Source organism: Choloepus didactylus, chromosome 12 (assembly GCF_015220235.1).
Source record: "Choloepus didactylus isolate mChoDid1 chromosome 12, mChoDid1.pri, whole genome shotgun sequence".
Lineage (NCBI taxonomy): Eukaryota > Metazoa > Chordata > Mammalia > Pilosa > Megalonychidae > Choloepus > Choloepus didactylus.
Window position 1 is genome coordinate 11857016 of NC_051318.1, and position 72089 is coordinate 11929104.

Consider the following 72089-nt stretch of genomic DNA (forward strand, 5'->3'; position numbering starts at 1 on the left):
ATGAGAGAACAGAGGCACGGAGAGGGTGAATACTTTTATCAGGGCCAAGGGCCAGTATTTGAGGGACCCAGGTTTGTCAAACTCCAGATCTCCACGGAAGGGGCACCCGCTCACGAAGTTCTTTCTGATCCCCGGGTTCTTCTTTACTCAGGAGGAGCGTTATGACTCGATTTCCTTCTCCGAAGAAATGGTCTGTGTCTCTCTTTGAAAAAGAAAATAAAAGTAGAGGCTTCTGAGAGTGAGCCTGCGGCGGGCAGCGTGGGAGCTCTCTGGAAGCGCCGTCTTGGGCACAGTCTGACGCCCGGCCGAGGGCCCAGCGGAGAAGCCGGGGAACCCGGGCTTGGAAGCCAGGGTCTCATCACTCCTAACCCAAGACTCTCTTGGCTTTCCCGCTCTGGGAAGAAAGAAGAAGCCGGATACCGCCCTGGCTAGCGGCGCGGTTTCCTGCCCGCTGCGCGAGCGTCGCACTCAGAATCCCGGACGCAGCCGGATTACATTCGTTTAAAAATGCATCTTGTAAAGTGACGTTCAAGTTAAAAAAAAAAAAAAAGGAAAAGGAAAATCCACACCCACGCACACACTGCCCTAACCCAGTGTTTCTTAATTATCTGCTTTTCTCTGGTTTGCACCAAAAAACAAAAACAAAAAAACACACACACACACACAAACAAAACAACAAAAAAATAACCTTATTCAATTTGAAAAATGACATGGAATCATTGCCCTGCAGGAAGGGTTGGAAACAAAACCAGGAGACTCAGTTTTCACCTCTTTCCATGTTACCCGTATTTATTAAGCATTGTCCACAAACATCACCTGGACCCAAGGCCCAGCCCCTGAAATAAGCAACTGAGTTGGGAATCACAAACCCGTTCACAAAGACGTTAGGTAATTTTAAAACTTTAAATAAAAACAACTAGTTTTCCAGACTCCCTCCCGCCCCCCACACACAACCACACGCGTCTCCAGAATTTAGTCTAAAGATGCTGCAGTCACACTGGCTGCGTTAATATCCGCCTCCGCGTGTGCCACGGCACCGCGCTCCGCCAACCAGCCCACCCTGCGTGCCTCCCGCGCAGCTTCGGCGGTCCCGAGAACAGGAACTAAAAAGAAATTCATATCCTAAGTAGAAAGCTCTGAATAGCGTTGGTTTAGCGATCGCTAAGGTCCACCATTGTCCCCGAGCCTCTTGGCTCCGGGTCGCCTCTCCGCTCGCCCTTGCAGCATAGGCCCGACAGGGGCGCGCCCAGACTCGCCCACTGTCCCGTCACCTCGCCCCACCGCGGCCCAGCCGCCCCCGCGGGCTTTCTTCTTCTGAGGAAAGGGGTGGCGATTCCAGAAAGTGCGATAGTGAAGGATGTGGCTATGTTAAAAGGTTTTTAAAAGATGGAGGACAAGAAGGAGAAGCAGAGAAGAGGAAGAATTAGAATTATTATTCCATGGCCATCGATTCCACTGAGTCCTTGAAACCACAGCCGTCTCCTTTCAATTATTTTTAAAGGTCAAAATGACATCGGGGTGGTAAGAACGGCTGCTTGGGGGGCTGATTCTTAAGGCACTCGGTCTGGCTCATCTCGTCTGCCTGTATAGGGGTCGGTGGGGGGAGGCAGGCGTTGCCATTTGGACAGTTTCCAGTTCCCTTGTCTTTTGGAGAGTGGCTCCTCCAAATTGGACCCAGCTGTGGTTCGGGAGTGCCAGAGGCAGGGAGGTACGTGCGGAACCGCAGACGTCGCGGGTCCAACAATATCACCAAAATAGTTCCCCAGCATTCCAGAAAACATCTTTTCTCCTTCCGAAGGTCTGCCAGCGTCTCCCCGCGGCACCCCCAATTGGCACACGTGCCTGGGGAGCGCGGGTTCTCCCCTCAGGTCTGGGGCGGACCCCTCAGCTTTCGCCCCATTGAGCCGCGGGGGCCGGGATCCACCCCCGGGGTCCTAGGCCCGCTCCCTCGTGTCCTCGAGTGGTCGAGGCCGCCGGGTAGGGAGGAGCCCGCGCCTCTCACCGGGGTTCCTGCGGCCGCCGGGGCGCGACGCTCGAGGGCTGCGGCGACGCGCTGAGGCCCGGCGGCAGGCGGCCTTCTCGGGCGGCGGCGGGCGGCACGGCACCCCCGGGGGGAGGCGGCGGCGGCAGCGCCAGCAGCTCCTCGCCGGAGGTGACCGCGCTGTCCTGCTCCGGCTCGGCGCCCCCGCCGCCCCCGGCCGCCGCCCCGCCACCGCGCCTCTTGTCCTCCTCCTTTTTCCACTTCATGCGGCGGTTTTGGAACCAGATCTTGATGTGTCTCTCGGTCAAGTTCAGCATGACGGCCAGCTCCACCCGGCGCGGCCGCGAGATGTACTTGTTGAACAGGAACTCCTTCTCCAGCTCCAGCAGCTGCGCGCGTGTGTAGGCCGTGCGCGTCCGCTTGTTCTCCTCCGGCTCCGCCGCGTAGGCGCCGCCTGCGGGCGACACAGCGCGTGAGGGTGGCCCCCGGGCCCTCCCGCCCAGCCCCAACCCTTTGAGCCCAGGGCCCAAGATGCCCTGGCCCACCCAGGCCCGACCCTCCCAGCCTCCCGCGGCCGCACGCACACAGGCCGTCCCCAGTAAATGGTGCTTTTTCCTGGGGGTCAAAGCTGCTGTCAACACACGGCTATTGATTGAGTTCCCTTAACCAGTCCTTGGGCTGATGCTGATTAAAATGTGCGTAAGATCTTCTAAACCCATTCGATTCAATAAAGGCATCAAAATACTTTTAATACAGGAATTAAAAAAAAAAAACTTTTCTGACAGTGACCTACAGTAAAAAATACATTTCAGATCACTGTGCAGTTCACACACGGATATATCACTGAGACAAATTTCAGAACATAGTACTAACCCTTACCACATATGATGCTATCTAATTTCCCCCAATGTTTACTAATTCGTTTTTTTAAAAATGCTGGTTTCAATCCAGTAAACTTAGTTCATGACCCACGAATGGGTCGCAACCTGCAGTTTGAAAAACCCTGCTCTAATAGTGACTGTGATACATAGTTACACTCTGACCATATATTTTTTCTGTGCAGTTAAGTTTGTTGGAATCAGTCCCAACCCGAGAGCCGGCAAATTCCTTATAATTGTCGTCATTTTAACCTGGGTTGAGCTCCCTGTCGCGGGGAGAAGACGACAGTATTCTGGGTCCCAGGAAAGTCAATTGGGCCAGGACAGGACCCCGACTGCACACAGAGGTGGGAGGCGAGGCGCGGGGTCCGCAACCCGCTGCAGAGCCGAGAGCGCCGGGGGTGGGGGGTGGGGTGGGCGGATGGGTAAGGAAGACACGCGGTGTAGAAACAGGCCTCCAAGGGCCCGGGGTTCCAGGGCCTCGACCTGGAGGAAGCGACAGAGTGGTCTGGCCCCGGGGCTTGGCGCCGCATACCCAGCGTTTGCCTCTGCGCTCCCCGAGGTGGCGATGTTTTCCTTCCTGTGCCGAATACCGACTGCACCCGGGCGGGGGGCGCTGGCGCGGGAAGTTCCTCTCAAATCCACCAAGACTCCGGGAAGAGGCCCAAATCGGTTTGTCTTAGGACGGAGGCCAGCTTGGGGAAGGCCTTAGGGATGCCAAGGCGAGTGGGTTTGTCGGGGATTGTGACTTGGTGGATGTGGCCGGGTTTCCCCAGGACAAGAGGAGGCGCCCGGAAGCGCAGGCGGAGGCCTAGGCCGGAGAGTCCGCGGAGGACTCACCTCCCCGCGGGGCATCTCGGAGTCTACGCGTCGGGCCCTCCCTGGCCTGGAAGAGAAGTGTGCGGGCCTTAAAGGAACAGTTAAAAGGACGTCCACGGTTCTTGAATCCAACCTATAACCTCTCCTGGCTCCCACCCTCGGCTACGGGTACCAAAGAGTCGCAGCCAGGAGACAGCTCCGAGTCCACCACCCCGGGGACCTTTGCCCAGGATGGCCGACCCGGCAGAGGCTGGAGACTGTGGGTGGTGTGACTGGGAAGACCTCGAGGGCCCCGAGCCTGCGCCCTTCCCTAAGGCGCAGGGAGGTGGTGGGTGCGTGCAGGCCAGCGCGGCTGTTACAAGTCCAGGTTTTACAGAATCCCTGATTAGCAGTAGTATTAATACTAATTACTGGGAATAATGAGTTCTTCTCTTAAGGGGAGCCGTTTAGGTCTTCCCAGGGCCGTGAAATCCCACTGTGCAAGGGCAGGCGGTTTGGCCTACTGTTGAAAGTTCGTCTCCTTCGAAATTGCCCACGGAGGACAGCCAGGGCCACAGCAGTTACCAGGGGGCTGCTTCCAGGAGACCCGAGGGCCCAACGGAGGCGGGGGTCGGCCTCTTCCCCGCGACTGCGGGGTGTGGGGGGGTCCGGGGGTGCCATTAAAGACCTCTCGGGCCCGACTTCCCGGCCCGCGGTGGCTTTTCATTCCGAGGAAAGACTGCTGACTTTCCTTCGGGGTTTTGAATTTTTTAATTTTTCAAAAAAATTTTTTCTTTCCTGGTCCCTTTGATCAGCCTCTGAGTCCAAGGCCAAGTCCAGCGGAGGGAGTGGTAGGGAAGTTTACCGAACCTCAAAAGTTCTCCTTCAGGGCCTCCCTCGCCCTTTTTCTGAGAAAACCCCAGGCCGGGAGCGCACGGCGCTGCGGGGGCGGGGGACGCAGGGAACGCGCGTTCCCAGTGCTTCGTGGGAAGGAAGCTCCAGAAGAAGCTACGGAGGAGAGCTTTTACGAGCACCATCCCCCATTCCCTGGAGGAGGAGCCGTCCGTCCTCCCGCTTCCCAGGAAACCCGCATTTCGCGAGACTCCGAGGCCTGCCGCCCTGGCCGCGCGGAATAGCTACAAACCAGGAAGCTCTCAGCAGCTGCGGCCGCCCCCTTAGTCCAAGTATGGGCCGGGATTGGGGATGGGGGTGACTGCAGCCGAGTTTGGGCCCTGTCCTGCCTTGCGGAACCCGGGGCACCCTGCTCAGTCCTTAACACCCGGCCTTTGTGAGAGAGTGAATTACACAAAGGCCAGCCCCGGGGACCCTGGATGAACCCCTGCGCCCGGGTCAGTGTCACGCAGGGCCCGGCCAACCCCGCAGACAGGACGCCGAGGCTTCTTGGGGGGGGGGGGGTGCGCCAGCTCGAGTTTCTTTCCCTCTTCTGTCAGTTGGAAGGAAAAGAAAACCTATTTGCAGTGCAGGTGTGACCAGAAGTAGCTGCTGCAGGGAAGCGATAACATTGTGCAGAGGCCGCGGCCCAGGCCGCCCCGGAACTCGCCTCCAGCCCGGGGCGGGGAAGGGACCTGGGGGCTGTTCCCGCGTATCCCGCCGCGGGGCTCCGGGAAGACCTTCTTTTTCAGGCCGGCGCTTAGGGCCGCGGGAACCCAGACTCAGACCTCCCCAGCCAGCTCTGCAGGGAGGGCCATCTCCTTCCTCAGATTGACTTCCCTGCTGTCTCTTTTGGTTGATCAAAAAGCAACTCGCATCGCAGACACCTCCCAGAAGCCTCGCTCCAAGGGGGAACGGCGGGCCCTTGGCCTTGAGGTGAGACACACACCCCCCCCCCCCCCCCCCCCCCCCCCCCGCCACCCGGCCTTGCTCCAGCCCCTCCCTGCTCCCTGCCCTCCTCCAGCCAGGGCAGTCGGAGACCTTTCGCAGTTGGATGCACTTTTCCCTCTCTGCCCTTCTCCATGTAACCGGGTGTCCCTGAAACTGCCAGCTCTTTTCCGGCATAGCCGCCAGGGCAGAGCAAGGACGCCGGCTGGAGGTGGGGGGAGCGCCCGAAGGCGCGCTCGGGCCTGGGTAGAGGCATCCCGGGCCCTGTTCCTCTTCCCGGACACACTCCCTGGGGGACTCTCAGGCGGGGGCATTCTCCTCTCCGGGAAGATCCAGAGGATCGGAAGCCACGAGCCGGGCCAGACCTCAGCTCTCTGGGGGCGGCTCTGGGAGCACGCGGGCTCCTGCGGTGAAGACGAGCCCGGGTACAGGGTGGGAACGGGCTTAAACTTCCCAGAGGAGAACTGGATGGAAAAGACGCTTCGATTTGGATCCAACAAGTGCTCCTGCGCTGGGTGGCCTGGTTGGCTCCCGGGGGTAGTTTAGGTCGACCCTGGTTATCCGCCGGGGCAGGGGAGCAGTAGAGAGGCGGGGCGGGCCCTGGGGAACGCTGGAAGGTAGGAACAGCCGGGCCGCTAGCGGGAGGGGTGGAAGGGGTGGGGAGTCCGCCTTACCTGCCCACTGGCCCTTCCACGCGTGAGCCTTGGTAGACTTCATCCACGGGAAAGGCAGCTGGACGCGACTGGGCTCCTCCAGGGCGCCGGACTCGGCTCCATCTGGGAAGGGCCCGGCGGGCGGGTGGGGGAGCGCGAGCTGGGCGGGGAGGTGGTGGTGCAGGTGTGCCAAGGCCGGGTCATCAGCGAGGGGGGGCACCTCGTACGGGGAGATGTCCGGGGGGCTGCCCTGCTCCAGCGCGCCCAGGGCTCCGGGGAATCGGGGTGGTGGCGGCGGCGGGGGCTGGCGGCCCATGTACAGGCACGCCGGGGGGCTGGCGCTGAACTCGGGCGCCGGGCCCCGCTGGAATGCGCACGGGTCCTTGTAGAGCTGCGTGGCCGCGTAGTACTGCTCCTCGCCGTTCATGGTTGCAGCCAGGGTGTGCAGGTTGGCGGCCGGGAGTAGGCGGCTGGGGCCTTGGCGCTGTGCTGAGCTGCCACTCCGGGCGCCACCCCTGCTCGCTTTGACAGCTCCGAGCTGCTCTCAGAGGGGACCCGACACCCGCGGGGACAGGCGGGCTGGCCGCCGCGCCATAGGCTCTACCCAGCCCCACGTGGCCCAGCCCGGGGCCATCATTGGCCTGGCCAGCTGCCTTAAGAAGAGAGGCCCAGGTACTGATGATCACCTGCATTTGTTTCAAGTTTCTCCTTCAGCTGAGTTGGCTGCGCACGCCTGTGTGCGCAGCTGGCGGAGCTCCCTCAAAAGGGGCGAGCAAGAACCTACTAGAGCTGCTATTATTAATTTATAGGGATATAAATATAGGTATATATATTTTTAAACGGTTTCTGTTTTCTTTGTATGTTTGATGGTGCACATAATGTAATTTTACAAAGGTACATATGTTGAGGTTGTGCCTATATATATATTTTATCTGTGGGTAGATACAGCTGAAAAAAAACGTTTGCTCTATACGTCAGAACACTTGGCTCTATTTTATTTATTGAAGTTTGTTCACTACCACCAATGATCAGTGGGCTAACACAGAAAACCCCGGCATTCTTTGTATGTTTTTCTCTGTGGCTGTGCTCTGTAGACTGTAACTTCAGAAGCATCACTGGCCGTTTACATTAAAAAAAAAAAAAAAAAAAAAGCTTCGAAGGGCATTATTAATTTTGCTTTTGGGAAACTGGGGCTCGCTTAGCCAACTCAGAAGGCAGTTTCCCAAATGTGGCACAGCTCCTGTGTGTGGAGGCGCGGGCAGGGGCAGGGTCTTCTCGGGGCCTGGACCCGCCAGACCTCGAGTCCGCCAGGCCAATGTCCAATCCTGCGTCGGATGAAAGAAGGCAGGCCCGGAAGAGAAAAGAAATCAAAAATCAAAACGCTGCATTTTCGTGACAACGACTGTTCGCCTTACCCCATTCAGTAACTTCTGGGCACGGGGGGGGGGGCACTTCCTTGAATAGAGCCTATTTTCAGACTATCTGACGCCGACTGAACACTTCCAGGTGGTGGCAGCGCCCCACCCCGGGCCTGGGCATGACCCACCCCACCTGGCCGGCCTCGGCCCCGGCCCTGCCGAAAGGATGACATTCTTCCAATCGCTCCAGAGAGTTTCGGCAAAACTAGACGCCTTTGTGGAAAAATCTCGGCAACAGGGAGCACGGACCACAAGGAACCAAGCAAGGGAAAATCACTGCGTTTCCTTTGCGCAGTCTGAGTTTCCTAAATGACACATCAGCCCTTTACCAGGTTGATTTTCATATATTTTCTCCTAGTGGAAATATTTGTGTTTTAAAGGGATACAGATTGCGCTATTCTGAAATACTTTTCATTTTTATTAGAAAACAAAACGCCAGGTGGGGATTCGGGCTTCCCTGCAGATTCCTTCTCTTCGTGGGATGCTGGTGCTGTCGCAGCTTCTGCTTGCAGAGTTCAGGGCGCAGGGGTGGTTGGTACGGAGTTTGCAAAAGCGAGGTAGTTCCCTGACTTGTCCAAGACCGGACTCTCCCCAAAGGGCAGGCAGAGGGAAGCCCGGTGGGTGCGCGGCGTTTCAGCGCTTTCTTTAGGGAAAAGGGCCACCTGCTGTCCTAGGGGGCCCCGGAGGGAAAGGCCGTGGGACCCGCGCACCTAATCTCTGCGCGCCCGCGTCAATGAGCCCATTGTTTGCAGCGGCCGCGGAGGGCCCGATGCTATCACCCGGGCCGCGAGTGACCACATCGATCAGGAGGGCAGGGCAGGAGGGGGGTTGCCTCGCCGCGACGTGTTGACCCTCGGAGATAATCTGCTTGGTCGCTGCGGGTTGACTTGGCGACCCGGTTATGAGCGGACAGCGAGTCTGCTAGGGACAAAGATCGTCACCCCCCCACCCCTCACCCCCATTCCCCCACCCCCCGCCTCCGTTCTCTTCTTTCCTACCTGCCTGCTCCCCCCATTTCCCCGCCGCCACCGTTCTCCGGACTCAGTTCACCCTCCCAATCCTTCTGCACTGTGCCTCTCCCGCACCCCAGACCGAGAGTGTTTACTTTGCACTTCTCGTCTAATTGCGCATTTCTGTAAATTGGTCTCCATTTCGCTGCTTCATTTGCTCCCATTTAATATTTTTGCTCGGCCCTGCAGAAAGAAAAGAGGCGCTCAGCAGAACGCAAATCCACCCACTAGGCAGCTGGCAAAAAAGCCGGGTACCCGCGACCAAGCAAACTCAAAGAGGGGAGAGATGGGGGTGACTGGGCTGCTGAAGGTATTCAATGCAAGCGCTTCAGCATTTTCACTATTAGCACTTTCTGCTGCCTGCTACCGAAAAAAGTGACCCAGGGAACAAAGGTCAAACAGTCATTTATTATCATTATTTATTATTATTATTATTATTGACGAGGCTACTGGGATTTTTGGATTGGCTAATTATCGCGTGCATCCATTTAAAACCGAGCCCCGCAGACCCTGCACCGAGCGTGTTCGTGTGTGTATATCTTCTGAGGCTGCAGCTCACGGTATCATAAAATCGCCAAGCGCATTGAAGGTGAAATGCGTTTCCGCTCTGAATCGCTGCTGCCGCCTGCGCGGGCTCCCCGCCCGCTCGCCTGAGACAGGCCGGGGAGCGATGCTCAGCCATTAGGCGGACGCCTTCCCGAGCCATTTAACAGCAGCTCTTATGGATAAATCAACAAAAAAGGCTGTAAACCAATTATAGTGTGGACAGTGAAAAAGTCGTTTATTAGCTGGACGTACTGATAAACCTCGCTGATATTTGAGTCCTCGCCTGCCCTCTTCCCCGGTTCCCTTCGCAGAGAAGCGTTTGCGCCCGGGAAAGCACGGGTTACCTTGGTGGTGATAAGTGGCGAAGTCTTTTCCGTGGTTTCACAGGAGCGCCAAGGCTGAATTCGGCTTGGTGGTCATTTTTAAGCCACTGCCTCCCAATTATTAAGGAAAACAAACAAACCGGATGAACCTAATGGAACTCCAAGGATGAATTCCTAATGAATTTGTGAGAAATTTGATTTATCGGAGCTGATTTATTTTTATAATTAATTCCCTGTTAAAGATAAAAATAAAATTATATCTTGAGTCGATAAACTCTGTAAAGCAAACAATATGATGTTTGTAATGAAAATACTCCTTCCATGATGCGTTTTGGATTGTTTCACATCAGCATTCCCTTCCCTGAGCCTACTTTTGCAGAAAGGTTTTTATTTCTCCAGGGCAAGTCTTCCCTCCTCCTACTTTGTGAATTCCTGAAATCTGGCTCCCAATTCTGAGAGAGGCCAAGGAAAACCCGGCTGCTCTAGGAGAAAAGACTTCAGACTTTGAATTCAAGGTTCTCTATTGACTCCTAGGGCAAGACAATCTAGCAAAAATAAGTGGACAGTTGAAATTATTTTCCAAGTAATTGAAGACCCTCCCCTCTCTGAATGATAAATGCAGTTTAAAAATCTGATCTAATTGGACAGTCATCTGACTGCTGCCTCACTGGCTCTCTTCAGTGTGAGAAAAGAGAAAGGAGAAGATGAAGGCTGGGCAGTGGGGAGGTGAGGGAGACTCTTCCCTGCCCCAAGGGCTGTCTGTGGCTCACTCCCTCCCCTCCCCTCTCCTTTTGTGCTTTCTCTCCAGGTGGGACCCCAGAATCCAGCCCTTTCCTCTTTTTTTTTTTTTTTTTTTGGTTCAATCCTTCTGAAGCCCACAATTTGATTTGGATTCTAAAGGGTCCTTCTGCCTCCCTGACCACCCTGTGGCCCGGTCCCTGTGGTCCTGGACCTGTCTTTTCGGCTCACCCAGGCTCCCATCTCCAGCCCTATCACTCAGATATGCAGTGTCCAGAAACCCAGCCTTGCCATTTCCTTTCTGATCTAGTCCTGGGTAGCCAGCTCCATGCTTTCCATAGAAATTCCCTTTCTTTGCCCTCCCCCCTCCCATCACCGTTTCCTGTGACTAGTCCTTTGTTCTCCTGGGAACCTTTCCTTACCTGCAGGTTCCTGCTGGAGCCCAGAGAAGGCTCAACTCACACTGCTCAGCTGCCTTCAGAGATATCCTGGGAACTTGGTTGACTGGTTTCAAGGGACAATGTTTCCAATATTTATTGATCAAACACCTATATAGTCCCTACTGTATGTCTATCTGCAATCTCTCTGAGTGACAAAGACTCAGTGGTAGAAATGGGTTCTGGTTTGGTGTATGATGGAAGCTCTTAGGAGCTCACATACTGTGCAAGCCACATTTCTCTTGGCCAGTTATATAACTCTGCTAAGCCTCACTTTCCTCACTTGTGAAATGAGAATGGTAGTATTGTCCTATGAAGTAGATCTGTTGCAGATAGTAGTAGCAGCTATTATGGAAAACACATGGAACCAGGCACTATTTAAGTATTTTACATATGTTAATACAACAATCCTATGAGGTAGGTAATATTGTCCCTATTTTGCAGTGGAGGAAATGGAGGCACAGAGATGTTAATTAACTTGCTTAGGGTCAGATGGTCAGTAAGTGTCAGAGCCAGGACTCAAGCCAAGGTGGTCCGGCCTTAGAATGCATGCTCTTAGCCACGAAACCCCTGGCTTCACTATGCAGTAAGCACTCAAGAAATATATTATTATTTTTGTGAGGATTCAATGAGACAAAATGTCTAATATTATCTCTTCCTTTCCCCCTAGCACTGCTTTAATGCACCTACGAGTTTGGAATTGTTGGACATTACTGCATCCCAGGGAATTTCAGAGCTGTCACCCCAAGCCCTGTGTCTAAGGGCACTCCCAGTCATGTGGCCCTGGAAAGGCACTCAGGACCAGGGAGGAAGTGCCAAGTGCATACGTCACTCAGGGCTTGAGGGGGACGCCCCCCAATGTGGGGCCTTATTAAGGAGGGGAAAGGAGAGGAAGGGAGGGGAGAGCTGGAGGGCACTTTCCCAAGACACCCCCAACACCCTGCGGAGAGAGAGAAGCAGGCCTGGAGAAGAGGTGTGTAGAAGAGAAGAGCTCTCTTCCAGGAGAGCCTGAAAGAAAGAGTCAGAGCTAAAAATGCCTTGGCTCCATGCATTCCCCAAATCCAAAACCCACACGGAAGTGTTAAAATTGGAATTCTATCGGTATTAAAAGTGGAAGACTCAGCCCCAAATTCAGAGTGGCACCACTGAAGGCCCTCACATTTGCCTGCTTAGGGCAGATCCATTCCCTGTCTTGAAGTGATTAAAGCAAAAGCCTCAATCTTTTTTTTTTTTTTTTTAATCTATTTTTTAAAATGCAATTTTATTGAGATATAGTTAAATACCGTGCAGTCATACAAAGCGTACATTCAGTTGTTCACAGTACCATTATATAGTTCTGTGTTCATCACCAAAATTAATTTTTGAACATTTTCATTACCACACACACAAATAATAAAAATTAAAGTGAAAAAGAACAATTAAAGTAAAAAAGAACACTGGGTGCCTTTTTTTTTTGTCCCCATTTTCTTCTCATCCATCCATACACTGGACAAAGGGGAATGTGGTCCTTATGGTTTTCCCAAACACATTGTCACCCCTCACAAGCTACATTTTTATATAATTGTCTTTAAAAAAGGCTCAATCTTTGATTGTGGCCTCAGCTTCATCAAATTTTCCCATTAGTTGTTCTTGCGGTGGCAGATATCTCCTACCAGAACGTTGTTGTGCAGAGAGAAAATATATTCAAATACATTTATTTTGTGTATATTCTCCATTCACATATTGCAACACATTTACCTTTAAGCAAATCCGACAAAGATGTAGACTGCTATGAATCAGTGAATTAGCCTGAATTCACAGAGCAGTGTTTCTCAAAGTGTGATCCATGAACCATGTGTGTCAGAATCACTGAGATGCTTATAAGGGGCAGAGTCTTGCCCCAACCCCAGACCTACTGAAAAACAATATGTGGGTGGGGGTGGGACTTGAGAATCAGCATTTCAAAATCACCCAAGGTCTTTCTTATGCACAGTACAGATTGATAATGGTGATGTGATGATGAAGAGGATGTTAAGGGTGAGCATTTAAACTATATCTTATTTGGTGTATAGAGATTTATCGATACTCTTGGAGAACAAACATGAAGCATGGACATTAAAATGAAAATATACCTCTATGTCCTAAGGCATCATGACGTTGAACTGATGAAATGTATGGAAAAATGCCAGTCAGTGCCAAAGCAGGAGCTCAATAGATGTTATTTGATTCTCTATATGGACAAAACACATATGAATCCTGGACATTTTCATAGTTGGTTTCCCTTTCTGTCTTACACATCCATTCTTTCTATATGTGAATAAGGATTTAGAAAGGATCAACATGATTTGCTTTATTATTTTGCTTACTCTGGCTGAGCTCTTTGGGAACAGTGCGACTCCCCCTGAGGCGTTAATATGGCTCCAGAGTGGGCTCTGCAGTCGAGCTGAGCATTTCCAGCCACAGTAGCTAACACATAAGAGCAAATAAAGGGAGGCAATAAAACCAAAGCAAATTGATTCATCTCCAGGCAGTACCATTAACTTGGTGTCTTAATGCAATACTCTCTCTGCAATGAACATGACCAAACAGTTTCCTTTAAAGGTAAATGAATTTTATATAATTTGCAGCTAATTCCATTTAATTCTGCCCACATGAGCATGAGATAAGGGAATGTTAAACTAGTTAACAACAACAGGCTAAAAGGGGCGTTCAGGAGGAGGCCAATATTTGATTTCAAGTTCTATGGCTCGGGGCTGAGAAATCCAGATGACTATTAGAGTGTTGGTTTCTTGGTTATTTGCTTTCTGTTCTCCCAGCTCCAGAGTAAAGGGCAGCGAGAAAACACTAGAATCCCATCTGTCACAATGAGGCCAGTTACGACAATAACGACTACTTGCTTTTTATAAAAATCATTCTTGCTCTGACAAACTCCCTTTGGATTGTGGGGAATCAGGAAGAGTAAAAATAATAGAATCAATAACAACTTTGTTATCTAGTAACTTAAACAACCCTTGCCTGCTGGGATGGTAAAACAGGCTTTCTTATCTTGGAAACAGGAAAACTTTCTGGATAGTAAAATTATTTTTTCACAAAATGTTTCTCACTGGATTAGATTCCTAGAGAAAGCACTTCCAGTGGGATCCATGCTAAATTCTAGCCATTTGCACACATTCTTTTAAAACATGGGAAAAAAATGGGTCTTTAAATCTAAAGCATATTCATTCACCTTTGTTACTCAATAGAATGTCAACTATAGGACACTTATTTGAATATTAAAAACTTAAAATGGTAAGTTCTTGTTGAATATCTGGACCATCTGGTCAACTTGATCTTCATGCCTGTGTCAGTACTTACGTGTCTCTGTCAGTCCTTGCCCCTGCTTTCTCTCGAGGGTTTCTCTAATTCTCGCTGGAGTCTTCAGAGTTGGGAAATGCTCTTCCTACTACTGAGCAATCTATCTACAAAACAGCGAGGAGTGCACTTGGTTTGATTTGGATGTCCATGTTTATTTATTTATTTTTTTTACATCCAAGTAAGTATTTATGACTCAGCTCAAGAGTCATGAAATATATCTTGGTGTGAAGAGGGCCATCTCTCCCACAGTGCAGCTATATGTAACACCAATAAATGGACAACACATATGCACCAAACAAATTGTTGTGACCTGATTCTTTCAGATAATTGAAGGGGAAGTAGAAGTTGGGGGGTTAGATCATCAAGTTAGCCTGTCTTTTCTGCTCCAATTCATACCCAAGTTGGCCACTTGTCTGCTGAGTTTTCAGTACAGATCCAATCATTTTACATTTCATTGTCACTCTGCCATCTCATATCGGGTATCCTTCTGATCTGAACACAGGAGACTATACATAAATATTATCAAGGATATAGTCTATGTATACAAAATAACATAGTATCATCTATGTTTCCAAGACTTCAATTTCCACTGGTTTTCTTGGGAAAGATATATGCATGGACCTAAAATTCAATTTAAGGAAAGAAAATCTTTTTTCGTTTTACTAATGCTGTATTGTAAAAACATAATCAATCAGTGTTGTCTGCTTCATTTACAAAGCAATTTATTAGAGCCTGCCAACATGCTCACAGTCAAACCTTGATGTTTCTAAAAGTTGGAGTTAGAGATTGCAATGAATCCAGATAAACAGCCTTGTTTTCTTACCTTCCCAGAAAATTGTGACAGGCGATAACAAAAAGGCAAACAAACGTCTCTAACCCCTAGCCTGGTGTAATCTGTCTCCTGGCCTGTAGTTACACAGAATTTGGATTTTTCTCAAGAGAGTGGAGTGACACTATTTACCTTATTGTGCTGATATGACTAGCAGCTAAACTGGAGAAATTCAACAAGGAAAAAGACTGAGAAACTGTCTACTTTCCCCACTTTTTTTCTGCTGCATTCCCTTCTAGAACTCTTCTCTGCAATCCTCAGGGCCATTTGGAAGAGAGCATTGACCTTATTCCATTTACTATTTATATATTCTAGGATGTGGGCTCTAATTATTGCTCTATATGAAAAGGGAAAAGCAATGGTTTATGTACATTTCAGCTGAGAAAGTAATCTAACAACGTTAAGTGGTGTATCAAGACAGTTTTTATCAGCATGTTGGGTAAAGGGCAGTGGAATGGTCTTGAAAAGAAGTAGATAGGCACACGGCCTGGCCTGCTCCTGTTTCCTCATCTAATTCAAGCTTTGTTTTCTATGAAAAATATGTGAAGAGTGCCGATGTTCAACTTCTAAGAAAATTGCTAATTAGAGCCATAGAAGCAGCTAGCACCATATGGGCACTAAAATTTTCACAAAACCCTAGTATCTGTGAAGTTGCTCCACAACTTTCACCTCCTTTTTCTCACCCTCTCCATCCACAAAGACTCCTGAAGCAAAGGTTCAATTTACCCCAAGAAGTCATTACAGCTCTTTCTCATTTGGGTGTCTGGAAGGAAAACAGTCTCTTCCAACAGGTGACCAAAGATGCTAAAGCCATAGCTCTGACTTTGTTTTTTAAGTCATGAGCCTCTTCAAGATCTTGGTGAGTGCTATGAAACTTCTCCCCAGAAAAATGCACATGTGCATAAGAAAAAAATTTTCAGAGTTCATAGCATTTGCCTTCTCCCCAGCCCATTCATCACCATCATTCACAAGGCAAGGTTTAGCAGTACACAATTCATATCCAACTCATGGTTTTCATCTCCATTTAGGGATTTTTGGTTGATGTTTCTCTGCATTACATGGAACTTTACAAAAGTTGCTTCCTTGTAAATATTCACAAGGATTGTTTGTTTATTTGATTGGATAGTCATGCTGTGTACAGGGGATTTATACATTGGATAATTATTGCTTAACTTTCTGGCAGTAGTTGCCTGCTCCATGAGGGTAATAAACATATCAAAGATCAAATGGTGAGATTAGAAGAGGTGAAATTATAATTCTAAGATTTATTAGAAATTCCTAGTCTTATAGATGCATTGAATTATAACATTCATCTGTTGCCACAATGGTAGTTGGACTCAAGATTGTTCTTTGCTTCCTTCTTCCTTTCAAAATATGCTTGTCTAAATATCTACTCTGGCTGGCCTTCTGCCAGGCCTTAGGGATATGACATAGAATAAGACAAGATCCTTACCCTGGAGACCTTAGATTCTATGGGGGTGTGGGGGAGACAAGCAAGCAAGCATGTAAACACACACACACAAAGTAAAGAACTTTAGATGCTCTAGCAGAGTGGCTCTGCCATCTCGGATTGGAACCTGGTGAACACATTACCCCTATAGAAGTAATCTGGCTTTCCCATGTGCCCAGTTATTTCAGTTATTTCCCGAAGACAGATATGATATGGCCTGGCCTCCTCATTTACCAGCAGACTTTGGACTTTTAGCTGACCTGTGCTTCAAATTCCTCATTTACCAAACAGTGAGTGATTGAGAGCCTGGACTCAGGAGCTGGAATGCCCTAGTTTGAATCCTCGCATCACTACTTATTAGTTGGTGACCTTGTGCAAGTTCCCTAACCTGTCCGTGTTTCAGTTTCCTCCTCTGGGAAATGAGGATAAATAAATGCCTACTGCATAGAGAGCTGTGTCCCCTGAGTTATGTGGAAAGCACTTGGAAAAGCACACAGCCATAAGGTGCCGAGTGCCATGCTTGACTCCTCATTTATTCATTCGTTCACGTCCAACAGATATTTATGGACTGCCCACCCTGTGCCCACCTGTGCTAGGTGCAGGGATACCACAGTGAAGAGTAGTCTGTCCTTTAAAGAAAGCTGCAGTCTAGTAGGGGGGTCAGACCACCAGCGGGGTAATTTCAGCACAGCATCTTTCTGTCTTGGAGACGAATGCGGGGGAGGCAGCAGCCCCCTCCCAGGGCAGCTGCCCTTCCTGCTTTACTGATTCCCTCGCCAAGGCATCCTTTCAGCTCCTTTAGGATTTCCACATGGGCTTTTTAACACTCGTGCATGTTCTTCATCAGGTTATTTTCTCACTGATTAGCCATTATGGTTCTTGTGAGTGGGATACCCTTTTCTGTCATGGGTTCCACCTGGATGTGAGACTTTCCTCTGAAATAATTCTGCTGTTTCCCTTCCTGTTGCTGCTGCTGTTTTCTGGAAGCCTGTGAATTCATGAACTTTGTGTCTTCTAGGAAATAAATTGCTGCAAACTGAGCAATGTTTTAGGAACAGGCTTGTCAATCACTGGAGTAACGGCCTTTACTGAGTGACCACCGTTTGCTGCCCACTATGCTCCACTCTAGAAGGGTACTAAGGGAGTAGAAGGCAGAAAAAAGGACATGTTTCACATAAATTATAAGTCAACAGGGGACTGAGAAAGCATACACACCCACCTGTACACACGTCTTAGAAATATTTATATGAACCAGAATATGAGAGGCTAAAGTAGGTGGACTAGTTCAGATGCTGGGAAAGTAGTTGAGATATGAGAACATGTAACCTGGAATTGTAGTGGAAATGGAGAAAAAGGGGAAAATCTAGAATTCAACAGGAAGACACTACAGGACTTGATGGCCTGTTGACTAGGAAGCGAAGGAGAGGGAAATGAATGCTAGCTGAGTGCTGACTTTGTGCCAGGCCCTGGGCTGGGCGCTTTGCCAACAGCATCTCATTTAGAACACACAACACTCTTTGGAGTTGAGGATTATTACCCCCATTTTACTACTGAAGAAAGAGACTATCAGAAAGGTGATCGGCTTGCCCATCAAGGCCGGTTGAGTGCTATATCCACCTAGAATCTTATGACCCCCCAAATCTATGCTTTTTTATTATTAAGGTGATTTTGAGGCAGCTAGGGTGGCAGACTAACTACACGGTTTTACTATGGACAGATAGAGGGGCCAATTTTCAGGGAGAGATAATGACTACTACTATTTGAATATGCTGAGCTTGAGATGAAGGTGGGTGATGTGAATCCAAGAGGCGTATGGCATTTGGAAATGAAGGTCTGGGTGAGAGAGCAGGGCTGGGCATGTGCATAGCCAGAGCCTGAGTGTTGATGAGCTTACTGAAAGATTGAGTATGAAAAGAAAGAAAGCCATGGGGAAATTCTTGAGGACATCCCCATGTAGGGAACAGAAAAGAGAAAGGGGTGTCAGTAAAGGCAGTTAAAGAAAGGTAATGGGACTGTGATTTGGTAGAATAATAGAGCACATACTTCAGCAGGGAAAAATGTGACTATAAGATGGTGGGTTCTGGATTGTCAATGATAATTCAAGAGTTACTTGGCATTTCTGAACAGAGCAGTGCGTCTATCTTTAATCTCATGTAGGTTCCACTATTCATCTCATGTCCTTGACTTTTGCCTTATACCCATATCCATTAGGCTCCCAATTTCTGTCCACCCTTCCTCTTAAATAGCTCTTGAACCTGGTCTCTTTCCTTCGTGCCCTTGGCCATTGCCTTAGTGCAGCTTAGGACCCGTGGAGACCATTGTGACAGCTGTCCATCAGAGATCCCTGCTTCCTGCTCCTTCACTTGCCAGTGTGTGCACTTCTCCACCAGAGTTACTGTTATTTTTTACAATATGAATTTTATTGTTTTTTTTCCATTAAAAAAACTTAGTTTCTTCCACTGCCTATTGAGTGAAGCCAAACTCCTTAGCAAAGCCTGTTGAGTCCTTCAAGTTTGGGCACCCACTCTGCCTTCAGGCTGCCTTTCCCACAAATCCCCCACTCTTCCAAGCACAAATGCTGCAAGTAAATGGCCCTTCTTAGCATCTCCAGGGGCATCCTGCCCTCATGGGCCGCCTGCTTCTGTCTGGATGAGCACTCTTCCCTGCTTGATCCTCACAAACTTCTGTTTATCTTTCAAAGGCCAACAAAATGGCAATAGAAAGAATATTGGGATGAAGCAGAAATAATATTAGGTTCAAATTCAAAACCAAAGGCTAGACATCTGTGATCCATGCAATTATGATTATTGTGAGAGAAATACAGTCAATTTTCATTATTCGTGGAGTCCATATTTGCAAATTCAGCTCCTTGCTAAAATTTATTTGTAACTCTGTGACAGTTAACTTCATGTGCCAACTTGGTTAGATTATGGTGTCTGGTTGTTTGGTCAAGCAAGCACTGGACTGATTGTTAATGTGAGGGTATTTTGTGTTTGGATTTAAATCATTAGTCATTTGATTGCATCTATGGCTGATTGCGTCTACAATCAATAAAGGAGTTGGCTTTCCACAATGAGATGAGTCTGCTCACCCAATCAGTTGGAAGCCTTAAAGCAAGAACTGAGGGATTCAGCAGTCAGAAAGAATTTCTTTCTCTACTCCAGCCAGCGAGGCAGCTTCTCCTAAGGAATTCAGCATCACCTTTATCAAGTTTCCAACTTGTAGCCCACCCTGTGGAATTCAAACTTGCCAAGCCCCATGGTTGTGTGAGCCAGTTTGTATAATAAATATCTTAATATTTACACACACACACACACACACACACACACACACACACACATACATCCTGTTAGTTCTGTTTCTCTGGAGAATCCTAACTAATACAAACCCTCAATTTTTGCAGCATTTTCGTGAATATGTGCAGAGCTGGGAAAAATTTGAATTGCCTGATGCTCACATTTCTAGCTGTTCATACTGTAAACAAGTGTCCTTTGTGTGGCATATTTAATGCCACATTTTTTTCCACATTTTTGTGCTTTTGTTGGTGATTTAGTGTTAAAAATGTCCCCCAAGCATATGCTGTCCAGTGTTCCTAGGTGCAAGGGGGCTGCAATGTGCCTTGTGAAGAAAATACCTGTGTTAGATACGCTTCGTTCAGGCATGAGTTATAGTGCTGTTGGCTGTGAGTTCAACGTTAATGAATTAGCACTATATGCTAAATGAGGTATCTTTAAACAGAAACACACATAAGACAAGGTTATGTATTGATTGATTGACAAAATATTCCGAACAGAGGCTTGCAAAGCTTAGCCCTGTATTTCTCTTGGGAACAATGGTTCAGTATTTGCTAATTCAGTGCTCCTGGGGACTTTGTAGCACATTACTGCAAATAACAAGAAACATCTGTGCATAAGCAGAGCCACTATTTGTTTTTTCTATTTTCATACGAGATTTCTCAGGTTGTGTTCACTGCTAGGATGTGGATGTCCACAGAAGAGTTATTTGTCTGTTTTCAGGGTCCTCTCTTCTGAGAAAATCAACTTTCTCTTTGTCATCCTCATCCTTCTCTCAGGACTTCATCCACATGATGGGTACCTCACCAATCAGTGAATTTCAGGAGGACAGCCTATGGCCTGGATGGTGAATAGGCAGAAGATTTCTTACTTGATTGTGTCCTAGAGCTCAGGATGGATGGTTAAGATGGGTCCAAAGAAGACTAGCACACATGATATGGCACTGGGATTGAACTGGACAAATCTATGAAACAATGAAAAGCTGAAATTGGGGCCAGAGGATCTGCCTTCCACACATAGTCCTTCTACTTAGTGGCGTGACTTAAAGAGACAGACTCACTTCAAGATGGAAGTTTGTGGAACGTCTTGGACATGTAACCCAGCAGCAGTTCTCAAGGTGGCACGATCAGCCATTAGCAATGCTGGAATCTGCTGAAAGACCTTCCCAACTCCTGAAGTCATTACTTGAAACCTGGGAATCTGCTGACCTCAGCAAAGAGTTGCTTAAGGCTGATGCCACTAGAGATGTTGCTTAAGTGGAAGATTTGCTAAAATGATAATGTATGGGCTGAAGCTATGCTTTTTTTTGGCGGGGGGGAAGCTGGCTGAGTACTACAAATTTATTCAGACAGTGATGCATCTGCAAGGCAAGGAATGCCATGGATTGTCAGGAGTCACCAGGAGTTAGGGAGAGAAACTGGATAGAGTCCCCCTCAGAGCCTTCAGGAGGACACAACCCTGCTGCCACCTTGGTTTCAGACCTCTCACCTCCTGAGCTGTCAGAGAACCAGTTTCCATCGTTCTAAGCCACCAGTCTGTGGTCATTTGTTACAGCAGTGCTAGGAAACTAGCACAGACAAGTCTCTATTTTCTCACCCATGAAAGGACAATAATCGTACCTCATAGGTTTGTGGTGAGGATTAAGAGAGAAATTTGTTATGGAAGCACTTTGATATCGTTTTCATACACTCATCATTTTTTGCCCACTTTTGAGTAATATTTTTTTCAAAATCAGCAACTTAACTCATCACTCTTTACTTTACTCTTAGCCCCAAAGAACGCAAGAATATTTGCTGGTTAGGTGAGTTATAGTAAGCTATTTTGAATTGCTGTAGTCTGTCAAAATGCCACTCCACTTCAAAGTGGAAGAATGAACTCCTAAGGCCCTAAAGGGTTATTCCCAACCCAGTAGTCATTTTCATGGCACAGTAGCCCACTTCTGGAATGCAGATGGGCCTTCTGAGTGTGTGACATTTCTAATGAGGTGTCTGGGATTGGAAGAGATGCTCAAAGAATCCCAGATGTTTACACTTGGAAGTTGTAAAAAATGAAGCTTAGTGATGTGCTCACAGTCATAGGGGACTGGTGGTTTGATGGGCTGAGCCCTCTACCATGGGACTTGCCCTTGGGAAGTCTGTTGCTGCAAAGAAGAGGCTAGGCCTGCCTATAATTGTGCCTAAGAGTCTCCCCCTGAGTGCCTCTTTGTTGCTCAGATATGGCCCTCTCTCTCTAGCTAAGCCAACTTGGCAGATGAAAGCACTGACTTCCCCGCTACTTGGGATCTGACACCCAGGGGAGTAAATCTCCCTGGCAACATGGCATATGACTCCCGGGGAGGAATGTAGACCCGGCATCGTGGGATGGAGAACGTCTTGAACGAAAGGGGGATGTGAAAGGAAATGAAATAAGCTTCGGTGGCAGAGAGATTCCAAAAGGAGCCAAGAGGTCACTCTGGTGGACACTCTTATGCAGAATATAGACAGCCCTTTTTAGGTTCTAATGAATTGGAGTAGCTAGCAGTAAATACCTGAAACTATCAAACTACAACCCAGAACCCCTGACTCTTGAAGACGATTGTATAAAAATGTAGCTTATGAGGGATGACAACGTGATTGGGAAAGCCATATGGACCACACTCCCCTTTGTCCAGTGTATGGATGGATGAGTAGAAAAATGGGGGCAAAAAAAAAAAAGGCACCCAGTGTTCTTTTTTTACTTTAATTGTTCTTTTTCACTTTAATTTTTATTCTTATTATTTGTGTGTGTGTGGTAATGAAAATGGTCAAAAATTAATTTTGGTGATGAATGCACAACTATATAATGGTACTGTGAACAATTGAATGTGCACTTTGTATGACTCATGGTATATGAATATATCTCAATAAAATTAATTTTTAAAAAATGAAGCTTAGGAGATTAGTGAGTTTTCTAAGATTGCATAGCTACCCCAAGAAATTAGCTAGTTGTGTCCTGAATGTACATATCAGATATTTAGTATTACAAAGCAGATTTAAAAAAATTCTTTTCTCTATAACTTATTTTATGGTTTTTGAAATCTCCAAGTTTTCTAGATCCTTCTATATAATTCAATCCTCAATTCTTAAGCTTCACTTGCCTTCATAACCCTGCCCAGCTCTGCACTCCATAAAAACATGTGCAACTTGTCTTGGATATTTATTGAGCTGCAACAATGGGCACATCATCAGGTGGTAGATTCTAGAAGGACATAGAGATGAGTTAGATATGGTCCCTACTTTTCAGGAGCTTAGTAGGGGAGACAGACTTACTAGGGATAACGCAGGACTTGCATAAACAAGTTCCACGTGTAAATATCTCACATGCTGTAGGAATGAGGAGGAATGAGGGATTGGGGAATTCTGCCCACAGAGACGGTTCAGTCCCATGATTGTATCTGCACAGTGGACCTAATTTGCTCTCCCTTTGTGGTGAGAGGGGGCTGGCTCAGGGTGAAGCCGCCATTTGCCCACAAATGTCTCAAATCCCTGGAATGGAGCTGAGACCTGGAGACCTTGAGACTATCAGATAGAGACCTCCTCATAAATTTAGAAGCCATGCTGTTTGCAATTCTATTTCCTCAATGCTTAGCACATGGTAAGCACTCACTAAATGTTTATTGATCATCCTCCCCACCCCACTCGCTTCTTTCCTTCCTTTCTTCTTTCTTACATCCACAATTTCTATGTGTCAGCCACTCTTGTGCCAAGTACTGGGGATTTAAAGATGAATTATATAACGTCTATAGCACTGGGATGTCATGAGGATTAAAAGACGTACCATGTCTGCAAGTGCTTTAGCACAGGGCCTGGCAGGAGCAGGATTTTGATAAATGTAGCCATTGTTACTATCTGTACCCTGAGTGATTATACCTGGCTGGCAGAGGAGAAATGCAGAGTCCAGAAATTCCAGGGAGGTCCCTGTGTGGTCAAGCAAAATAAGGGCTCAGGCAGTGGTTATCTGGGTGATAAAAAGAATGCTAATCCTTTAAGGCTGGAAACACTTTTTAAGAAGGTACCTGAAACTGCCAACTGCATATCCCCTGGACATCTCATGGGCATCCTCTACTTACCACCCCACGATGGACCTCTTGCCTTACCAGACCCTGCACCCACAGTTGTTCATCTCTCACGTTCCAGTCTCAACAAAGGACACCAGAACTTATCTGGTTGTTCAAGCCCCAATCCTAGAAGTCATCCTGGATTTCTGCTTTCCCTTCACCAGTACCACCACATTACCAGCCAGGACCCCTACATCACCCAATCTCAACAGGTCCTGATTCTTTGACTTCCAGTGTAAATTCTGAATCCAATAAAAGAAAAAAAAAAAAGAGAGAGACGAATTATATAGTCACTGCATTGGCTATTTTGTTTTGGAAAATTCTCATAAAAATATAGACCTACTTAATGATTGCTACTTTCATATATGTATGATATATATATATCTTTTCCTGAGGCAGAGCAAGAGCTAAGCCCAGAGGCTTGAAAAGAAGGAAAAACAAATGAAGTTCCAGGGTTTAAGTGGGTGTGGAGACAGGGTGGGGAAAGAGGAAAGAGAAGCAGGAAACAGTTTATCCAGGGATTGATTTCTAATCCCTCCCCCTCAACATCAATATACCCTTCGTGGAGCTGGTTAATTATCAATTTCATGAGAAAGCAAAGCTGCTTTACTCTTTTTAAAGTATGTGAGCACAAAGCAGGCTCTACCTGACCAGCCTTCCAGAGAGAATCGGTTCATTAAAACATTTCCATTTTGCTGAATCCAGCGTGTTGATCATGTCTTCTCCATGCTGTGTGCCTTATACAGAATAACTCAAGCAAATTATTTTGTGTTTCCCCTTTGCCATTTTTTTTGTCTTGTTTCTTTCCTCCACCTGCCGCCTTTAAAATTAATAAAGCTTTCTATATTTCCTATTTCCCTTCTCTGCAGGTTTGGAAATTATAGATTAAATAGCTGCTCTTTTAAGTAGTTCTCTTACAATTTTTAACATCATACTTATCAATTTTCCAAAGAGTGTGAAGTTATCCAGCACTGCTGTTTTCCTCCAGAACAAGACAGGGACAGCATTATACTTTATTCATTGAACTGCCCACTTGATTCCTTGTTGTTTTTGTTGGGGGCTTTAGTTTCATCTTCTTTAAATCTCAAAATTAAGTTTCTTGGCAGTTAATAAATATTTAATTGAATATATCAATATGTTTTATTAATTTGCCAGTTTCAGTTCTATTTCTTGCATTTCTAGCCTTCCTTCTGAGTTTATTTTTCTTTTTCAGACACATTTAGTGATGGTTTGTGGATAGGTAATTGCTCTTAGTCCTTGAATATTTAAAAACTTAAAAATTTTCCTCATTCAGAAAAATGATGGTATGCTAGATAGTCTCTGTTTGCCTCTCCAAATTCATTTTTTGCCCTTCTCTGTTCTGCCTGTGCTCTGGGAATGGGATGTGGGTAGTGGTGGTATTTTCTTTTTGTGCTGCACCAATGTGCTCATTACTCTTTTGCTTATAGTGGGGTTTGGTCAATAAAAGGTATTAAATGGAGATCAGACTTCCAGTCCAGATAAGATGGTGTAAGTTCATTTCTCTCTGCTCCTTCCCTGTAAGTACAGCTATGAACTCATAGAGATAGCTTGGATTTCATGAATTATAACAAATGTGTGACACTAATAACACGGTATTAATAATAGGGCGGTAAATGGGGAAAAATATACCTAGTGTAATCTATGGGTGATAGTTAAAGATGCTATTTTAATAATCTTTCATCAATTGTAACAAAGGTAACTACTGCTAAAGAAATAGTACAATTATAAAAAAGTGCTGTCCTCAGTTGTAACAAATGTTCCACATAAGGTATTGGTGGTAGGGAGGTGTATGGGAATCCTGCATTTTGCACATGATAGTTCTGTAAACCCGTAACTTCTGTAATTAAAAAAAGAAAGTAAATAGTTGGAGGCACCAAAGGACAACTCTGGAAGGTGGAAAGAAGAAGGTGGGCTGGTTGGGAACCCAGGACAGGAGGAACACAGAGGCAGGTGTCTTACAACCACAAGCCAAGAGAAAAAAGTGACCAAGCTGGGTGTTTCTCCAGCACAAATCTAGCAACAGCAGGTGGCCCAGGTAGGCACTTTCCTCCCCTGTCAAATGGGCACCCCACCAACAACCCAGGCAAGCCCAGCAGCACGGGCTGGGGTATCTGCAAGGGAACTCAAGGACAGTAAGCAGCCAGGGACATGCTCTCCTTCCCATTGGGCCTGTGAGCCCCCTCCCCCACTGAGAGACACCGGGTAGCTGGACCACACTGATAAAGGCGGTCACTCCACAACAAATGGACAGCCTGGGAACCCTTACTGTCCACATGGGTCTGAGTCTCCCCTCTCCTCCTAGAGGATGAGGTTTTCTGGCCAAGGAAAGCTCCTTCTGCCCCCTCAGGCAGCAGCACACACAGGAACAAGTAGAAGTTCCAGTTGCACCAGATAAAACAAGCAGACCAAAATGACACTGCAAAGGCTCTGAAAACTAATTTTTCATTAGAATCAGAGCCCACAAAATAGTCCAGAATCTATGTGGTAAATCCAAACAGGGTGACTATTTGCTAAAATAAGAGATTTAAATAGGACTCATAGACTTCTAACATAATAATCAAATGTTATTGATTATGTACAGGATATAATAGAAAATCACCCATCATGCCAAGAACCAGGAAAATCACAACTTGAATGAGACAAGACAATCAAACAACACCAACACCAAGATGTATCAGATATTGGAATTCTCTGACAAAGATTTTAAAGGAGCCATCATGAAAATGTTCAAAAAGGAATTAAAAAGTCTCTAGAAACAAATGAAAGCATAATTTAAAAAACCCAGCAAAAAAAAGTAGAAGTTGTTAAAAAAGAACCAATTGGAAACAGTGTAGAACTGAAAAGTAAATTAATTTAAATAAACAAACTCACTAGATAGTGTGGAGACGACAGAGGATAGAATCAGTGAACTTGAGGGCATGCCAATAGAATTTACACAATCTGAACAGAGAAGATAGACTGAAAAAAAATGGGCAGAACCTCAGGGACCTGTGGGACAATAACAAAAGATTCAACATTTGTATCATCAGAGTTCTAGAAGGAAAGGAGAGAGTGGATCTGAAAGAGTATTCAAAGAAATAATGGCAGAATACTTTCCAAATTTGCTGAAAGACATAAATTTACTGACTTAAGAAGCTGAGCAAACCCCAATAAAATAAAACTCAAGGAACTCCATGCCAACACATATAAATTCATGGGTACTAGTCCTTTTGCCTTAGTAATTTGTGAACATTATTCCACCATTCCACTAACTTCTGGTGTTACACATGGGAAATATAGGGCTGGTTGATTTTTTTTCTTCTGTAAGTAACTTGTTCTTTTAGTCTAGATGTATGCAAAGTTTATCTCTGACCTTGGAAATTTAGAATTTTCCAGGATATGCCTATGTGTGTGCCTTTTTATAACTTCTTCTAAACTTGCAAAAATAAGTCAGTCAATAAACTTTCCTTGATCATTTCTTTATAACCCCTTCTACTACTTCTTACCTTTTTTTCCCTTCTGGCATTCATATTTTTTGTTTATTTGTTCTTCAAGATCTTTTTTTCCAAGTACCTTTTATTTTCCTTTATATTTTCTTTCTCTTTGTATTTTTGTTCTATTGAAATTATTTCTTCTGCTTGGTCTTCAAAATCACATTTTTAAATTTTGATAGTGGCAAGTATCTCCTTTAATTCATTTGTTGAATTTTTAAGTTTGGTAAGCTTTAAAAAAATTTTCTAGAGAGTTGGATTTATGTTTAAATTAAACCTCCTTAAGGGTTAGTTAAGGTAACAGTAATTGTGGTAACAGACAACCTCCCAAATCTCATAATTTTTAGTGGGGAGAAGGGTCTGTTCTGTGTAGCCCTTCATGGATCTAGATTGACAGTGACTCTGACATTTTCAGTATGTTATTTAAAAAGATAGATGGAGACACATGAAAAAGGCACCAGGATCTAGGTGAGAAAGTTTTTAGGCACAGTTGGTATTGGGAAGGGAGCAGAAATGACAGGTTTGTACCTCGAGGAATACAGACATGTGAAAAACATCCTTGCTTGGCTCTTCCACCCTTAAATGGCATCTGTGGTTCCACTTTCCATCTGACCCAGGTGGACAAAGGCTCTTTCTGCTAGACGTTCCCCAAGGTTCTCGATCTGCCTTTTCCCTTCCTACAGTCTTCCGCAGTGGAGCACAGCATAGCATGGCGGTTAAGAGCTTGTGCCCTGGAGCAAAGACAGACTTAAATTCAAGTCCTGGTTCTGGCACTAACTAGTTTTGAGACTTTGAACTGGTCACTTAACTTTGTTAGAATTGTTTCCTTTAACTGTAGAATGGGGTAAAAATAATGCCTATCTTACAAAGTTTTTCTAAAGATTAAATAAAACCATGCCTTTACCATACTTCAGCATAATGTCTAACAGGGTGTTCCAGTTTGATGATGCTGTTGTTTTGCAAAACACCAGAAATGGATTGGCTTTTATAAAGGGGGTTTATTTGGTTACAAAGTTACAGTCTTAAGGCCATAAAGTGTCTAAGGTAAGGCATAAACAATAGGGTACCTTCACTGAAGGATGGCTATTGGTTGTTAGCTTGGAAGGCATGTGGCTGGTGTCCGCTTGCTACCAGGTTGCATTTCAAAACAGCATTCTCCAAAATGTTGGTCTGGGGGTATTTTGTCTCTCTTAGCTATAGCTCCTCTTCAAAATGTCACTCTCAGTTGCTCGGAGGTCCTGATGTCTGTGAACTCCTTTGTACAACTCCAGTGATCCAATTAACACACACCCTGAATGGGTGGGGTAACACCTCCATGGAAATTATCCAATCAAACCTTTTACTAACCATTGATTGAGTCACATCTCCATGGAAACAATCAGTAGGTTCCAACCTAATCAACACTAATATGTCTGCTCCCACAAGATTGCATCAAAGATAATGGTGTTTTGGGGCATCATAATACATCCAAACTGGCACACAGGGATATGAGCTCAGTATCCATCAGCTACCATTATTATGGTTGGTTCAGTCACTTTGAAGACTTAAATTATAAATTTTCTGCAGATGACTTCCAAACCTATGTCTCCAGCCCTAACCACTGAGTTGAGCTACAATATGACATCTTTTATATTCAGCTGCATGATACTACTTGAATCTTTGGTTGGAATTTAAGGTCCTCAACTGACTAGTCCAAACTTATCTTCTTAATCTAATCCCCCATAATACTATGCTTTGAATGCATTCCTGCTGATCTTGACAACTTTTTGGCCATTTCCCTTTTGCTTTCTTTGTTCCTTCTATGTGGAATGTTTGTTCTCTTGCTTGTTTCTTCTTATCAAGATTTAACCTATTTCTTAAAAACAAGCTCAAATGCCATCTTTTCCTGATTTTCCCATTTGAAGGAGAACTCTCTTAACTTCTGATTTTCATAGATGCTTATTTTATTTTTCTTTGCATTCTTGGTGCCATGTGCAACAGTTAGCTCCCTATATGAGTCAGAAATCTCTCAGCTGCAAGTGACAAGATCTCAATGCAAATTAGCAAAGAGGGAATTCGGAGGCCCAGATAACCTGAAATATTGTGGACCTCTCAGGCATAACAATGTAAACCCTCAGAGCAGGTTATCAGGGCTCTCTAACTGTACAACTAGTTTTTGCTTCCTTTTGTGAGTAGGCTTAATTCTTGTCTACTAATAACTGATTTCCCCTTTGGAGGGAAAATGGGCCTCTGTTAGTCCAAAGCCTACATCTCTATAGCTCGTGATCCAGGTGGAAGAGAAACTTCCCAGCTAGCTCCAGTAGAAAGGTACTGGGGAAGAGCTCTGACTGGCCCAACTTGGGTGGCCTGCCCATGCCTGGACTATTTAGTGGCCTGTGGGATGGAAGGGTCCTGACTGTCCATGTCTGGTCATGTGCTCATCCCAGATGAAGAGGAAGAGAAATAATGCTGGAAGATCAGAGGATCAGCTATTACAGTTCACTCTTCTCCTATGCCATGTTGTGAGTCCTGGAGGATGGGAACCATGCTCTTTTTTCCAAAGAGCACCTAGAATAAAGTCTTGTTCAGGATAAATACTTAGTAAATTTTAATGGAATAAACAAATAAGGAGGTACAATAGGCTATTTTGGACAGAGTTGTCAGGCTTTGGAAAATAAGTTAAAATTCTTGGACCGATGTGTTATTTATTGCTGAATAGCATTTAAACACAAAATCTATGGATAGTAGTAAACCCCTCTAAAGGCAATAGTTGCAAACTCTTCATTAAATATTCATTAAAATTACAATTCTTGTAAATAGACAAACTGACTTGCCTTTCACCTTGAGGTGAAATTTTTTTCTCAACAAATGTATACATTGAGAATAACTTGGTTTTAGCCAAGGCAGAGGTAATAAAATTGCAAAAAAAGGGTTTAGGTGTGACAATGTTTATGCTACAGCTCCTACCACAGCCGTGGGGCCTGAAATGCATCCGTGCCCTTGGAGCGGAGAGTGTGGTGATGCGAAATGGGAGATTGACCTGGTTTTCTGGGAGCTGACTCTCTAAGGGAGAGGATTAATGATTAAAACAGAAATCTTGTGTGTGGATTCAGAAAGCATGAGGGATCGAGATACTGAAAGCAAGGGCAGGCCAGGAGTGCTGACTAGAAGAATGTGTGCCCGGAAAAGGGAAATGCAACTCAGAAAAATTCTGTGGGGAATAAACAGGGACTTCCCTAGGTGTGGGTTCAGTGGCTTTTCAAGAGGACCAAGGAATAGACTGGAGGCAAAGGAAGAAAGAACCTGACCTTCCCAGTGACCTAAAGAAAGAACACTGATCTGAGGAGAGATGTAAGGGTGAACTGGAAAGTAGAATGGGATATACAGACTACGAATTATTATGTAAATAGTGCAAAGTTACAGTAGCTGAAACGTAGTCGTAATTGTCTACTGGATTACCAGTTATTTAATTCCTTCCTTCCTTCATCCAGTAAACATTTTTGAGTGCCTGTTATGTGCTAGGTGCTGAGTGCACATACACATACATACACAATTTGTTTTTCTGAATCATTTAGGGTAAGTTATGTATGTCATGGCTCTTTACCCCTAACTACTACAGTTTGCATTTCTTAAGAATAGGCATATGCCCTTATGAAACCACAGTACAGTTATCAACTTTATAGTTTCACATGAAATTTAGGTCAACCTGTCTGATTCCATAAAAATGTCATTGGCATTTTATGGAGAGTGCATTAAATTTATAAATTGACATAGGAAAAACTGCATCTTGATGATGTTAAGACATCATAATGAAGAACAAGGCATATCTTTCCATTTAAGTATATTTGGGCTCACAGGAGTGGTTTTTTTACATAAAGGTTTCAAACATTTCATGTTAAATTTATTCTTAAATATGTTCTTCTTATTGCTGTTTTAAGTGGGGTTTTCTCATACATTATAGCTTTTAACTGGCTATTATAAACATATATGAATGCTATTGATTTTTGCCTGTTAATTTTATATCCTGCTATACCAATGAATTCTGTTATTGTTTGAATTTTTTAATCATTGATTTTTCTAGGGTTTTCCATGTATGTATTCTGTCATCTGCAAATGCAAATAGTGTTATTTTTAATTTTCTTATCCTTATACCTTTTATTGTTTTCTCTAATCAATTGGCTGGTACCTCCAGAATAACGGGAATGCCTCTTGGGTTTTCCATTAATAAGGTGTTGGCTTTAGGATCGAATTTGTGTATTTTGGCATGTTAAGGAAATATTAACCCATTTATATTTTCTGAAGAATTTTTTAAAAACTTTTTTATTGTAGTGACATAGTTACCATTCAAAATTTCCTATTTTAATATTTCAAGTGTACAATTTAGTGGTATTAATTATAGTCACAATATTGTGCTACCATCACCAACATCCATTACCCAAACTTTCTCATCACTCAGACAAAAATTCTGTATCCATTGAACAAAAACTCCCCCATTGTTCTCACCCCTCATCTCCTGGTAACCTGTAATCCACTGCCTGTTTCTATGAATTTGCTTATTCTAGGTATTTCATATAATTGAGATCACACGCTATTTGTCTTTTTGTGACTGGCTTGTTGCACTTACCATGATATCTTCGAGGTTTAGCCATGCTGTAGCATGAATCAGGACTTTATTCCTTTTTATGGCTGAGTAATATTCCATTGCACGTATATACCACATTTTGTTAATCCATTCATCTGTTGATGGACACTTAAGGCACTTTCACCTTTTATCTATTGTGAATAATGCTGTGATGAACATTGGTGTTTGAGTCCCTGGTTTCAATTCTTTTGGGTATATACCAAGGCATAGGATTTCTGGGTCATATGGTAATTCTATGTTCATCTTTCTGAGAAACTGCTAAATTGATTTCCACAGTGGCTGTACCATTTCAACCTCACAATTTATCTGCATCCTCACTAACGCTTGTTGTTCTGTTTTTTTTTTTAAATAATAGCCATCCTATTGGGTTGAAGTGATATCTCATTGTGATTTGGATTTGCATTTCCCTAATGACCAGTGGCACTGAGCATCTTTTCATGTGCTTATTGGACATTTATATATCTTAAGAGAAATATCTGTAAAAGCCTTTTGCTCAGTTTTAGATTGGGTTATTTGCTTTTTTTTGTGAGTCAATAATTTTTAGGAATGGATGTGGAATTTTATCAAAGATTTTTCAGTACTTATGGAAATAATCATATGATTTTTCTCCTTAAATCTATTAATATCATGAATTATATTTAAATTTTTTCTAATACCGACTCATCTTTGATTTTCTGGTATAAAGTTGGTCATGGGGTGTTTATTTTTATAACATACCAAGATCCACTTTTTATATCAGTGTTTTGGAATGCCTCCTTTACTGTCTTGAAATTAAATGTATAGATAATATAACCTGCCTATATTTAAGCAGTATTATAATTTAAAAATTGCATGAATATGTAGGATAAATAAAAAGAAAATAATTTTTAATAAGCTGACATATATTTTTATATGTACATGTTTGTGAATGACCACACTAGAAGATTCAATTATGTGGTTAAGGCTCTTCCATCTGTTAGAATCATTGTAAATGGGACAGTAACAAAAAGATACAACAATACTGTGTTGTATTGGCAATGTCAATAACAGGAATGCGTTTTCATCAATGACGTAATTTTCCAAACAGCTGAAAAGCTCTTGTAAATATCCAAATAAAACTAAGTACAATTTTGCCTTGATTTACACTATAGTTGCATACCTACAATACACAGTTTATATCAAAATGATGAAAAAAATGTGGATTGTATAAAATAGAATTAGGTTCTAAGCACAAAAAAATTACAAATAAAATTTTCACTCACATAAACATTCAGTAAAACATTTGTAATTATGCAAGGCAGTCCCATGAATTGTAAGACATCTAGCGTCCTTGGTGTCTGCTCCAATTATTTCAACAACCGAACAGGCTTTCATCCTATTGATAATCACTGGACTAGATAAGCTTTAAGGTCCTTTTCATTTGTGAAACTGATTCTCTGATATGTTCTGTTTGGCTCAGCCAGTGACATTTTAGTTCTGTATATACTGTCCACAACCACGACAATGTCTTCTATGCAGATGACAAAAATAGTTGAAACTTATAGGAAATGTCCATCTTCATGAACAGTCAAAAATATACATTAAAATAAATTATATGATTGATTTTCCTCAAATCAATTAATCAGATTTACAAAAATAACACTGAATAGGAGAGGATGCTATGAAACACTTTCATATATTTAAATTATTACATGAAAACTTTAAAGCAATTTATCAAGAATATATATCAAGAATATGTCAATGAATCTGTAGCCTTATACCAAATGTATTAGTCAGGGTTCTTAGAGAAACAGAACTGCAGGATACATACATATGTAAATATTATGAGATTTATGATAGAATTGGCTCATGCAACTGTGGGGATTGGCAAGTCCAAATTCCGTAGGGCAGGCTGCAAGTTGGGAACTCAGATGAAGGTTTTAATGAATTCCCCAGGAGAAGCTGACTGTCTGAGGGATAAAAATTCTTCTTGTGGCTGCTGAAATCCTCAGTTCTCACTTTCAGGCTTCCAGGTGATTGGGTGAGACATCTCTCATGGCTGAAGGCAATTTCTCTTGTTGATTATAGATGTAACCAGCCATAGATACGATCAACTAATGATTTAAATCCATGAAATAATCTCCAAGTAACAATCAGGCCAGTGCTTGCTTGACCAAACAACTGGACACCATAACCTAGCCAAGCTGACACACGAACTTAACCAACATGTGAAGTTTATCTCATTTCTTGGGTCTATCTTGAAACAATAATTTAGACATACAGAAAAAGAAACTTACACCCAAAGTGCCATTAACCAACAATTAGTGATTAGAAAATGTAGAGGAAAAATTATCCAATATAAGACCCAAACATAAATTTTACAAGAAATATGCAGAAACTGTTTGTTTGTAGAAAACTACAAAACTCTTTGATGTAACATACTTAAAAGAAGGCTCAGATAGAATTTCTTGATGGAAAGAGACAATATTGTGAAGCAGTCAATTTTTTCCAAGCTAATTTGTGCATCCCGCTTAAAATTCCAGTGGCATGCTTGTTTTCTGAACTGAATGAATGTTTTAAACTTTACCTAGCTGAATAAATGTATGAGAATTCTTTTTAAGTTTTTGGGAAAAAAAAGGGGGGGGGGAAATGAGGGGAAAATTTCCTTACCAGATGTTAAAATATATATATATATATTTTGTTGTTATATACATACAACAAAGCAGTATGATTCCAGGGTCAAAATAGGCAAATTGTTATGTTGAATAAAATAGATATCCAAAAATAGATCAAAGTATATATAAGAATTTACTATATGTTGAATGTGGTATTTTAATTATTTTTTGGAGGGAGGAGGATATAGATTATTTAATAAATGTGTGTTAACTGACTAAGCATTCATTATGCAACATAAACTTCAATACTCTCTGATTCCTGGTACCAAATAAATTCCAGGTAAAGACTTCAAAGTAATAATAAACTAGAAGAAAATATAGAGGAATATAGTCTTGAAGTGGGAATGCCTTCCTAAGCATGACACCACAAGTAGAAACCAAAAAGAAAATGATGGATGGATTTGACTATATAAAAATCCAAAATTTCTTTACATTGAAAAACTAAAAAAATCTGAACACATGACAAATAAAGAATTAATATCCTTAACATACAAAGAGTTCTTACAATTCAATAAGAAAAGGTCAAATGTGGAAATAGAAAAAGCTTGAAAAATCAAATATGATATTTTATAAAAAGAGTAATATAAGCTGCCATTAAGCACATGAAAAAATATTAGCTCTAATTTATAGAAAATAGGGAAAATCTCAAGATAATAAGTTTTGTATACCATTCTAGAAAATATTTTAAAGAATTTTAATTTCTAGTATTGTTGAAGATGGGCACTTTTATATGTTATGTATATACAAATTGGTGCAATCTTTCTGTAAATCAATCTGACAACAATAAAAATCTGCATAGTCCTAAACAGCATTAAAATTTTGTTTAGGAAGCTTTTTAATAAAATAGGATATAATTTCCTTAAAATTCTGGTTGACTGAAACTATCAAACTACAACCCAGAACCCTTGAATCTTGAAGACAATTGTATAAAAATGTAGCTTATGAGGGGTGACAATGTGATTGGGAAAGCCATAAGGACCACACTCCCCTTTGTCCATTGTATGGATGATGAGTAGAAAAATGGGGGCAAAAAAACCCACAAAAAACAAAAAACAAAAAACACCTAGTGTTCTTTTCTACTTTAATTGTTCTTCTTCACTTTAATTTTTATTCTTGTTACTTTTGTGTGTGTGGTAATGAAAATGTTCAAAAATTAATTTTGGTGATGGACACACAACTATATGGTATTACTGTGAACAATTGATTGTACTCTTTGTATGACGGCATGGCATGTGAATATATCTCAATAAAATTGAATTATTGAAAAAAATTCTGGTTGAAAGCAAGCAAGTAGAAAGTTGCACATAATGACTGATTACATTTAAGTTTTCAAAAAATTGTGGGAAGAAATCTAGGTTGAAGTACCCCATAATAATAATAGTTGTTGTCTTTGTTGGTTGGATCACGGCTGATCTTATTAGTTTTTTCGATATTTTTCAATGGTCTACAACTAGTGTGTTTAGAATTTAAAAAATAAAATTCATTATATTATAAATAGAAGCTGCTTAATGCCTAGGTCTATGCCTGGCCTTTAGTAGGCATTCAATAAATGTTTCCTGAATTGAATTGTTCCCTGGCTACCAAACCCACCCACATTTAAAAAAAACATTTAGAATTCTCTTTCCGGGCTGAATTTTAAAAACTGGTTCATGTAGCAGTTAATCCCTTTGTACATATAAGTTGAGTAATTCATTAATTACTCAGGCTTTAGACTTTCCGGAACATATAGAGAATTTAGATATCTGGGTAGCTAAATGCTCTCTTGGCACCAAAGTCATGGATTAAAAACTTACATATACCTGCAAATATTTATAAATCACTTCTAGTTAGTTTCCTTAGTTGAGAAAATTTCTATGTGATTTTTTTTTTACATTAAGGGTGTGTGGAATTTTCATATTAAGATTATTATGGGTCTGTACATGGTTTAATTGTAATTTCATAGGATGATAATTCAGACGCAGCTTTTTCTAAAGGGCTGATTAACTTTTCTAAAATTAATGATGGGGAGAGTTGTTGATGTCACACAGTGGCATAAGTTACTGATGTCACACAGTGGCATAAGTTAAACTCTGGGCCCTGAAAACTTTGTAGAAAGGGACTTCTCAAAAAGGGACTTCTAATTAACAGCTAGCTCTTCTCCCAGGAACTCTTTGGGCAATGCATCTGTCCTGGTGTCTCTTTTCCCATGTGAGTATCTGTTAGTATGGTTTGGGAAACGCAGTTGCTTTTCTCACATAAAGGCCCCTGCACTCTTGAGTTTCTTTTCTTATATTTTCAGGAATTTTTCTTTCTTTGTCTCAAAAACAAAACATGGCGCCACCTACTAGCATTCTCTAGTATGACATTATGATCAATTCTTGGGGTCTTTTTTAATTAGCAAACAACTTTTGAACTCCAATTCTAAAGTCAAGCTGCAGCTGAGACGATGGCCATTACCAAAGAGTGTTTGGGGCATGTGGATGCCTGGTGGACATGGACCACGTGGGCCATTTTCGCACTGGTTACAGCAGGGACATTGGGAGACCAGTTAGAAGGTTGTAATGATATAGTCTCAACAGTCCAAACTCGAAATTCCCCTCTTTAATTCAAAAGTACTGTTAATTTATCTGGTCCTTAAATAGCTGGGGAAAATCTGCCATATTTGACACACGTTGCCTGTCCTCATGCCAATTGAGAATATCATGCCAAAATCTTTCTTTTCTAACAAATAATCACATTTGAGATTCTGAGGATTCTCACAATGTGAGGTCATCTTCTTATTGAGAGGCATTTTTGATATTTCTGGCTTCCTAAAATCAACTCCATAAGAATAAACTGAAATTGGTCCAGTGGAGCTCAACTCAGCTTTCTATTCCACTTCTTCTTCTGGACAAGTATAAAATGATCTTCTTGTACTTTCCTCATAAGTCAACAGGAAAATCAGAGGCAATCAATGACAAATTACATACAAGTGATTCTAGCCGAAAGATCAATTGTTAATGGGATCATCTGGATTTTGAATTAACTGAGTTCACTTGTTCATGTCATCTCTATAGTTATAATCAGATCATGAGCCCATTCCAACTTTCAGACACCTTGCCGTTTCTTGTTCCAAACAATAGACTCTAATATATTTTTTGTCTCATTCAAATTCAAATTTGTTGGAAAGCTTAAAGGCAAATTTCCCAGGAGGAGATTTCTCAGAAGAAACATATTATTTAACCTCAACTTTAATCCTTTTACCAAGCTTTTAATTCTTCTTTATTTGAAGGGCCCAGGAGGCTTGTTTTTGAGATATATCCTTGTTGATGGGTATAGATACAGTTTATTCGTTTCAATTGCTGTATGAAACTCCGTTGTATGACTATACCATAATTAACTCATTCTCCTGTTGTTAAGTAACTTGCCTTTTGGTAGTTGTTGTTAAAAACCATGTGGCTTCACTGGTGTTTATGGAGAGAATGTACGTGATTTGCAGTGGGTGGAGGTGGCCTGAGAGTACATCAAGGGAGGAACAGAATGGTGAACTGCTGTGTGTGCATACCAGGAAATACTGTGCTACTGCAAGAAGGAGTGAAGCTGTGAGACACACAAAGAGGTGAATGGAACCTGTAGACAGTATTTTGAGTGAACTATCACAGAAACAAAGGCAAACACTATAATGCCTCAGCACTATGGACTAACTACAATGTGTAAACTCGGAATTGAAACTTAGAGCACAGCTTATCAGGGGAATGCTTATTGCAACGGTCCCTAGATTGTGGGCTCTTACAGCAGTCACATCTGTTCCTGAATTGTAATGGCTATCTCCAGATTCCGAGATGCTGATTCCTTTGTGCATAACCTGATCGATCCCTGGAATTTTGGGTATTTGTGTGACACCTGAAACTCAGAGGTACAACTCGGCAGATATGAATGTCAGTATTAGCACATATAGCAACTGTTAAAAAACCTGAAAAAGAATCCAGACTTCAACTAGAGATATGAATGAAGGAGATGTGGTTAGGACTAGGGCAAATTGGGCCAAAGGGTAAAGGACAATACTGACTGTGGTTTTTTAATTCTTTATTATTTCTTCATTCCCAATCCCTCAGGAAAAAAAAAAAAAAAAGAAAGAAAGAAAGAAAAAGAAGCAGAAATTCTTGAGTGTCTGGCTTCCATTTCTGAATCCAGTCATTCTCTTGGCTCATGAGTCACAAAATGCATGGTATGTAAATGACCCTCCCCACACATGTAATATGCTCTTCAGACAGGATTGGTGCTTGAAGTGAAACCAATTTGAGCTAATGGAGCATTCAGGGTGTCCTGCTACAATAGTCTTGTAAATATACAGGAAAACCTGTTGACTGTTGAAAATCCAGGTTTTAAATACTGCTTACTCCTGAATAATTTGTAATTCCTTTCCCAGCTCGAATGACTATAAACTCCTACAAAGTATTATAGAAACACTCATTAATGTCTTACAAAAGTCCTTTGAGCTCCACAGGATTATCTCCACTTGGCAGTTGAGTAAACTGAGTCACAAAAGTGGAAAAATCTACTCAAAGCTATGCCATGAGCAAAGGCAGGGCAGAGTTAGAACTCAGACTTCCTGGCTCCTCATTTGGTGAGTGGTTCTACAGAATGTGCTTGGATTAGGTATATCCAGATTCCTAACCACCGGGCCCCATGGCACCACTGGCCTCAGTTAGCGACTCTTCACCTACAGCACTCTATCTCTCATAATTGATGGGTACCATCAAGCCCATCTCCTGGGAATGACTGAGGTCCTCTGGCTTCTGAAGCACCACTGTCCAAGGGCAAAGGCACCATCTTGAAAAGGCAACTGAGATATGTGCTGAACACCCTCCCATATCCTTTCCTCCCTGGCAGCACGGGCTCCCTCAGTCTCCAATGCCTAGTTATGGAGGGCCCATGGATGGACAAGCACAAAGAGCAGTCAGATGGGCTTTCTTCTTTTCCATTTGTTGATCAAACAAACAAACAAACAAACCAGGATTAGGGGGATGTAGTAGCCATTTACTGGCTTTGACTGCCCTGAATTTGAACCTACCTCTTATATTTGAGCTCCACCATGTACCAGGGAAACAGAAAAGACTACTTACTCTCCTAGGCCCCTGGCTGACCATGTTTTAAAACTTCAAATTCCATGTGAGATCAAGGGAAGAGATGTTTAGTTGGTGCAAATCTATATTTCCTAAACAATTTAACTCACACAGTTCATTTCAATACCATAATTACCTGAAACTTTTAATAGGAAATGAGACCTGGTAGGTTTGCATAGGTTAGTGTGAAATAGTGACACATCCCAAAGTAATTTGGACAGAGAATAAAAATATATATGCAGGGGCTCCCTGAGGAGCTGGGGGAAAATGCAGGAGTGTTGGGCTTCCTCACCTGGATTGTTGCTGATGTTCTCACAAACATTGAGGACTGGTGGTTTGATGTGTTGAGCCCTCTATCACGGGACTTGCCCTTACGAAGCTTGTTACTACAAAAGAGAGGCTAAACCTGCTTATAGTTGTGCCTAAGAGTCTCTCCCTGAGTACCTCTTTGTTGCTCAGATGTGGTCCTCTCTCTCTAGATAAGTCAACTCGGCAGGTGAACTCACTGACCTTTCCCCTATGTGGGATCTGACTCCCAGGAGTGTAAATCTCCTTGGCAATGCAGGATATGACTCTCGGGATGAATCTGGACCCGGCATCGTGGGTTTGAGAACACCTTCTTGACCAAAAGGGGGATGTGAAATGAAACAAAATAAAGTTTCAGTGGCTGAGAGATTCCAAGTGGAGTTGAGAGGTCACTCTGGTGGGCATTCTTATGCACTATATATATAACCCTTTTAAGGTTTTGATGCATTGGAATAGCTAGAAGTAAATACCTGAAACTATCAAACTGCAATGCAGTAGCCTTGACTCTTGAAGACGATTGTATGGCAATGTAGCTTACAAGGGGTGACTTTGATTGTGAAAGCCTTGTGGATCACACTCCCCTTATCCAGTGTATGGATGGATGAGTAGAAAAATGGGGACAAAAAACTAAATGAAAAGTAGCATGGGAGGGGGGTGTTTTGGGTATCCTTCTTTACTTTTATTTTTTATTCTTAGTGTCACTTTTTCTTACAAGGAAAATGTTAAAAAAAATAGATTGGGGTGATGAATGCACAGCTATATGATGGTACTGTGAACAATTGATTGTACACTTTGCATGATTGTATGGTATGTGAATATATCTCAATAAAATTGAATTAAAAAACCATGTTGCTTGATGGATTGTTCCCTGTATTATGTAAACTCTCCCTATATCCCTATAAATGCAATGCAAGTTAGTGGCTAAGAATGTGGACTGTGAAGCCAAGATTATGTGTCAATGAATCCTGGCTGTGAAATCTTGAGAGTCCTTGGAGCCTTGGGGGAGTTACTTAATCTCCCTCTGACTTAGTTGACTCCTCTATAGATACTAATATTACTTACACAGTCATTTCTCTAAATACTGTTGAAGACATTGCCTCATTACCTTCCAGAATTTACTGTTGCTAATAAGTCTGTTGCAATCCCTTGGTAGACAATGTATCTTTTTTCCCACCATGGCTTTCCGGATTGCCCTGTTATCTTTAATGTTCTCAAGTTTCAGTATGATGTATTGAGTGTGATTTATTTATTTTTGTTTTTTTTTCCCTGCTTATTACTAAATGTACACAAGAAATCAACTCTTTCTCTAATTCTGGAAAATTATCTGTAATTATTTCTTTAAATGTTTCTTCTCTGTCACGCTCTTCATTCTTTAATTTGGAACTCTTTTTAAACGTTTTTGGACCTCTCAATCTTATCTCCAAGCTTCCTATGTTCTCATTAATATTTTTTCCTTGCAATTTTATTGAGATATAGTCACATACCACATTCATCCAAAGTGTACAATCAGTTGTTCACAGTCGCATCATATAATTGTGCATTCATCACCACAGTCAATTTTTGAACATTTTCATTACTCCAAAAATAATAAAATAAAAATAAGAATAAAACAAAAAGTAAAAAAGTTCACCCAAAACAACCCATTCCCCCCTTTGCCCCCTGTGCCAGTTTGGATGTATTAAGTCCCCCAAAACATCATGTTCTTTGATGCAATCTTGTGGGGGCAGATGTATTTAGTCTTGATTAGGTTGGAACTTTTGGATTGGGTTGTTTCCATGGAGAGGTGACCCACCCAACTGTAGGTGATAACTTTGATTGGATTATTTCCATGGAGGTGTGGCCCTGCCCATTCAGCGTGGGCCTTGATGAAATCACTGGAGCCCTATAAGAGAAGCTGAGACAGAAGGAGCTGGCTGCTGCAGCTAAGAGAGACATTTTGGAGACGGCCGTTGAAAGCAGACTTTTGCTGACATTTTGTTCTGGAGAAGCTAAGAGAGGACAGAACGCCGAAGAACAACATTTTGAAGAATGCAGAGGAGCTGAGAGAGGAGCTGGAACACAACCTGGGATTAGCAGATGCCAGCCATGTGCCTTCCGGGCTAACAGAGGTTTTCCAGATGCCATAGGCCTTCCTTTGCTGGGGATATACATGTGTTGTTGCCTTAATTTTGACTCTTTCATGAACTTCAGACTGAAATTTGTAACCAAATAAACCCCTTTTATAAAAGCCAATCCATTTTTGGTATTTTGCATAACGGCAGCATTAGCAAACCGGAATAACCCCTATTATTCATTTACTTTTTTGTCTCCATTTTTCTACTCATCTCTCCATACACTGGATAAAGGGAGTGTGAGCCACAAGGTTTTTCAACAATCACATGGTCATAGCATATAAGCTATGTAATTATACACTCGTCTTCAAGAAAAAAGGCTACTGGATTGCAGTTCAACAGTTTCAGGTATTTCCTTCTAGCTATTCTAATACACTAAAAACTACAAAGGGTCATCTGTATAATGCATAAGAATAACCTCCAGAATGACCTCTTGACTCCATTTAAAATCTTTCAGCCCCTTAAACTTTACTTTGTTTCATTTCTCTACCTCCTTTTGGTCAAGAAGGCTTTCTCAATCCCATGATGCTGGGTTCAGACTCATCCCTGGGAGTCATGTCCCATGTTGCCAGGAAGATTTACACCCTTGGGAGTCATGTCCCACATGGAGGGGAGGGCAGCAAGTTCAACTGCTGAGTTGGTTTAGAGAGAGAGAGGACATATCTGAACAACAAAAGAGGTTCTCTGGGGATGACTACTAGGCACAATTAGAAGTAGGCTAATCTCTCCTTCGCAGTAATAGGTTTTATAAAGGCAAGTCCCAAGTTCAAGAGCTCGGCCTACTAAATTGGTAGTCCCCAGTGTTTGCAAGAATATAAGGAATTCCCCAGGTGGGTAAATTTAATATTTCCACATTTTACCCCAGTTCTTCAAGGGGACTTTTCAAATATTTTTTTATCCTCTGCCCAAAGTTCTCTGGGATGTATTTGGGCTTCACACTAATCTGTACAAACAAACCAGATCTCACTCCTTATTCCAGGTTCCATGTAATTATGGTGTTTGAATAAACTGACCATACAAGTTAAATTATATAACATGCTACAGAAAATATAGATTTTCCACCAAATAAATATCTCTACCTTTGGTCTCACACAGAAGTTGAAGTTTTAAAACACAGTCAGTATCATCCTCTACCCTTTAGTCTGATTTACCTTAGTCCTAACCAAGGCTATTTCATTCATATCTCTAATTCAAGTCTGAATTTTTTTTCAGTTTCTTTCACATTTGCTTTATGGGGTAATGCTGACATTCATAGCTACTAAACTCTAGCTCTGAGCCTCGGGTGTTACACAGATACCTGAAGTTCCAGGGATCAACCAGGTTATACATAAGAGCTCAGCATCTTAGAATGTAGAAATAACCATTTCAACACATGTATAGATGTGACTGCTGTAAGAGCTTACAATCTAGGAATCTTTACCATAAGCCTTTGCGTGATAACCTATGCTCTCAGACTCAATTCTCAGAGTTTGCACATTATAGTTAGTCCATATCAGTGGGGCATTACAATGTCTGTCTTTTCATTTCTGGCTTATTTCATGCAGCATACTGTCCTCAAGATCCATTTACCTAGTTGCATACCTCACGAGTGCATTTCTTCTTGCAGCCACTCATTATTCCATTGTACGTATACACCACAGTTCACCACTCTGTTCATCAGTCAATGTACCCCTAGGCCACTTCCATCCATTGCAAATCGTGAATATTACCACCATAAACCCCACTGTGCAAATGTCCATTCATGTCCCTGCTCTCAGTTCTTCCAAGAATATACCCAATAACAGGGTTGCAGGACCATATGGCAACCCCATATTTAGCTTCCTGTGGAACCACCACACTGCCCCCCCAGATGGGCTGCCCCATTCTACTTCCCACCAAGAGGTGCATCCCTCTCTCCACATTTTCTCCAGTATTTGTATCCCTCTGTTTATTTTTAAAGCATTCAATCCTAAGTAAACAATCAGTGGTTCCTGATATAATCACATAGTTATGCATTCATCACCACAATCACTCATTTATATTTTTGTTGTTTTTCTGTAATGCATACTGAGTGAATTTCTCACTACTGTTTTTCAACTCACTAACTTTATCTTTGACTATGTCAGGTCTAGAGTTTATCCTATCTGTTGCATATTTTATTTCATTTCCAAGATTTCTAATGTTTTCTTTTTTCTGTCTCTTATTTTTGCTTCATTTCTGCTAGTTTTTGTTAAATATGCTCTTTTTCACTTTCAATGGAAGTTATGACTTTATTTCCCTCTTTAAAAATACTGAACATATTTATTATGAAGATTTTGTCAGAGTATTTCATAATATTGATTTTATATAGAGTGATTTCATATTCTGATTTTGTTGCTGCTTTTATCTTTTTTTTAAAGATAACTTTTCAGGGATTGTTTATGTATGTATGTGCGGTCGCAGTTGATTCGTCTGGGGGAGGGTGGCGGCCGGTTGCTAAATCCTAGGCTCCCAGGATTGCTCCGAGGGTACCGGCGGCGGGGGCTCTTTCCCGGAGGCGAGGGCGAGGCGGGGGACTTGGCCAGGTCCCCGGCGGGAGGCGTGCAAGTATGGAGGGCGGCGAGAAAGGAACAGGCGGGACACGTTTCTTTTAGGATGATGAAAACCAAGAGAGAGAGCTTTATTAGGGGAGAGTACAAGTTTATATCGGGCGGTTTAGAGGGCGGGGTAGCTGTAGGGGTTAAAGGCTTGGATTGGTTCTGAGAGGGCGCGGAGGTTGATTGAAAAGGGGCGAGAGTTGCTCCCGTAACGGTGTCCGGCAACAATGTATGCGCACCGGTGGTGATGGGAGTTGCGCTGGCAACGGGGAGTGTCCGGGCAAGATAAGGGGGTGGGGAAAAGGCGGTTCCCTCCGGCAAGCCTCTCCTAACATTTGGTATATTTTGGGTGAGGAAATGGGGCCTGCCTCCGGCCTCACTTTCCCAGGCCCGGGGGGCTGTAGAGGGCACACTCACCCGTACCCACTACCCTCCCCAGGGGTGGATCCAGTCCCCCAGCCCAGGCCCGCCAAGTTAAGGCACGTAATCAGTGTCCCGCATGTATGTATTTGCTTGTTTGTTTAATTACGTTAACTGGTAAAAACAAAACTACCAAGAATATAAAGATAAAAGTTGTAGGAGCATGACACTGATGAAAAAGGGGAAATATTTCCCGCCTTTTTTGATATCACTCATATTATCATCTTTTGCATTAAGTGAAAATTAGCATGTTTTGTCTTCTGTAGACACCTTCTGTGTGCTGCTGGAACACATTATTTGGATCTCTATCTTCCATTTCTAACATCATAGAACCATTTTTTTTTTAATCATCATTTCATTGAGATATATTTACATACCACGCAGTCATACAAAACAAATTGTACTTTCGATTCTTTACAGTACCATTACATAGTTGTACATTCATCACCTAAATCAATCCCTGACACCTTCATTAGCACACACACAAAAATAACAAGATTAATAATTAGAGTGAAAAAGAGCAATTGAAGTGAAAAAGAACACTGGGTACCTTTGTCTGTTTGTTTCCTTCCCCTACTTTTCTACACATCCATCCATAAACTAGACAAAGTGGAGTTTGGTCCTTATGGCATTCCCAATCCCATTGTCACCCCTCATAAGCTACATTTTTATACAACTGTCTTCGAGATTCATGGGTTCTGGGTTGTAGTTTGATAGTTTCAGGTATCCACCAGCAGCTACCCCAATTGTTTAGAACCTAAAAAGGGTTGTCTAAAGTGTGCGTAAGAGTGCCCACCAGAGTGACCTCTCGGCTCCTTTTGGATTCTCTCTGCCACTGAAGCTTATTTCATTTCCTTTCATATCCCCCTTTTGGTCAAGAAGATGTTCTCCGTCCCACGATGCCGGGTCTACATTCCTCCCCAGGAGTCATATTCCACGTTGCCAGGGAGATTCACTCCCCTGGGTGTCTGATCCCACGTAGGGGGGAGGGCAGTGATTTCACCTTTCAAGTTGGCTTAGCCAGAGAGAGAGGGCCACATCTGAGCAACAAAGAGGCATTCAGGAGGAGACTCTTAGGCACAAATATAGGGAGGCCTAGCCTCTCCTTTGCCGCAACCGTCTTCCCAAGGGTAAAACTTATGGTAGAGGGCTCAACCCATCAAACCACCAGTCCCCTATGTCTGTGGTCATGTTAGCAACCATGAAGGTGGGGTAGGCGAATACCCCTGCATTCTCCACAGGCTCCTCAAGGGGGCACTACATCTTTTTTTTTTTTCCCTTGTTTTTCTTTTTTCTTTTTTTTTTTTTTAACTTTCCCTTCTTTTTTAAATCAACTGTATGTAAAAAAAAAAAGTTAAAAAGAAAACAAACATACAATAAAAGAACATTTCAAAGAGACCATAACAAGGGAGTAAGAAAAAGACAACTAACCTAAGATAACTGCTTAACTTCCAACATGTTCCTACTTTACCCCAAGAAAGTTACATAATATAGCAACATTTCTGTGAACTTGTTCCTACTATATCCATCAGAAATTAACAGACCATAGTCATTTCTGGGCATCCCCAGAACGTTAAATAGCTTATCTGTTCTTCTTGGATTATTGTTCCCCCTTCCTTAATTGCTCTCTACTGCTAGTTCCCCTACATTCTACATTATAAACCATTTGTTTTACATTTTTCAAAGTTCACATTAGTGGTAGCATATAATATTTCTCTTTTTGTGCCTGGCTTATTTCGCTCAGCATTATGTCTTCAAGGTTCATCCATGTTGTCATATGTTTCACGAGATCGTTCCTTCTTACTGCCGCGTAGTATTCCATCGTGTGTATATACCACATTTTATTTATCCACTCATCTGTTGAAGGACATTTGGGTTGTTTCCATCTCTTGGCAATTGTGAATAATGCTGCTATGAACATTGGCGTGCAGATATCTGTTCGTGTCACTGCTTTCCGATCTTCCGGGTATATACCGAGAAGTGCAATCGCTGGATCGAATGGTAGCTCTATATCTAGTTTTCTAAGGAACTGCCAGACTGACTTCCAGAGTGGCTGAACCATTATACAGTCCCACCAACAATGAATAAGAGTTCCAATTTCTCCACATCCCCTCCAGCATTTGTAGTTTCCTGTTTGTTTAATGGCAGCCATTCTAACCGGTGTTAGATGGTATCTCATTGTGGTCTTAATTTGCATCTCTCTAATAGCTAGTGAAGCTGAACATTTTTTCATGTGTTTCTTGGCCATTTGTATTTCCTCTTCAGAGAACTGTCTTTTCATATCTTTTGCCCATTTTATAATTGGGCTGTCTGTACTATTGTCATTGAGTTGTAGGATTTCTTTGTATATGCAAGATATCAGTCTTTTGTCAGATACATGGTTTCCAAAATTTTTTTCCCATTGAGTTGGCTGCCTCTTTACCTTTTTGAGAAATTCCTTTGAGGTGCAGAAACTTCTAAGCTTGAGGAGTTCCCATTTATCTATTTTCTCTTTTGTTGCTTGTGCTTTGGGTGTAAAGTCTAGGAAGTGGCCTCCTAATACAAGGTCTTGAAGATGTTTTCCTACATTATCTTCTAGGAGTTTTATGGTACTTTCTTTTATATTGAGATCTTTGGTCCATTTTGAGTTAATTTTTGTGTAGGGGGTGAGGTAGGGGTCCTCTTTCATTCTTTTGGATATGGATATCCAATTCTCCCAGCCCCATTTGTTGAAAAGACCATTATGACTCAGTTCAGTGACTTTGGGGGCCTTATCAAAGATCAGTCGGCCATAGATCTGAGGGTCTATCTCTGAATTCTCAATTCGATTCCATTGATCTATATGTCTATCTTTGTGCCAGTACCATGCTGTTTTGGCAACTGTGGCTTTATAATAAGCTTCAAAGTCAGGGAGTGTAAGTCCTCCCACTTCGTTTTTCTTTTTTAGAGTGTCTTTAGCAATTCGAGGCATCTTCCCTTTCCAAATAAATTTGATAACTAGCTTTTCCAAGTCTGCAAAGTAGGTTGTTGGAATTTTGATTGGGATTGCATTGAATCTGTAGATGAGTTTGGGTAGAATTGACATCTTATTGACATTTAGCCTTCCTATCCATGAACATGGAATATTTTTCCATCTTTTAAGGTCCCCTTCTATTTCTTTTAGTAGAGTTATGTAGTTTTCTTTGTATAGGTCTTTTACATCTTTGGTTAAGTTGATTCCTAGGTACTTGATTTTTTTAGTTGCTATTGAAAACGGTATCTTTTTCTTGAGTGTCTCTTCAGTTTGTTCATTTCTAGCATATAGAAACATGACTGACTTATGTGCATTAATCTTGTATCCCGCTACTTTGCTAAATTTGTTTATTAGCTCTAGTAGGTGTATCGTTGATTTCTCAGGGTTTTCTAGATATAAGATCATATCATCTGCAAACAATGACAGTTTTACTTCTTCTTTTCCAATTTGGATGCCTTTTATTTCTTTGTCTTGCCGGATTGCCCTGGCTAGCACTTCCAGCACAATGTTGAATAACAGTGGTGACAGCGGGCATCCTTGTCTTGTTCCTGATCTTAGAGGGAAGGCTTTCAGTCTCTCACCATTGAGTACTATGCTGGCTGTGGGTTTTTCATATATGCTCTTTATCATGTTGAGGAAGTTTCCTTCAATTCCTACCTTTTGAAGTGTTTTTATCAAAAAGGGATGTTGGATTTTGTCAAATGCTTTTTCAGCATCTATTGAGATGATCAATTGATTTTTCCCTTTCGAGTTTTTAATGTGTTGTAATACATTGATTGTTTTTCTTATGTTGACCATCCTTGCATGCCTGGAATGAACCCCACTTGGTCATGGTGTATGATTTTTTTAATGTGTCTTTGGATTCGATTTGCAAGTATTTTGTTGAGGATTTTTGCATCTATATTCATTAGGGAGATTGGCCGGTAGTTTTCCTTTTTTGTAGCATCTTTGCCTGGTTTTGGTATTAGATTGATGTTAGCTTCATAAAATGAGTTAGGTAGTGTTCCATTTTTTTCAATGTTTTGAAAGAGTTTGAGTAAGATTGGTGTCAGTTCTTTCTGGAAAGTTTGGTAGAATTCCCCTGTGAAGCCATCTGGCCCTGGGCATTTATTTGTGGGAAGATTTTTGATGACTGATTGGATCTCTTTGCTTGTGATGGGTTGGTTGAGGTCTTCTATTTCTTCTCTGGTCAGTCTACGTTGTTCATATGTTTCCAGGAAATTGTCCGTTTCTTCTACATTATCCAGTTTGTTGCCATACAGTTGTTCATAATATCCTCTTATAATTTTTTTAATTTCTTCAGGATCTGCAGTTATGTCACCTTTTTCATTCATTATTTTGTTTATATGGGTCTTCTCTCTTTTTGATTTTGTCAGTCTAGCTAGGGGCTTGTCAATCTTGTTGATCTTCTCAAAGAACCAACTTTTGGTGATATTTATCCTCTCTATTGTTTTTTTGTTCTCTATGTCATTTATTTCTGCTTTAATCCTTGTTATTTCTTTTCTTCTACTTGGTTTAGGATTGGTTTGCTGTTCATTTTCTAGCTTCTTCAGTTGATCCATTAGTTCTTTGATTTTGGCTCTTTCTTCCTTTTTCATATATGCGTTTAGTGCTATAAATTTCCCCCTTAGCACTGCTTTTGCTGCATCCCATAGGTTTTGGTATGTTGTGTTCTCATTTTCATTCGTCTCTATATATTTAGCAATTTCTCTTGCTATTTCTTCGTAAACCCACTGATTGTTTAGGAGTGTGTTGTTTAACCTCCAGGTATTTGTGAATTTTCTAATTCTCTGATGGTTATTGACTTCTAATTGTATTCCATTGTGGTCAGAGAATGTGCTTTGAATAATTTCAATCTTTTTAAATTTATTGAGGCTTGTTTTATGTCCCAGCATATGATCTATTCTGGAGAAAGTTCCGTGAGCACTAGAAAAGTATGTGTATCCTGGTGATTTGGGATGTAATGTCCTGTATATGTCTGTTAAATCTAATTCATTTATCAGATTGTTTAGGTTTTCAATTGCCTTATTGGTCTTCTGTCTGGTTGATCTATCTATAGGAGAGAGTGATGTGTTGAAGTCTCCCACAATTATTGTGGAAACATCAATTGCTTCCTTTAGTTTTGCCAGTGTTTCTCTCATGTATTTTGTGGCACCTTGATTGGGTGCATAGACATTTACGATTGTTATTTCTTCTTGCTGAATTGCCCCTTTTATTAGTATGTAGTGGCCTTCTTTGTCTCTCAAAACATCCCTGCATTTGAAGTCTATTTTATCTGAGATTAATATTGCTACACCTGCTTTCTTTTGGCTGTAGCTTGCATGAAATATTTTTTTCCGTCCTTTCACTTTCAGTTTCTTTGTGTCCCTGTGTCTAAGATGAGTCTCTTGTATGCAACATATTGATGGTTCATTTTTTTTGATCCATTCTGCGAATCTATATCTTTTAATTGGGGAGTTTAATCCATTTACATTCAACGTTAAAACCGTGAAGGCATTTCTTGAATCGGCCATCTTATCCTTTGGTTTATGTTTGTCATATTTTTCCCTCTCTCTATTAATATCCTTTATTGTACCCATACCGAATCTCTTTAGTACTGAACCTTTCTCCAAGTCTCTCTGTCCTTTCTTTGTTTCTCTGTCTGTAGGGCTCCCTTGAGTATCTCCAGTAGGGCAGGTCTCTTGTTAGCAAATTCTCTCAGCATTTGTTTGTCTGTGAAAAATTTAAGCTCTCCCTCCAATTTGAAGGAGAGCTTTGCTGGATAAAGTATTCTTGGCTGGAAATTCCTCTCACTCAGAATTTTAAATATATCGTGCCACTGCCTTCTTGCCTCCATGGTGGCTGCTGAGTAGTCACTACTTAGTCTTATGCTGTTTCCTTTGTATGTGGTGAATTGCTTTTCTCTTGCTGCTTTCAGAACTTGCTCCTTCTCTTCTATGTTTGACAGTGTGATCAGTATATGTCTCGGAGTGGGTTTATTTGGATTTATTCTATTTGGAGTTCACTGAGCATTTATGATTTGTGTATTTATGTTGTTTAGAAGATTTGGGAAGTTTTCCCCAACAATTTCTTTTAATACTCTTCCTAGACCTTTACCCCTTTCTTCCCCTTCTGGGACACCAATGAGTCTTATATTCGGACGTTTCATATTATCTATGATATCCCTGAGGTCCATTTCGATTTTTTCAATTTTTTTCCCCATTCTTTCTTTTATGCTTTCATTTTCCATTCTGTCATCTTCCAGGTCACTGATTTGTTGTTCAACTTCCTCTAGTCTTGTACTATGAGTGTCCAGAATCTTTTTAATTTGGTCAACAGTTTCTTTAATTTCCATAAGATCATCCATTTTTTTATTTAGTCTTGCAATGTTTTCTTTATGCTCTTCTAGAGTCTTCTTGATTTCCTTCATATCCCGTACTATGGTCTCATTGTTCATCTTTAGTTCTTTGAGTAGCTGCTCTAGGTGCTGTGTCTCTTCTGGTCTTTTGATTTGGGTGCTTGGGCTTGGGTTATCCATATCGTCTGGTTTTTTCATATGCTTTATAATTTTCTGTTGTTTTTGGCCTCGTGGCATTTTCTGAACTTGATAGGGTTCTTTTAGGATTTGTAGACCAATTGAAGTCCTTATCTCTAATTTATCAGATCTACAGCTTCGTGGAGTACACTTTCTCTAACTAACCAGCAGGTGGCGTCCACGAGCCACCTGTTCTCCACAAGCCAGTTCTCCCCTGCTTAGCCTTTTTGGTGAGTGGGGGAGTGAGTCTTGTGGGGCCCAATTGGTGTACCAAGCTTGCGTGTGTATTTGGTATTGCCTGCCCTGTATGTGGGGCGTGTTTCTGGGCAGTCGGGGAGGGGGGGGGTGGCCCTAACAATCAAATCTCCCTGATGATCCTAGAGTTTTAAAGCTGCTGCAATAGTCTAATCCTTCAGTTCAGTCCTGCCACAGTTTGTCTCTGCCACTGATCCACAAGTCTTTGGTATTGGCGTATGGCTCCTGAGACTTGCAAGTGGGCCCCTCTTCCAGGCTGTGCACCCCGGGTCCTCTGTTGAGGGATGACTGTGCTATGTCACAGGTGAGTGCCGTCCCCCCAGGGCAGTTCTGGGCTGCTGGGCTGTGTAGGGAGGCTCCCAGTCTGCTCAAATGATGGCTGAATGGGGCTTTGTTAATTCACACTGCTCCACCTTCCCAACTCTGGGACAATCACCTGAGGTTGCAGGGAAGGCTAATGTCCATGCCCAGTTTTGTGGTGTGTGCCTGTTATTTGAAGCACTTCCATCACACTGGGTTGTCTGGGGCAGCTCTGGGCTATGGGGCTGGCGATGGGCAGGAGTGTTTCCTGTCCACCAGGATGGTGGCTGTGAGCGGACACCCCCCTTTTCTTTGGTAGTTGTGTTGTTTAGTGAATTTTCTCAGCCACTGGATTATTGCCTTTTGTCTCAGAGCTCTCTTAGTTCTGCTCGTGACTTGACGTGCCCAAATTGCAATTCTTTGAAGCTTTCTGTATTGGGCTTCTTAGAGTAATTGTTTTAGAAAAAGAAAAAAGGATTAAAAAAAAAAAAAAAAAAAAAGGGCCCTCCTCAGAGATCTAATGGGTTATTGAAATGCTAATAGACAAAGCAACCAGGGCCATTAAGGAAAGGTCCACAGGGCAGAGAGATCAGCTTTTCTTCGGGATTTGCATATGCGCCTCAAGGCCTGAGCTCCGCCCTTCCCCTTTCTGTGTTCACCAGAACTCCAAAAATCCTCTGCTTTTATTTTGGAGTTTTTCGTGTTGTTTTTTTTCTATGCCTGTCTCCTCTCTGCTGGACTGGCTGCTCTCAGATTCTCTGGTGTCTGGTCTCAGTCTATCTATGGTTGGAGTTTGAATCAGTAGAATGAGTTTCCGATAAGGGCTACCACTGCAGTTCTCCCTTCTCCTTCCCGGAGCTGACAGCCCCTCCTCCCACGGGACTGAGCCTGGCAGGGAGGGGCGCGGGTCCCCTGGCTGCAAAAACTTACAGATTTCGCTGATCTCAGCAGTTCGACATTTTCATGAGTGTTGTATGAAGTATGCCCAAAGACAGATTGCTCTGTGGTGTCCAGTCCACGCAGTTCCTGGCTTTTTACCTACTTTCCTGGAGGAGTAACTAAAACTTACAGCTCACCAGTCTGCCATCTTCCATAGAACCATTTTTATCTGCCACCATTTATAATAAAATAAAGATCTAATAAAATATCTTTATTTTATTATAAAAAATAAAATAAAATATATTTTTTCATACATGTCTTGGCATTCTGTGTCTTTCCATCTTTCTTTGTTTTTATCTTTCTCAAAATTATAATACACCTAAGAACCAACCATTTCAACAATTTTGTTGAAAAACAGTGGGCCCTATTCTCTCCTTTTTCCCTTTTCCTTGGAGGCAACCACTTTTATCTCAGCTAATTATCTGTGTGTTTGCATCCAGATAAAATGATTGATTAATTTTAATTTTAATTTTTTTTAGCTTAGGCACTTTCTATTGATTCTCCACCATGACAAATAATAGTAGCAATCACTTATATAGTACTTAGCATGTACCAGGCACTCTTCTGGGTATTTTCCATATATTTAAGAGTCAGAATGTCTCTGAGAAGTAGCTATTATTAGTAATACTCTTTTATATATGAGGAAACTAAAGGTTAGAGAGATTCAGTAACTTGCCCAAAATCATACATTTCATAAGTTTGACTTTTATAAGTCAAACCCAGGTGACCTGGCTCTGCAGTCAGGCTCTCTACTGTACTGCTTTGTCTCTGACATAGGGGTTTAGCTTTCTTTCTCCCCTGCCCTGCCCCACACCCGCAGATTCATCTTTCCATCTCCCCATTTTCCCTATATTGTTACATTGCAATTTTGCTTATATCAATATTCAGCATTTACACATGGATCAGAGCCTCACCAGGTGATTTCAGATAACCCACAGATATGTAAGCAAATGTAATGCATATTCACAACAGCCCAAAGATGGAAGCAACCCAGGTGTCCATCACCAGATGAATGGACAAACAAAATGGGGTATAATACACACCATGTGTTCTAGTTTGCTAATGCTGCAGAATGCAAAACACCAGAGATAGATAGGCTTTTATAAAACGGGGGTTTATTTCGCTACACAGTTACAGTCTTAAGGCCACAAAGTGTCCAAGGCAACACATCAGCAACCGGGCACCTTTACCGGAGGATGGCCAATGGCGTCTGGAAAACCTCTGTTAGCTGGGAAGGCAGCTGGCGTCTGCTCCAAAGCTCCAGCCTCAAAACGGCTTTCTCCCAGGACGTTCCTCTCTAGCAAGCTTGCTCCTCTTCAAAACATCACTCCCAGCTGCACTCCCTGAGTTTCCTCTCTCTGAGTCAGCTCATTTATATAGCTCCACTGATCAAGGCCCACCCCGAATGGGTGGGGCCACGCCTCCATGGGAACATCTCATCAAAATAATCATTACCCACAGCTGAGTGGGGCACATTCCAAGCAAATCCAACCAGCACCAAAAACGTCTGCCCCACACAAGACCACAAAGATAATGGCATTTGTGGGACACAATACATTCAAACTGGCACACCATGGAATATTATACAGCCATAAAAAGGAATGGAGTTCTGATACATGTGACAACATGATGAACCTTGAAGACATCATGTTGAGTGAAATAAGCCAGACACAAAAGAATAAATACTATATGATCTCACTGATATGAAATAATTAGAATAAGCACATTCATAGTGTCAGAATCTAGATAGGTTACCAGGGGCAAGGGTGGGGGTAGGGAATGGAAAGTTAATGCTTATTGGGTACAGAGTTTCTGTTTGGAATGATGGAAAAGTTTGGTGATGGTAGCACAGTGTTGTGAATATAATTACAACCATTGAATTCTATACTTGTAAGTGGTTAAAAGGGGAACATTTTTAAAAACCACAGAATTGTACAACACAAACAGCAAACCCTAATGTAAACTATGGACTACAGTTAATAGTATAATAATAATAATATTATTATTATAATTTATTATTATTAATTGTAATAAAAATACCACACTAATGTAAAGTATTAATAATAGGGAAAATTGTGTAAGAGGGTGAGTTTATGGGAACTCTGTACTTTTTGCATGATTCTAATACAACTACTCAAAAAAGAGAACAATAAAACAACAACAACAAAAAAGAGTAAATGCATATTGTGTATGCTTTTGAGATTTTTTATTATGCAGCAAAAGCTGGCTGAGACATGTCTGAAATGACTTTTTCTACCCCAACACTTTATTGATAATTTGAGTGGCTTGGTAGTGAATTTCAGAATTTGAAAGCATTGCTTCATTGCCTTCTATCAATAATTAAGAAATCCAAACTATTCTGATTTCTGATCCTTCATATCTGATCTATTTTTTTCTCTTTGTGGGATCTTCGTTTTGTCCCCACTATTCTGAAGTTTCACATTATGTGAAATGGATTTATTTCTATAGATCCTTGGTATGGATTTATTTTTATCTATTTTCCCAGAAAACTCATTCCTTTACTTCTGGGAAATTTTCTTGGATTATTTCATTGCTGAATATCTACCTTTTGCTCCCCCACCCAACCTCCCAATACACACAGAAATCCTGTTATTTAGATGTGGTACCTCCTGGACTGGCTCTCTAATTTTAAAACAATCTTTTTTTTTTTTTTCCTTATTTCCATATCTTTGATGTTTTGGTTTATTTTGGAGGGAGACTTCCCCAACTTTATTTCCAATTCTCCTACTGAGTTTTTAATTTTGCTGACATATTTTAAAAATTTCCAACAGTTGTTATTATTCTCTAAATGTTCCTTTAGAAATAGCAATATGTGCTTGTTTCACAGTTACAATACCACTTTTTTTAAGTTCTCCTCCACTTGCATAATCAGGTTTCCTCCAAATTGATTTTTTCTGTTTATTTTGGTCTCTATATGGCAGATTAGGAGATTTCCTCAGGTGACTGGCCATCCTTGGGTGTCCACCCTTATTGAAGATTAAGAGCTAACAGCTCTTAGTTCTATAGCTTACAGAGTCAGCCAGTTCCTGAGCCTTGTTGAAATTTAGTAGTGTAAGTCATGTTGGTTCCTGGGGGTTGCAGTTTGCCTAAACTGCTTTCTCCTGGAGTCTATATGTTCTGGTTCTAGCTGCCAGCAGTCCTTGGGGCTCCTCAGCTTGGACTCCTGCCTCATGTCCATGGTGATACCCTCTCTGTTTTGCTTGGGTGACTCCAGATTCTTCAATTTGCCTTATAATCTGGATTAAGGCCAGCCCTGGTTCAGTTGGCCACAATTTAACTAAAAATAGCCTCTTCAAAAGGACCTGTTTATGCTGAGCCCTCTGCCTTGGGGCTTGCCCCTATGAAGCTTGTTACTGCAAAGGAGAAGCTAAGCCTGCTTATAATTAATTGTGCCTAAGAGTCTCCCCGAGTGCCTTTTGCTGCTTGGATGTGGCCCTCTCTCTAACTAAGCCACCTTGGCAGGTGAACTCACTGCCCTCCCCACTATGTGGAACCTGACTCCCAGGGGTGTAAATCTCCCTGGCAATGCAGGATATGACTCCTGGGATGAATCTGGACCCGGCATCATGGGATTGAGAACATCTTCTTGACCAAAAGGAGGATGTGAAATGAAACGAAATAAAGTTTCAGTGGCTGAGAGATTTCAGATGGAGTTGAGAGGTCACTCTGGTGGACATTCTTACGCACTATATTGATAACACATTTTAGATTTTGATGTATTGGAATGGCTACAAGCAAATACCTGAAACTACCAAACTCCAACCCAGTAGCCTTGACTCTTGAAGATGATTGTATAAAAATGTAGCTCACAAGGGGTGACAGTGTGATTGTGAAAGCCTTGTGGATCGCACTCCCTTTATCCAGTGTATGGATGGATGAGTAGAAAAATGGGGACAGAAACCAAATGAAAAATAGGGTGGGAGGGGGGATGATTTGGGTGTTCTTTTTTATTTTTATTTTTTAATCTTACTCTGATTCTTTCTGGTGTAAGAAAAATGTTCAAAAATAGATTGGGGTGAAGAATGCATAACTATATGATGGTACTGTGAATAGTTGATTGTACACCATGGAAGATTGTATGGTATGTGAATATATCTCAATAAAACTGAATTTAAAAAAAAAGGTCCTGTTTACAATGGGTGCACACCGACAGGGACGTGGATTAAAATGAAGAACCTGTGTTCTTCGGGGTGTATAATTCCACCTGCCACACAGGGGTTTTCCCACTGCTGGCCCAGGGTTCAGTTTTATTTTTAAATTCTCCTGAGTTCTTTATCATTCTTCTATTTGCTTTGAAAATTCTGAAGTTCTGTTCCTTGTCTCTTCTTCCATTCTGTTTATCCTTTGGTGTTTATTGGTTCTCACAATATTATTTTAATAATGTTTTAGAGGGGAGAAAAGCTGGTAGTTATGTTATGTCATCCATCTTTACCTGGTACTTAAACTCTGGGTTGCTCTCTTATCATTACATTTCTTCATACATTTTGATTTTTAATTTTCAGACTCTTTTAGAATATAAGAGTTTTTAAAATTATTTTATTTTTTATTGTGGTTATGTATATATATATCATATAAAATTTGCCATTTTAACCATTGTTATTTGTGTAATTCAGTGGCATTAATTATACTCACAATGTAGTGCTACCATTACCTCCATTCATTACCCAAATTTTTTATTACTCCAAACAGAAACTCTGTACCCATTAAGTATTAGCTCCCCATTTCCCTCTCTAATCCTAAGAAGAAATCTTTCTTTGAGTCTACTTGTCCCCACAACACTGGCTCATCTTTTTCTTTTCCTTCCCTGCTGAATTTCTCAAATAGCCTCATTATCTTCAACCTTAACGTCATGTAATCTGGTTTGCACTGTTACCATTTGTTCCAGTTACAATTGCTGTCTAAAAGTTATCCAAAAAAGCATAGTGACTTAAAACAACAACTCAGAATTTTGTGGGTCAAGAATTTGGGAAGGGCTTGGCTGCATAATCCTTTCTTGGAGTCTTTCATTCAAAGACAGATGTCATCTAGGACTGAAGGCTTCATGGAGCTGGCATCCAAGATGGCACACTTACATGGCTGGCAGTTGATGCTGGTTATTGTCTGAAAGCTCAGCTGGGCCTGGCATCTGAAATACCTACACGTAGCATCGCCAGTGTGCGAGTCTCAGTGTAATCATGGAAAGCTGGATTTCCCCAGAGTAAGTGACCCAAGAGGTCCAGGCAGAAGGCAGAAGGTCCAGGCAAAAGCTGTAGTTTTTTTTAAAAACCTAGCACAAGTATCATTTCCACCATACTCCATTGGTTGAAGGGTGCATGAGAGGGGTGTTTTTAAAAACTGCTCCAGTCTACCCACTGGCCACAAATTATATACGTTTCTCCTATGTGCAAAATATGCATTCCCTCCCAAGAACCCCCTCAAGTCCCGTGCCATTAGAGCACCAGTCTCAAGGTCAGGATCTTGTCATCTAAACCAGGTCCAAGAGCAGATGAGGCTCTTTGAATGAGGTTGTTTGAATACAATTCCTTTCAATCAGAAGGTCAGTGAACTAGAGACACATTATCTATTTTATTCTCACTCAAACTACAATGTTGGGCATGAGATAACTGCTATAGATACTCCTTTTCAAAAAGTGGGAAATGGGAGACACACAGTAGCCACTGGGCTATGGCCATTCTGAGCTCCATTGAGGCACATGTTGCAAGTCCCTTAATTCAAACTCAGTTCTATGAATTTTTCTCTGTGCCTTTGGCTTTGCTTCCTGGGCCCCCAGTTCTTCACCCTAAGTCACCCTTCCTTTTCCATAAAAAAATGGCCCATGTTTGCAACTTAGTAGATTTCTCAACCTGCTTCCTGCTCGTAAAAAGTTGGGGGTCTAAAAGCTACTTTTCATTCTGTACTATCTCTGTCCCTTTCTTTCCAAGCCATTGCAATTCCTTAAAAAAACTTCATGGTATTCTTGTGTATCAACTTATAATCCACTCCTTAAGCCAAATGCCATATCCACAAATCTCTTCAAGATAAGTCTTTCTCCACCCTGAGCTCTTTGTAAGGGTTCTGTGAGATAATGCTCAGAAGACCCTCGGAAGCCCTATTGTGTAACAGAGAGGGCTGCAAGGCAGGACCTTACGATCCTAAGTGGGCCTTTTTTTTTTTCTGTTTTAAAGGGTCTATGAGGCACCACTTTAAAATTTTCTGAGGTCTTAACAAAGGGTGCTGCAACACATACTTGGTTATATTTTTACCTTGAGATGTCTTCCTGTCAGCATCCTAGGTTTGATGTTTTCTCTGAGACCCTTCTTTGAAAATCTTCCACTAGGAGATATGGGGATGAGAATTGTTTTTTTTTTTTTTTTTTTAACCAGCAAGTTTTGGTTCTTATATATATTTTCTAAATTCTGCTTAAAAATGGAATAATTCTTTCTTTAGCTCATCTAACTCTAGTCACACCTAGTTTTATCCATACCTACTTAAAAGAGACCAGTTGTCACTTTTGACATTCTGCCTGAAAATCTCCTTAGTCAGATTCATCAGTCATTAGCTGTTTTAAATTTTCTGCATTACCACAGATGGAAATTTTGTTAAGCTTTCTGCCATTTTATAACAAGGGCCTCTTTTCCTCCAGCTTTCAGGAATATTATCCTTTAAGTCTTCACTGCTAACCTCTCTGAAGCCCACCAGGCTTTACCAAAAGCCTCCTCAAAGTCCACTCAGCTTTTGCTTAACTCTCAGTCCCACCACCAATCCCCAAACAACCTCTAAAACATGTTTTATTACAGGAGCATCCCACCTTCACTGGCAAAGTTTGCTACTATTGCTGTGTAACAAATTACCCACAAGACTTGGCAATTTGAGTTGACTATTTGATTTTGCTCATGGTTTTGTGAAGTAAGAATTTGGGAAGGGCTTACCCGGGCAGTTCTTGGGTGGGGTCTCTCATGTAGTAGAGTCAACTGGGGGGCTGCAGGCATCCGAAGACTCAACAGAGATACAGGCCCAAGGTGTCTTGCTCAAGGGCTGGAAGTGGATGCTGGCTGCAAAGTGAGAGCTGTCATTGTTAAGTGTAATGCCTATATGGGGTTTTTCCAGGACAGCAGATTCGGAGTAGTGGGGCTTTTCCACATGGTGTCTGGTTTTGCCCAAAGCCAGAATCGCAAGGAGACAAGCCTGAAGTCATGTGGCATTTTCTAAGCCAGCCTCAGAAGCCACAGTGTCTTTTCTGCTATACTCCATTTGTCAAAACAATCATAAGCCAGCCCAGATTCAAGGGGAAGGGACATAGATGCCACCTGTCATCAGAAGACTGTAAAAAACCGGGGGGCTGTGTTTTAAAAACTGGCACACCATTCTACTGAAGCTGCTCAAAGCTTAATGATAACTTTCTATTTGCTGATTCTCACTCTATCGACTCTCCCTGTGGCATTTGCAACTTTCTTGAAACTTACTCTTCTCTCTAGGGTCTTTCCATGACTTTTTCTGCTGATAGTTCTCACAGCTCTTTGAATTCCACCCTCCTCCCCATTAGATCGTCTTCTTTCTCTTTCCCCTTGGATGCAGCATTCTCCAAGGCTTTGTCCTCAGCTCGTGTCTCTTTGCACTCTGCCTGGTTGCCCCATAGTATGGATGCATATCTGTGTCTGCTTAGCACCCTTTTCTTTGGGGACCGACGCTGTCCCCTTCCCTAATAACCTGTCTGGTCCACGTGGAAGGGGCAGGTTGAGATAACTGCTCTCCACCCTGGTGTTGGACACCTGTAGCAGTTAGGGCTTTGGATAGAAACAGAATTCCATTGGCATTGATCAATTAAGATTTTAATGAAGGAATTATTTGTGTTGGCAGGTTTAAGAGAACCAACATTAGGAAGTCATTCCCACCCCTTAATCTAAAGGGGAAAGAGGAAGAGATAGTGTCACCAGAACCCAGTGATTGCTCTATCTTTGCAGAATGAGCTACTCAGAAGTAGCTGTAGAGAGATGCATCCTCTGACAATTAGCAACACAAAGCAGGGAGGGAGCAGGGAAGAAATATCCCGACCTCTCTTTTGTCCCTCTGATTGCCGACTGGTGCCTCCCATTGGACAAGCATAGCTAAGTCAGCTGGCAAAGGAGTCTGGGTGATGCAGACATTGGAGCTAGCATCCTGGGGCACTGAGCAGAGCAGAGAAGGATAGAGGATTGATCCAGGAGGATGGCAAATGGAGAGTAAGCAGCAGAGCACTTGCCTTGGGTTTGGCCAAGCAGAGGACTCCTTTTCTACTATGATTGGCTCAGTGTTGGGCACATGGTCTAAACTGAGACGAGAAGGTGAGTAAACAGAAAGTTTCAGCCTATGTATTACCAAATAAGCTTCTACGAAGACATGTGCAGTGGGCCTAGAGCAGTACTGGAAGGCTTCCATCAGAGCCATGAAGAATGTCTACGGGTTGTCTAGACAAAGACAGGGGAGGGGAGGATGGAAGTGCTACCAGCAGTTCCCTATCATCTGCTGTAAACTGTCAACAAGGGGAGCTTTTGGAGAGGAGGGAGCTGGGGGCTGGCCATGGAAGGCTCTGTACCTTCCACGATGGACTTGTTCTTACTGGTGACAGGCAGTCTGGAAGTGCCATGGTCATATTTGCTTCTGAGGCTCAGTTCTCTGGTAACAGTGGTAGAAACTGGGGTTGGGGGGTGCAATAGGAGGGACAGAATGGCAGGGAGACCAGGTAGAAATGAGGCTACTGTAAGCATTCAAACACGAGATGATGAGGGCCTAAACTGGGCAAGAACTAGCAGAGAGGGTGCAGTCAAATTGACAGCACTTAGTTTTCCATCAGGATTGGAGGGTGAGGCACCTTTAGAGTCCTATAGGATGGGACAGGAATCCTATTATCCTAAGGGACACTTCCAAAACAGCCCCATTACTGACTCCATAGAGGTAGAAGGTGATTGGAGGCTGCAGTAGTTGCTGACACTGGATAGCTATTTTTTATTATTTTAACTTTATAACTTTTTATTAGAGAAATTACAGGTTTACATAAAAATTGTGCAGAAAATACAGAGTTCCCATATACCCAACCCCCATTATTAACACTTTGCATTACTGTTGTACCTTTGTTATAACTGATAAAATAATGTTATTATAATCTTATTATTAACTAGACTCCATGGTTTAACTTAGGGTTCACTGTGTTATACAGTCCTAAGGCTTTTAAAAATATTTAAAAATTTAATAACATGTCTACAACCTAAAATTTCCCCTTTGAGCCACATTCAAATATATAATTCAGTGGTATAAATTACATTCAAAATGTTGTGCTAACCATCACTAGCATCCATTACCAAAGCTTTCTCATCACCCAAGATAGAAATTCTGTACTAATGAAACATTAACTCTCTATTTCCTACCCCAACACTGGCCCCCTGGAAGCCTGATTCTAGTTTCTGACTCTATGACTGTGCATTTTCTAATTATTTCATATAAGTTAGATCATACAATGCTTGTCCTTTTGTGTCTGTCTGATTTCATGCAACACAATGTCTTCAAGGTTCATCCATGTTGCTGTAAGTCTCAGAATTTCATTCCTTCTCACAGTGGAATAATATTCCATGGAATGTATATACCGCATTGTGTTTATTTATTGGGTTGTTTCAATCTTTAGGCAATTGTGAATAATGCTGCTGTGAACATCAGTGTGCAAATATCTCTTTGAATCCCTGCTTTCAAATCTTTTGGGTATATACCTAGAATGGGATTCCAGGTTATATGGTAATTCTATATCTAACTTTCGGAGGAACCACCAAACTGTCTTCCACAGAGGTTGCACCATTTTACATTCCCACCAATGGGGAACAAGTATTTCTATTTCTCTACATCCTCTCCAATACCTGTTATTTTTAGTTTTTTTTCCTTTTCTTTTTTTTTTTTTTTAATATTAGGCCTTCTATTGGGTCTGGAGTGGTATCTCACTGTGGTTTTGATTTACATGACCCTAATAGCTGATATTGAGCACCTTTTTGTGTGTTTTTTGACCATTTGTATATCTTCTTTGGAAAACTGTCTATTCAAGTCTTTTGCCCATTTTTAAACTGGGTTGTTTGTCTTTTTATTGTTGAGTTGTAGGTTTTCTTTATGTTTTTTGGATATTAAGTTCTTATTTGATGTGTGGTTTCTAAATATTTTCTCCCATTTTATATGTTGTCTTTTTACTTTCATAATGAAGTCCTTTGATGCACAAAAATTTTAAATGATGAAGTTCCATTTATCTGTTTTTTCTTTTGTTGCTCATGCTTTTGGTGTCAAGTCCAAGAAACCATTGCCTAACACAACTAGTTAGCTCTTGGCCCCTACTTTCAGTTTTTTCTCAGCAGAGATTGAGTTAGTTGGTCTTTAAACCAAGGTATAAGGCCTCTCTGCTTACTCAAATGGTGGCCTGGAGCTAATTACAAGCTTATTGGAGATACTCTGTTATGATTAATTTTTTTAACTATGGTTTTAGCCCAAAGGTAGGGGACAAAGGGAAAGAGTGGGACCTATATTTTCCATTGGGATATTTTCCAGCATTCCTAAGTCAGTTTTCCCATAGTGTGATGTCAGCTTTTGCTGGTGATTATGAAATACCCTTAGTGATAAACAGTTTTTATTCTGATGGTAATTAAACCTTTTATGAGTCAATCAACTTCTCTCCCTCCATTCCTTTCCTTTCTTTCTTTAATGAACATTGAGAAAGCATGCTGCTGGATCATAGGAGGGTAATACATAAATGATAACCAGCAGCTCCTACCCTCAAAGGAGCTTGTAATTCAGCAGAGGAAACAGAAGGGACACAGAAGACACATGGGAATAACCAAAAAGGAGAGCAGCAGAATGGGAAGAGGATTCATATTTCTGATCTGGAACATGGGGTGATGGTTATGGGGACTATATCTTCCAAACTGAAGATACAGAGTGGGTGGTCTGACTATGGACAGTCTGTGCTATATCAGGGCTGTTCCAGAAAATCAGGTACACATGGACACTGGAGTCCCCAGGCCATTTGAAACCTCATTCCAAGAGCAATTGAGGCTAGAGAACAAATAAAACTGCAAGACTCATGGTGAAGTGTCCCAGACAATGATGGTGTGGACAGTCTCTTCTGTGTGTGTAAAGTGGTGTGGGTAGCAGGGTCCAGGGAGCAGAAGCTCTGGAGTAAGAACAGCAGAAGCTGCGGAGTGAGACTCTGGATTCAAATCCTGCCTCTGGCGCTTGCTTAGCTATGTGATCTTGGTTAAGTTACTTTACCTTTCCGTGCCTAAAGTTTGCTCATCTGTATAAAGGGGATAATAGTGTCTTACCACGTAGGGTCTTTGTGAATATTAAATGAGATAATACAGAGTAAGCACTCAAAAAGTTCATCTCTCGTCATTGGTAATATAGTTATTATTTCTTGTGACAACTGATCAAGTACATGATATGAAATAGACTCCAAGTTTTATTCATGTTGACCAAAAATATAAAGCAAATAAAAAAAATAGAGCAAAGTTTCCCCCTGAATCCCAAATCTGCTTTAGAAAAACTAGAAATTAGGAGAAAACTCTGAACTATTCAAATGGCCAATAAGCTTTTGAAAAGATGCTCAACACTAGTGGTACTCAAAGAAACACAGATTAAAACCATGAAATTATACCACCACACACCCACGAGAATGATGTGATAAAAAAGACACAATATGGATGGGTATATAAATGGACAGGACCACTTTGAAAATACCTCTGACAGTCTCTACTAAAGCTAGACCTCTGCCTACCCTGTGACCCAGCCATCTTTCTCTTGGGGACATAGTCAACAACTACGGAGCATAGTCCATCAAAAGACATGCACAGGATTGTTCATAGCAGCACAATTTGTGAATAGCCTCAAACACAAATGTCCATCAACAGTAGAATGGAGAAATAAATTGTGATTTCATCAAACAAATGGAATGTTCTGCAGCAAAGAGGATGAATGCACAAACTGCAACTATGTACAAAAATCAGCATGAAGCTCACAAGGATGGTGTATGGCAAAAGAAGGCAGGGGACAAAAATGCATAAACTGTGAATTTGTGAAGTTCAAAAACAGGCATACATGTTTCACGTTGTCCAAAGGCAAAGGTGGTTACCTTGGGTGGAGGAAGGGGGTAAGTGGTTGAAAGGGAGCATGTGGGGGTCTTCTGGGGGTGCTGGCAATGCTCTGTTTCCTGATCTGGTTGCACGGGTGTGTTCATTGTATGCACACTCATTGAGCTTATGAGTGTACTTCTCTGGGTATATACTATACTTCAATAAAACATTTAGGCCATGTGTGTCCAGGAATCCCTAAGCCTGGAACAGTCCTTGCATAGTCAGCTTTGTTCCAGCCCCAGAAAACAAAGCCACTCCCTCCCTCTTCTGCAGCAGGATGGGGAGCAGGTCCACCAGGAGCCGTGGTTGCTGGGGGTGGCAGTTGGAGCGACATCCTTCTCATTCACTGCTACGTCCATGATGCCCAGCTCTGTGCCCATATATAGATGCTTGAGGAACCCCTATTGAATGAAGGAGGGAGGGAGAGAGGCAGGGGGGTTGAGCAGTAGCAGAGGGAGCAGAATAGTCTCTTCCTCTTGCAAACAGGCTTTGGGTTTGCCTGGCACAAGCGGAGCTGATGTTGAGAATTGTGCACATCCACCAGTGAGGGTTCCCAGAGTTCTACCCTGGACCCAAGCCTGAGATGTTCTATTTGTCCCATATGAGACTGAAAAATTAATTCATATACTTATTCACAGAACTGTAGTCGAATCCTTACTCGGAGCCAAGAAGGGCCGGCCACTGCCCTTGAGCAGTCTGCAGGGTGGCAGGGGCCCCTGGTCTCTGCCCCCTCCTGCTTACGTGAGCGCTGCCACTCCCGCAGGGCAGGTCGCCTGGCTGCAGAGAAGGTGTGGCCGAGGGAGGTGGCCGAGAAAAGAAGGGTGGGGATTGAGGGAGGTCCAGGGTCCATCCCAGGGGGAAAGACTTGAAAGAGCACTCAAAACTTAATCGGGGAGAACAAAGAGGGGAAGCTGCTTCTGTTTGTCTCTGCCGATGCAGAGAACAGCTGATTGAAGTGGGGAAAACCAGCCTTTCAGTCTTCCATTCTTGCAGCTTCTGCAATGGTGGCACCTTACCAACCAGAAGCTTTTCTTCTTACATGATATATTCTGGTGTCCCAGGGAGAGTCTGGTTCTGTGCTTAAAATATCAGGAACATAGAATTATTCTAACGTGAAAGTGGGAGGCATTGTAATCCTGTGCAGTGTGATTTAAGGGATGTGGGAAATCCACGCCACCCGCAGATAGATCCTATCCCAATGTGTGAAATGCCACCTTCACCAATGTGCTCCATTGTTTCAATGTCGGTGCCCCCCTTGAATGGCTGAACGTGACCATGACTGTCAGAACCCCCTGGAAAGGTGATACTAGAAAACCTCAGGGAGCTCTCGGCCAGGGAAGGAACATGAAGCTGGGGTGGGAAGAGCAGAGGCCAAGCCATGGTGCTGCTTAGTGACCATCCTGAACGACAGTAACTTGAAACCCCACGTGAGTTTAACTGGCGATATAGACCTGGATCCCGGGACAAGAAACCTCAGCAACACCTGGGAGCTTGTTAGAGGTGCAAATTCTCGGGCTCCATCCCAGACCTGCTTGTGACAGAAACTCTGGGGGTGGGGCCCAGCCACCTGAGCTTTGACAAGCCCTCCAGGTGATTCTGAGGCCCCCTGGAAGTTTGAGAACTTAAGGCATGGCCTTAACCATCTCTCCTTCACCCACCAACATTCTCTGCCCTTGGAAGAGAGATCAAAGCAAAGTGGTATCGAATTGAAGGTTCTGCTCAGGAGTTTGGGATGTTTCCTGGGGATCTTTGTCCCTGGCCCGGACTCATGGAGCCCGTGTCATCCTATTGTTATAAGAGCCCAGGTTCTAAATACACACTGAGTTAGGTTTATAATCCTGGCTCTACCACTTACTGGCTGTTGGGAACCTGGGCAAGTTGCTTACCCTCTATGACTGTTGTTTTATTCATCTGTAAGAAGCAGGCCTGTCTGACCAGGGTTGTTGTGGAGATCCTAATGCAGTGCATACAATAAGGGATCAGTAGATGGGTCTCTCAGTTATCAGTCATGCAACTTCACCTAAACTTGAAGAAATTAGACCAGATTTCAGATCAGCCTGTACGCTCGTCTAGGTGGTGGTGGTGGGGTTGGGGGTGCTGGGAACCACTCAGCAGTGCAGTACAGTATTGCTTCACATTCTGCAACATCACTTGCTACCTCCCTGTGACTCTGAAAACTGTGAAAAGACAGGCGAATATTAAAGTATCTTCCAAAACAAGGCAATAGAGCTGGTGAATTACTTCTGCTCATCTGCAAGGGTGCATCACACAGCAGACGGAACTGTGTGAACTAGCCTGGCATCTCCAGCTTTGCCTGCTGATCTTGCAGGTAGGGGGTGGGGCGGGCAAACACCTGCAGACTTTTTCATGGATTGAATGAACATACCTGGCTGGCAAGCTTACAGACAGAACTTCCTGCACCCCCCGTGATTACCTACCTACACAGTGATTTATGGTCATTCCATTTTCGTTTATAAAACTGACAATACTTCAGCTGATAAATATTGATATATGGGAAATTCAGCAGCCGCAGGATAAAAGCCATTGGCCCCATGGCGACATCTGGCCGCCTTAGAAAGACGTCATGCACTTGCCCTTCACCCCATGGAATGCTGATTGCTATTAGATACAATGATTAGTGTTTAAGGTCCACTGGAATATGACAAGAGGATTAAAGTCAGCCATGGTCAGGGTAGATCCCAGGCGTAAACAGGATCAAGAATCTGGGGTGTTTGTGCAACCAAACTCTTGAAGAAATACTCTACTGTGTGATCCTTAAATACCAACAGGTTTTTGCAATGTGGGATGGGGATTTTAGCTTTTATAATTGAGGACATAGACTGTTTACCTTGAGGCAGGCTGGATTTGTCACTTATGGGTAGCTTGCAAATGCTGTGACTCTGATTTTCTCCCCAAAAAAATGCTCCCTGTGGTGACAGTTACGGTGAATGGAATGGGCACTGCCTTTTCCTGAAGATGTCAAAGTTCTGGCTGTGAGTCTGTCTTTCCCAGTTCTCGTAGAAGGCAGTAGTTTCTATTTCTCCAGGGAGGCTGCAGCACAGGTTGGCCAATGACATCAGGGGCCATGGCCTGGCTCACTGAGCAGACACCTGTCCCTGAGCATGTGCCCTATGGCCCTGGGTCAATGGGGCCAGCAGCCAGGATGGGAGCAGAGCACCAGGGAGGAAATGAGGGACTTGTAGAGACAAAGCACAGAGTTGTCTTGGCTTTTCCCTTCCCAAACTTGGTGTTGCTTCTGGACGGTCCACCAAGTATGCTAAAATTCGGATTTCAACTGGTTTCTATTTTCAGACAGTTTGATTCAGTGGGTCTGGGTTAGGGTAGGGACCAGAATTCTGTCTTTTAACAAATTCCACAGGCACCCATGATGAACAACCAGATTTATTTCTTAAGTGTTAATATAGAAGAGGCTCTGGAAGGGGACTTGGGAAGGGACGGTTGGTGGCCTCTGCAGAACCAGATGCCCCCTGAATGTTTGTCTGGCTTGCTGCCACTCTCCTCAGGACACTCTGCTGCTCCTTCATGCTGGCTGAGGTTGGTTGCAGTTAAACTCCAATTCCCTCAGCACTGTGGTTCTCAACATTTTGGGGGGTCTTATGCTCCTTTGAGAAGCTGGTTTTAAAAACTGTCCTGAAAAATATTCACAGGCCTACACAATTCTGACCATGGTTTCAGGAGTGTCCATAGGAGGTAAAGATTTAGCCTTGGGGGAGGAAGACTACAATATTCAAGAACTCAACCAAAAGCTAATAGAAACTGAAAAAAAAAATTAAAATGTAGGTCTCTTTTAATCATAGTATAACTAGTGTTTCTCAAAGGCTGCATGGGCCACTTCCAATTTTTGAGGTTCCTGGTATATAGTAAAGAATGAAGAATTGCTAAAACAGGGCTTAAGTTGGATATGTTTAATTGTTGGTCCCCATCCAGTCCACCTCCTATGAGTATGCTTTTCTGCATCTCAGAGGAAAGCTGAAAACCATATTTTCCAGGCTCCCTTGCAGCTAAATATAAATATATTACATTCCACAGATGCTTGCACATAGTTCAGAAGGCAGAAGTGGGGAAGGTCCCTTTCCTGCTGCTTTGGGCCCTTTTCTGCAGGCAGGTGGTTGCTGCTGCAGGAGCATTTTCAGGTCCAGCTGCAACGTCCTGGGAGCCGGTAGCAGCAGTCCCTGCAACCCAGGATCTCTACTACCTCCATGTGTTCTGGAACTTAGAATCTTACAGAATCATTGGCTGGTTTGGAGGCATGGGCTCCAGACTTTTAGTTGCTTATGGTGGAAGCTTAGGTCTCTGTTTTTGAGCTCTCTTCTTTCCTAATATAATAATTTAAAGCTGTAACTTTTTCTCTAAGCATTATTTGTTCACATTCCACAAATTTTGGCTTGTTCCATTGTCATTAGGTCAAAATATTTTCTAATTGCCCTTGTGATTTCCTCTTTGATCCATTGACTATTTAAAGGTAACTTATTTCATTTCTAATTATTTGAGGCCTTCCAGATATGTTCTTGTTGTTAATTTCTAATTTCATGTTTTTGCATGATTTAAATCCTCTGAAATTTATTGAACCTTGTTTTATAGTTCAGCATGTGGTTTCTCTTGGTGAGCATACAATGTGCAATCAGAAGAATGTGTATTCTGCAGTCGTTGTATGCAGTGTTCTATAAATGAAGTAAAGGTAGTTAATAGTATAGTTCAGTTCATCTATCTCTTTATTGAATATTGAGTTTTATTGAATTTCCTGGGAGGGGGCTACTAAAATATTCAACTATGGCTGTGGACTTGCTTATAAATTTATTTCTGTCATTTTTCTTCACAGATACTGAAGCTTTGTTACTAGGCACATATACATGTAGGGTTGCTTGTCTCTTGATGAATTGGTCCTTTTATCCTTATGAAATATTGCTCTTTGTCCCTGGCATATTATTTTCTTTGAAGTCTATTTTATCTATTATTAGTACTAAAGCCTTCTTATCTTACTGTTTGTGTGGTATATCATTTTTAATTCATTTACTGTCACTTTATCTATAACATGTTTAAAGCTCATGTCTTGTGGACAGCATAAATTTGGCTTTGCCATTTCATACTATGTGATAAGTGCTGCCTTTTAATTACCTTTTTCTAAACTTTTTATTTTGAAAGACTTGCAAACTTACAGAATAGTTCAAAATTACTACAAACCCCATACAGAGAACTCCAACTTAGCCCTCCCCCCAAATACCCAGATCCACCAATTTCATGTTTTGCCATATTTGCTGTATCATTCTGTCTACCATCAATCCATCTATCTTTTTATCAATACATTTTCTGAACACTCGAGTGTAGTCTGTATATATCATGCTCCTTGAACACTTAATACCACCATTTACGTTTCCCAAGACCAAGGATATTCACTTATGTAACCACCTTAAGTGCAGTTATCCAGTTCAAGAAATTTAACATTGATAACAAACCTTAGAGTCTATATTCCATTTTTTTCATATGTCTCAGTAATGTCCTTTTGTGCCTTTTCTCCTCCCTTCTTAGATCCAGTTCAGGATCATGTATTGCATTTAATTGTCATTGTCTCTTTAGTTGCATTTTCTTTCTTTCTTTTTTAATTGCACTTGCCCATCTCAAGCTCTCCAACGTATACCACTCAATGGGATTAACTAAATTCATAATGTTGTGGTACCCTCGCTACTTCCCATTACTAAAATTTTCAATATCCCCAAATAGAAACCCTACACCCAGTATGCATTAACTTTCCATTCCCTGTGTCCCCTGCAACTGACAATTTGTATTCTAATTTGTCTCTATGTGCTTGCATATTCTCCAATATTTTCTTCGTGGTTACTATGGGGCTTAAATTTAACATCCCAAATAGATAACAATCTTGTTTGCTTTGACATCAACTTAACGTCAGCTGTATACAAAAACTATGTCCCTATACTCCTCTGTTCCCTCACCTTTATGCAGTTCATGTCACAAATTAGATGGTTATACATTATGAGTCCAAAATCACTGATTTATCATTACATTTTATGCATTTGCCTTTTAAATACTGTAGGAAGTAAAAAGTGGCATTACAAATCAAAAACACAACAGTACTGGCATTTATATTTACCCATGTTATTACCCTTACTGACACTGTTATTTTTTTCATGAAGCTTCAATCTATTGCCTAGTATCCTTTCCTTTCAACCTGCAGAACTCCCTTTGGCATTTCTTGTAGGGTAGATCTAGTGGTGACAAACTCCCTCAGCTTTTGTTTATCTGGGAATGTCTTAATCTCTCCCTTATTTTTGAAAGACAGTTTTACCAGATACAGAATTCTTGACTGGCAATATTTTCTTTCAGCTCTTTAAATATGTCATCTCGTTGCCTTCTTGCCTCCATGGTTTCTGATGAGAAACTAGAACTTAAGTTTATTGAGTGACATGTTGCTTCTGTTTTGCAGCTTTCAGAATTCTCTTTATTTTTGGAATTCAACAGTTTATAGTATGTCATAATATGGGTCATTTGGGTTTATCCTGTTTGAAATTTGTTGGCTCTCTTAGATGTGTATATTTATGCTCTTTGTTGAATTTGGGAAGTTTTCAGCCATTATTTCTTTGAATATTCTTTGCTCCTTTCACTCTTTCTTCTCCTTCTGGGACACTCATAATGCATAAATTGTTATGCTTAATGATGTCCCACAGGTTCCTCAGGTTCTGTTCACTTTTCTTCATTCTTTCCTCTTTCTACTCCTTAGACTGGAGGTTTTCAATTGTCTTATCTTCAAGTTCACTGACTCTTTCTTCTGCTAGCTCCAGTCTGCTGTTGAATCCCTCAAGAGAATTAATTTATGTTCCTGTGGTCTTCAGCTCTGTTTGGTTCCTTTCATAATTTCCATCTCTCTGTTGGTATTCTCTTTGTAGTCATCTATTGTTTTTCTTATTTTCCTTAGTTCTTTGTCCATGTTTTCTTTTAGCTCTTTGACCATATTTAGGGCCATTTTTTTTTAATTCAGTTTTATTGAAATATATTCACAAACCATAGAGTCATCCATGGTATACAATCAACTGTTTACAATATGATCATATAGTTATGCGTTCATCACCACAATCTATTTCTGAACATTTTCCTTACAT

At 42.2% G+C, this 72089-nt stretch overlaps 1 protein-coding gene across 1 annotated transcript; it reads right to left on the reverse strand.

The window, feature by feature from the left end:
• Window positions 1–1998: 1998 nt before the first annotated feature.
• PDX1 (pancreatic and duodenal homeobox 1) lies at window positions 1999–6576 on the reverse strand. Its single transcript, XM_037800467.1, has 2 exons — window positions 6171–6576; window positions 1999–2435 (listed from the first exon to the last, which is right to left on the reverse strand). Exons 1-2 carry the CDS (start codon window positions 6574–6576, stop codon window positions 1999–2001), a joined length of 843 nt encoding a protein of 280 aa, XP_037656395.1.
• Between the last annotated feature and the right edge of the window lie 65513 nt (window positions 6577–72089).

Bases quoted from the DNA above. Each gene is read 5' to 3' on its own strand.
- PDX1 (XM_037800467.1), bottom strand. From the start codon at position 6,576: ATGAACGGCGAGGAGCAGTACTACGCGGCCACGCAGCTCTACAAGGAC. The intron at 2,436-6,170 runs GTAAGGCGGACT...TGTCGCCCGCAG, and splicing joins GTGGAAGGGCCAGTGGGCAG to GCGGCGCCTACGCGGCGGAG.